The sequence below is a fragment of the Amblyraja radiata genome, chromosome 5, assembly GCF_010909765.2.
Source record: "Amblyraja radiata isolate CabotCenter1 chromosome 5, sAmbRad1.1.pri, whole genome shotgun sequence".
Lineage (NCBI taxonomy): Eukaryota > Metazoa > Chordata > Chondrichthyes > Rajiformes > Rajidae > Amblyraja > Amblyraja radiata.
The window spans coordinates 33,153,698-33,210,950 of record NC_045960.1 but is presented as its reverse complement, the minus strand read 5'-3'; the positions used below and the strand labels follow the sequence as shown (position 1 = coordinate 33,210,950).

Below are 57,253 nucleotides of genomic sequence, written 5' to 3'. Positions count from 1 at the left end.
AGAAGGAACTGCAGATGCTGGAAGATCGAAGGTACACAAAAATGCTGGAGAAACTCAGCGGGTGCAGCAGCATCTATGGAGCGAAGGAAATAGGTGACGTTTCGGGCCGAAACCCTTCTTCAGACTGATCTCAATTGTCATTTACTTTGGGAGGTGGATCAATCACATCATCTATGAGACTCACATAAATTATTTTTATGGTAAGACTCATTGGAATGACATTACAGGCCTGACACTCAAGTGCTGTTCTGCAGCTTACCAATAAGGGAGGAGGCCATATCTCTTCATGGAGCCAAGCAGTGAATGAGTTGCAAGTTACTGAGAGAAAATTCTGAAAGGGCAATGGATGGAAATGGTGAAAACCAAATGTGTCCTAAAATTAATGAGATTCCAGTGTTCAAGAAGGAACTGCAGATGCTGGAAGATCAAAGGTACACAAAAATGCTGGAGAAACTCAGCGGGTGCAGCAGCATCTATGGAGCTAAGGAAATAGGCGACGTTTCGGCCCGAAACGTCGCCTATTTCCTTCGCTCCATAAATGCTGCTGCACCCGCTGAGTTTCTCCAGCATTTTTGTGTACCTTTAATGAGATTCCAACCTGGTTGTAAATACTAGCTGGCTATCTCACTTAGGGCGACACAGCGGCACAGCGGCACAGCGACACAGTGGCACAGCGGCACAGCGGCACAGGGGCACAGCGACACAGGGGCACAGCGACACAGGGGCACAGCGCACAGCGACACAGCGACACAGTGGCACAGGGGCACAGGGGCACAGCGACACAGTGGCACAGGGACACAGTGGCACAGGGGCACAGTGACACAGGGGCACAGTGGCACAGCGACACGGGCACAGCGACACAGTGGCACAGCGACACAGGGGCACAGGGGCACATTGGCACAGTGACACAGGGGCACAGCGACACAGGGGCACAGGGGCACAGCGACACAGGGGCACAGCGACACAGGGGCACAGCGACACAGGGGCACAGGGGCACAGTGACACGGGCACAGTGACACAGGGACACAGGGGCACAGCGACACAGGGGCACAGCGACACAGGGGCACAGCGACAGGGGCACAGCGACACAGCTACACAGGGGCACAGCGACACAGGGGCACAGTGACACAGGGGCACAGCGACACAGTGACACAGGGGCACAGCGACACAGGGGCACAGCGACACAGGGGCACAGCGACACAGCGACACAGGGGCACAGCGGCACAGGGGCACAGGGGCACAGCGACACAGGGGCACAGGGGCACAGCGACACAGGGGCACAGGGGCACAGCGACACAGGGGCACAGGGACACAGCGACACAGGGGCACAGGGGCACAGCGACACAGGGGCACAGCGACACAGGGGCACAGGGGCACAGTGACACAGGGGCACAGCGACACAGGGGCACAGGGGCACAGCGACACAGGGGCACGTGCACAGCGACACGGGCACAGCGACACAGGGGCACAGGGGCACAGCGACACAGGGGCACAGCGACAGTGACACGGGCACAGCGACACAGTGACACAGCGACACGGGCACAGCGACACAGCGACAGCGACACAGCAACACGGGCACAGTGGCACAGGGGCACAGCGACACGGGCACAGTGGTACAGCGACACAGTGGCACAGGGGCACAGCGACACGGGCACAGTGGTACAGCGACACAGGGGCACAGGGGCACAGCAACACGGGCACAGCGGCACAGCAACAGCGGCACAGCAACACGGGCACAGCGACACAGTGGCACAGCAACACAGTGACACAGCAATAGAGTTGCTGCCTTGCAGCGCCACGGACCCCGGTTTAATTCTGACTAAGGGTGCTCTCTATATGGAGTTTGCACGTTCTTCCTGTGACCACGTGGGCTTTCTCTGGTTTCCTTCCACATTCCAAAGACTATCCCTGTGAAACTGAATAGCAACTAAAACAACAGTAGTATAGCACATGAATAGGCCATTCAGCCCTCACAGTCCATGCCGAACATGATGCCAAGTTAAACTAATCGCTATCTGCATGTGATCCATATCACTACCACCCCTGCCCGCACATCTCCATTAAACTTTGCCCCTTTCTCCTTAAAGCTGTTCCCTCAAGTCTCAACAAGCTATTGAGAAAATTGTCAGCACAAGATAGCCCTACACTGCATCTCACACGTGAAGGTGTAGACTAAAAATATCACAACAAATTAATTCTGAGGAAATGAATGGTGCAGAATTTGCATGCACATTCAATAACCTTATTATTACTGTGCCAATGTTTTCCTAAGAACTGACACAATGACATTCATTGTATTTTGACCTCCATCAGCAGAGTCATTTTTTACAGATTTATCTTGCATTGACTGGAAGGAGTGCACAAAACACAGAAAGTTGGCACAATTCCTTTTGTTTAAGGAAACTGACAAAACCATGTTGGAAACTCTTCAGTTGCATTAGGCTTGAAATAATTTTCGAAATAAAAGTTGAACAGTGACTCTAATAAGCAAAGCTTTACTTTGTCAAATGGAGAAGGAGTGAACGGGGCAGTACAATGACGCAGGGGGTGGCACAGTGGTGCAGCAGTAGAGTTGCTGCCTTATAGTGTCAGAGACTCGGGTTTGATCCTGATTACGGGTGCTGGCTGTTTTTGAACGGAGTTTGTACGTTCTCCCCGTGACCATGTGAGTTGTCTTTGGGTACTCCAGTTTCTTCCCACAATCTAAAGACCTTTAGGTTTGTAAGTTCATTGGCATTGGTAAAAAGAAATTGTAAATTGTCTCTAATGTTTAGGATAGTGCTAGTGTTTGGGGTGATCGTTGGTCAGCGCAGACTCGGTGGGCTGAAGGGCTTGGCTTTGCGCTTTATCTCTAGAGTTTAAAGTGAAAACATTTTAATCAGTCTGCAATCTAACATAACACACCGTGGTGGGACAGATGATTTCTCTTTGTGGGCTCAACATTTTTAGATGTCCACTAATGGGGTGGAAGTTTCAGCTAAACGCCTTGCTTTTATAGGTCAAAGCTTTAACAGGTTCATCCCAGACCTCACCAAGTTCAAATTATTGTTACAATTCATTTGTCTTCTTTTTTTTCCTTTCTTTAAGAAGGGGGATCAGGGTAATCCAACAAATTACAGGCGAGTAAATTTGTGATAGTGAAATTATTTGAGAATACTCTTAGGGATAGGATTTAAGTGCATTTGGAAAAGTGTGGAGATATCAGGGATAGTCAGCAGAGCTTAGTGTCGAGGAGGTCACGCCTCACAACTTCATTGAATTTTTCAGGAAGTAAGAAAGATGATACATGGATTTTAGTAAAGCATTTTGCAAGCTGTCTCATGGTAGACTGATCAATAAGATGGATGAAACCTAAAATAATTTGGTAGGCATAGGATAATGGTGGAGGACTGTTGTACTGGCTGGAGATCTATGAACAGTAAAGTTCCATAGGGATCAATGTTGGACCTTTGTTGTATCTAGTATATTTATTAATGATTTGGATGAAAATGTAGGTGTTCTGACCAGTAAGCTTTCAAACAACACAAAAATTGATGAATTGCACACATTGTGGGAAGTTGCTAAAGGATAGAGCAGGATATAGATCAGTTGGAAATGTTGGCGAAGATATTATACATGGTGTTTAAACTGGACAAGTGTGGGCTGGTGTAACTTTGGAGATCAGATGCAAGATGAAAGTGGACAATAAATGGCAGGGCCCTGAAGAACATTGATGTGAAGAGGGATCTGGAGGTGCAAGTTCATAACGCCCTGAAAGTGGCAACATAAGTGTGGATAGGTTACTAAAGAAGGGATATGGCATGTTTGTGTTCATTGATCAGTTTACCGAGTACAAAAGTTGAGCAACTTTGGAGTATTCTGTGCAGTTCTTATCATTGCAGGAAGGATATGGAGGCCTTGATATGGTGCAGGTGCTCTCCTGCTCTACGATGCCTTGCTTAGCTTTCTCCTGCCCCTCCTCTCTTTTAACCCCCCCCCCCCCAACTGCAATCAATCTGAAGAAGGGCCCCAACCCGAAACATCATCTAACCATGTTCTGCAGAGATGGTGCCTAACCCACTGAGTTACTCCAGCACCATGTGTCTTTGTTTGGAAACCAACATCTGCAGTTCCTTGAGTCAACATATTGCTGTTCCATCGCAAAATCTCCTCAAGGTATGCCTACTTTGAAAAAGTTCTCCTCTTGTCTGATGTGAGCTGTGCGACACTCTCTTACTGCACCCACTCTGTGATTCCTGCTGATCACTATTACTCACTAGATTTCCCCCTGTCCCTCCTCTCTTCCAGTCCCCCCCCCCCCCCCCCCACCACAATCTGTTGCGAAGAAGGGTCCTGACCAAAAACATCAGCTATTCATGTTCTTCAGAGATGTTGCCTAACCTACTGAGCTACTTCAGCATTTTGCATCTGTTTTTGTAACCAACATCTGCAGTTCCTTGTGACTTCACCAGGATGTTGGATATAGGAAGAGGTTTGACAAACTTGGATTGTTTTTGCTGGAGCGCTGGAGGCTGAGGAACATCTTGATAGAAGCACATGAAATTATGAGAGGCATGGATAGGATAGATAGAGTCTTTCTCTTAGGATGTAAATGCAAATGCTAGGTCTAAGGTGAGAGAAGGAAAGTTTAAAGCTAATTGAGCAGGCGTTTATTTACACATTGGGTGATAGGTACCTTGAACCTATGTCAGGTAATATGGTAGAATCAGATATGATAGCAACATTTAAGAAGCATTTATACAGACAAATGAAAAGGCAGGATATATGCAGGGAAATGGACCTTGTGCAGGCAAAAAGATTAGTTTAGATTCGCATCACGGTCTGCGTGGACCATCATGGGCTGAAAGCCCTAGGTTGTACCGTTCCGCTCATGAAACAGCCCCTCAGACTTGGAAATTCTCCATTCTCAGGATTGGAAGATGCCTGCGTGTAAATTCATTTGGAATGGGGGACCCAGTACAAATTAGCTGCCACACATTCTTAACAGCTCACTTTTGAGGGGGGGGGGGGGTGGTGGTGGTGGTGGTGATGGTGGTGAATGTGGGTGTGGGTGTGGTGGTGAATGTGGGTGTGGTGGGTGTGGTGGTGGTGGCGGCTGTGTGTGTGTGTGTGTGTGTGTGTGTGTGTGTGTGTGTGTGTGTGTGTGTGATCAGAGTCTTAGGAGAAGGACTGAGATGAGGAGACATTTAAGACCAAGAGACATGGGAGCATAATTAGGCCATTAAGCCCGTCAAGTCTACTCCACTAGTTAATCATGGCTGATCTATTTTTCCCTCTCAACCCCATTCTCCTGTCTTCTCCCCATAACCTTTAACACCATTCCTAATCATAAACTTTTAATCAATCTCTACCTTAAAAATACCAAATGTCAGCCTCCACAGCCATCTGTGGCAATGAATTCCACAGATTCACCACCCTCTGGCTAAAGAAATGCTTCCTCATCTGCATTTTGAAGGTACATCTTTTTATTCTGAGGCTGTGTTCTCTGGTCCTCGATCCTCCCTAGACATCCTATCCATGTCCATTCTATCCAGGCCTTTCATTATCAGGTAAGTTTCAATGAGATCACTCCTCGTCCTTCTAAACTCCAGCGAGTATAGGTCGAATGCTATAAAACGCTTATCATACGTTAACCCAATCATCTCTATGATCATTCTTGTAAACCTCCTCTGGATCCTCTCCAAAGCCAGCACATCCATCATCAGATATGGGGCCCATAATTGCTCACAATATTCCAAATGTGGCCTCACTGGGGCCTGATAATGCCCCAGCATTACATCCTTATTTTATATTCTAGTCCCCTCAAAATGAATGATAACATTGCATTAGCGTTGCTTACCGCTGACTCAACCTGCAAATTAACCTTTTGGGAATCTGACACTAGCACTCCCAAGTCCATTTACACCTCCGATTTCTAAATCCACTCCCTATTTGGAAAGTAGCCGACACCTTTATTGCTTCTACCAAAGTGCACGATCGTGCACTTTGCCACCCTGTATTCCATTTGCCACTTCTTTGCCCACTCTCCTAACCTGTCCAAGTCCTTCTGCAGTCTCCCTGCTTCCTCAACACTACCGGTCCCTCCGCCTATCATTGTATCATCCACACACTTGGCCACAAAGCCATTCATTCCATCATCCAGATCATTAACATGTAAGGTGAAAAGTAGCAGACCCAACACCAAACTTGTAGACCACAATTGGTCAACAGCAGCCAGCCATAAAAGGCATCCTTTATTTCCACTCTTTGAGTTCTGCCAATCAGTCAATCTTCTTTCCATGCTAGTACCGTGCCTCTAATACCATTGGCTCCTATCTTGTTCAGCAGCCTCATGTATGACATCTTTTCAAAGGCCTTCTGAAAATCCAAGTAACCAACATCCACTGACTTCTTTGTCTATCCTGCTTGTTACCTCCTCAAAAAACACCAACAGATTTGTCATGGAAAGATCTCCCCTTAAAAAAACCATGCTGGCTTCGGCATATTTTATCATGCACTTCCAAATACTGCCAAACCTCATCCTTAATAATGGACTCTAAAATATTACCCACCACAGAATTGCTTTTCTTTTTGCCTCGTTGTGGAGTTATATTTGCGATTTTCCAGTCCTCTGGAAACTGTCTTGATTCTAGTGATTCTTGAAAGATCACTACTAATGCCTCCACAATCTCCACAGCTACCTCTTTCTGAACCCTGGGTTGAAATCTATCAGGTCCAGGTGACTTATCCACCTTTAAACTATTCAGCATTCCAAGCACTTTCCCCCCTGTAATAGCGGCTGTACTAACTTCTGCTCTGTGACTCTCTTGAATTCCTGGCACATTGCTGGTGTCTTCCACTGTGAAGACTGACACAAAACAAATTCAGTTAATCTGCCATTTCTTTGTTCACCATTACCACTTACCCCATTACCAGCATCATTTTCCAGTGGTCTAATGTCCACTCTTGCCTCCATTTTACTCCTTATATACAACTGCAACAAGTTGGTAACCCCTTTTATATTAATGGCCTGCCTACCTTCATAGTTCATCTTTTTTCCCTTATTGTTTTTTTAGTTGCCTTCTGTTTGTTTGTGAAAGCTTCCCAATTCTCCAGCCACCAGATGTGATTGAGAAACTTTTCAGCTTGCATTGGTTAGGTCTCCATCAATTATGTCAATATTTTTTCAATGGTCCGTTCTTAGTTCATGCTCACTGTGTCAGTATCCACCCGTTGTCCTGCATGTTGATAAATGTGTTAATAAGCAGCATGGTGCTGAAGGAAAATCTGCCGGATGCAGTGCAGGCCTGATGTGGCAGTGGGGGGCGGGGTGGGTGGTGCTGGGAAATCATTTCTCAATCGCTTCTGAAATTCTATTCTATTTCCTTCAAGCTGAGTCATTCTTTTACCAGATGCAACGAAGGTGAATTTCTCCCCATGACGCTTATCAGAAGTCTGAAGTAATCTGATCTACAGTATGTGCTCAATGTCTAAATGCGTCGTTAAGAAATGATTCCAACAAATGCTGCAGCATTAAGCCGCTGATCACATATTGGTGCCAGCGTAAAGCAATAGAAACAACGGTATATCTGACGGAATTCAACTTTTTTTTGGTCCTGTAACTATTAACATACTTGTTTTTTGGCAGATTTTTTTACATTTGCATTGCATGAAAGTAAATGCACATAGTACACACAGATATACAAATATACATAGATATTTATGGGAGAATTTGGAAGGTTGCCAGGGGGTCGGACAGGATCCAGTGCAGGAATGTGCAGGTGAGAGGCTAAAAGTCAGTACTGAAGGTGATGAAAGCACATTTGGTATGCAGGATAGGCAGGAGCATGGCAATGAGCGAGTTAGGACTTGGATTACAACGCATGTATTTCAATGCTAGAGGCCTGAAGGGTATGATGGTGAACTCAGGGTGTAGATACAGTAGGTATGTGCGACTAGGATATTGTAGCCGTCACTGGAACCTGAGCATCTTAACTATCAGCTTAACATTCCAGGGTGCAGGTGTTACAGACGATATAGAGGTGGGAGTAAAAGAGAAGGGGGAGTTGTTTTTTGATTAGGGAGAATGTCATGGCAGTACTGACATTACTGATGGTTTGTCCAGTGAGGTTACATGGGTGGAGTTGAGAAATAACCAGGAGATCATTCCCTCACTGGAATTGTATTATAGGCCCTCAAAATAGTCAATGGGAATTTAGACAAAACAAGTCAACTAGGAGATTATAGGCAGTTGCGTCTAATAGCCATGTCTTAGTTGGGGATTTTAACTTTCCCAATACAGACTGGGACTGTCATAGTGCCAAGGGCTCAGATGGGATGGAATTTGTCAAATAGTTTTCAGGGACGTTTCCCTTGGCAATGTGTAGAGAGTCTACCAGGAGAGGGCAAAGCTTGATCTACTCTTAGGAAATGGGAAGGGCAAGTGACTGAAGTATCCATGGGTGACCCTTAGGGGGGCAGCAAATACAATTCTATTAGCTTGAACATCATCGTGAATAAGGATAGGATAGGCCACGAGTTAAAGTTATGAGTCAAGGCAATGCAAACATTGGGAGGAGCTTGCTAAAGTTGATTGGGTTGAGTAGGTTGTTTGCAGGCAAAGAGACATCCAGAAAGTGGGATGCTTTTAAAAAACAAGGTGGCGACAGTTCTGGAGGTAGTTGAGACAGGGACTATCGCAACGTTTAAGAAACAATCAGACAGGTACATGGATAGGACAGGTTCAGAGGGATATGGGCCAAATGCGGGCAGGTGGGACTGGTGTAGCTGGGACATGTTGGCCATGTGGGCAGGTTGGGCCAAAGGGCCTGTTTCCATGCTGTATGACTGAGAATAAATGGAAAGACTGGTGAAAGCCTGGATGATGAGAAAAATTGAGGCTCTGATTAGGAAAGAGAGGCCTTGGACAGTCATAGGTAGCTGGGATCAATTGTATCCCTGGAGGAGTTTAGGGAACTGAGCACATGTTAGAAGGATATCAGAAGGGGGGGAAAAAGGAGGGCAGGAGACAGCTCTGCCAGATAAGATTAAGATAATCCAAATATACTTTATAAATACATTAAGAGGAAGAGAATAACTAGAGAGAGGTTAAGGCCCCTCAGAATACAAACAGGTCATCTATGCATTGAGCTGCAGGCAATGGTCAAGGTCCTCAATGAGTATTTCTCCTCTTTTTTTGACCATGGAGAAAGACATAAGGACTAGGGAACTTGGGACTGTTAATGGAGATGTATTGAGGATGGGCTGTATTAGGGACGAGGAGGTCCAAAGATGTATGAAGGTACATACATCTCCTGGGCCTGATCAGATATATCCAAGGACACTGTGGGGAACTAGAGAACAAATTGCAGGCGTCCTGGCTGAGATGTATGAATCATCAATAGATACAGGTTAGGTGCTAGATGACTGGAGGGTGGCTAATGTTGTGCCTCTATTTAAGAAGGGCTGCAAGGAAAAGCCTGGGAAATATAGACCAGTGAGCCTTACAACTGTAGATGCACACCAAATGCTGGAGTAACTCAGCGAATCAGGCAGCATCTCCGGAGAAAATGAATAGGTGACGTTTCAGATTGGAACCCTTCTGCAGACCCTAAAGAAGATTCTGAACAAGGGTTCTGACGCAAAACGTCACCTATTCCTTTTCTCCTGAGATGCTGCCTGACCTTTCACCATTTTCTCCTACTATTTCCTTTGCCCTCCTCTACTTCCTCCAACTGCTCATGACCCTCCTCCCCCCTCCAGGTCAGCCATTTACCCCCCACTTCTCTCTCCCTCCTTCTCCCCCCAGTTCCCATCTATCCACCATCCCTCAACCAGGTTCTACATATCACTCCTCGTCTTCCTTAGCAGATTCCACCCTTTACAACCATTTGATACCTTCACTTGCCTTGATGAAGACAGGTGCTAACACTGCTTAATATGATGCTAGCAATATTAAATGTATACACACTGAGAATGTATTTAGACATTTTGCACAGTGTTTATTTTGTACATAAAAAAGACACAAATTGCTGGAGTATCTTAGTGAGTCAGGCAGCATATCTGGAGAACATGGATAGGCGGCGTTTTGGATTAGGATCCTTTCTCAGATAGATTGTAAGAAGAGGGAGAAAGCTGAACGAGTGCTGGGTGAGGGACAAAGTTTGGAAAGTGGATACAGGCGAGGGGAAGCTTTTGATTTTAGAAGCGTACAGTGCATACAGTGCAGAGATGGGTAAAAGACAAAAGGCAGTGAAATAAGGAGAGAGGCTTTAAATGTGAAGCTAGAGAAAGGGATATAGATGAAAGGCGAAGGATATATATATATATATATATATATATATATTAGACTAAGTGGGACCCGTTGGGTCCCAGCTTCACACGGGAAGGCTGGTCCCCCAACACAATATTCCACCTCTCCACCAATTCCAGGATTGATGGCCAGTGTGTGTAAGGGGGGAGGGGGGGGGGCTTTCTGGAGTGCTAGCATGGGTGTTGTGGGCCAAAGGGACTGGTTTCCAGAGGACTAGTACGGCCGAATGGATTCTTGAGCTGGCAGCTCAGGCCTGGCAGCTCAGTAACTCAAGCCTGGCAGCTCAGGAACTGACAGAAATTCTACCGAAGACAGGTGAGAGGCTGTGAGAGAGAAGGGGGAGAGGGTGGACAATCAATTTGAGACATTTTCATCTATTTTTATAGTTGCAAAAGGCACACAGTTGCAAAAGGCACACAGTTGCAAAAGGCACACAGTTGCAAAAGGCACACAGTTGCAAAAAGCACAGTTTAAAAACACATGAAGGGCACTCACACGTCAGTATTCTCAGTGTTCTGTAGATTTCCAGCTCAGTCGTGATCCTCTCCCTCCCCCATCTTGCAGAGACTGAGCCACGCCCACACTTCTGGGTTTTATAGCTCCTCCCCCTCCCACCGGAAGGGGCAGGGCCTTTATGGCATGATTGACAGGAGAGAGAATCTCAACGTGTTTTAAACATTAATAAGTCTTTTATTTTTCATCAATGGGAAAAATCCTCTTGCCCCGACAGCTGGAGGGGGACTGAGTAAGGTGGCCAAAAATCACAGCCGTAAGTGGTCGCGTTTTTTTCTAAAATCAATATACAATGCAAACAGGAAGTGGTCAAGTTTAGACTTTTAATTATATAGATATATGTATATATATATATACACGCATCGGTGTGTCTATGTGTATATACATATGTACTGTATATGTGTATATCCATGCGCACACATATATATACATATATACAATAAAACATTCTTGACTTGACATCGATATCTATCTATCTATTATTATATAAAAGTCTGTGGCTGCTGTCCGTCCGGCTGCGTGCCTGACTTGTGGTTGCCAGCCTTTAATTCGTTGCTACACCGAAACCAGACGCAGATTCGCCGAGATTTTTTCCATTTCGGTAGAGATTTCACTTTTCATTCCAAGTATCCACTCCTGATTACATTTCGTCGTATTTATGTACACATTTTTAATCAAATCCTTCTCCCCCCCCCCCCCCAATTAAAAAAAAACTGGCTTCTCACCCATAGAATGAGGTTGAATGTTCCATCGTGTGATGTCACAATGCCCAATGTTCACAGATGTCCAATCGGATTGCACTCATTTACATATGCCTTTGCAGCAGCCCCAGCACCAGCCCCAGCCCCAGTCCCAGCACCAGCCCCAGCCCCAGCCCCAGCCCCAGCCCCAGCCCCAGCCCCAGCCCCAGCCCCAGCCCCAGCCCCACCCCTGCAGCCTGTGTCATCACGTGTGTGGGAATAGAGAAGCTGCAGCCCCCCCCCCCCGCAAATGCGTGTTGGGGAAACAGACCCAACGGGTCTGCACTTGGTCTAGTATAATATTAAAACTCTGTGGCTGCTGGCTGTCTGTGATTCTGCCTGACTTGTGGGTGCCAGCCTTTGATTCGTTGCTATGCCAACACCAGACCCACAAACGCCCAGATTTTTTCCATTTCGGTAGAGATTTCACTTTTCATTCCAAGTATCCACTCCTCATTAAATTTCATCGTGTTTATGTACATATTTCCTTCTCCACCCCCACTCACTCATTTTGTCGACCATAACGGTTGCTGGCGCCTGCCTCTCTCCTCAAAGACGCCATTTAAAAACAGCTGCACTGCTGAGTGCTCGAATCTTATCTTTGGGAACGGCTTGAGTTGGAGGACCACGTCTCCTGTGGGGGCTACGGGTAGGGAACGGCTGCATTGGGGGAGCAGACCCAACGGGTCTGCACTTGGTCTAGTAAACAATAAAACACTCGGGCAAGTTTGCTAATGCTACACGGGAGGGTTTAAACTAGATTGGCCAGGGGGTGGGATCTCATACACGACAGAGGCAGGTAAGAGGTTATAAGTTGGTATGGACGGTGGTGTGGGAAAGGTTAATGGACAGAATAGGCAAGTGAAAGGAGAGTTGGATGGTTGGCTTAAACTGCACGTATTTTAATGGGGGGAAGGCAGATGAGGTGAGGGCGTGCATCGGTACGAACGACTGGGACATTGTAGCCATGACTAAAACCTGGTTAAGGGAGGGGCAGGACTGGCAGCTCAATGTTGAGGGGTACAGGAGCTTTAGGAGAGACAGGGGCTAATAAAAAAGAGGAGGGGGGGTTGCATTGTTGGTTAAGGAGGATGTCATAGCAGTGGTCAGAGGTGACATAACGGACGGGTCGTCTAGTGAAACTATATGTGCGGAGCTGAGGAACAAGAAAGGATGATCATCTTGTTGGGGGTTGTTATTTATGTCCCTTGTGATAATAAAGACCTCTTGCCATGTCAGGTTAAACACTGTTTATTCAAGACAAACAAGTACAAGATCTCACTACAAAGCATGAGCCCCACCCTCTTAACAACGTAAAAGAATGTAAAAGAAATAACAACACTGCATACCCATAACTAAGCAAAGCAAATATCACAACCGATGACAAACATATGTAAAGTCAAACATAGTCAGGATACTTCACGACCGGCCTGCAAACACGACCGGAGCGTGTACGATAAAGGCCATCTCCATTCTTTTTTTCCAGAGACAGCTGGTGATATCGCCGCCGTGGGGGAGTGGACCAACGCCTCAGAGGTCGAATTAGGAGACGGTGGCGCAAGCGAAGATGGGACAGACGGAGGAACTGTCACAGGCATGGATTGTTGTGCTGGCAACAGCATGCGGGGGTCACCAGATGCAGATTGAAATTAACTTGTACGGTCAGGATAGTAAGGGGGAGGGATTGGCTCCTTCACAGGCAGAAGATGTTGTCTGTTTTGTTGGTAGGTGCCGCCATCGGCTCTAACAATGTACGAGCGTGGCTCTGAAACTAGACCAGAAATCATCTCAACACGGTCATGGCCTTTGTCAGTCTGTAAGCAGACCACCTGTCCTTTGGTCAATGGTGGCAGAGGCCTGCTCATCTTGTTGAACCATTTTTTCTGAATGTCACACTTCTGTTGCAACCTGGTTTGAATATCCTCAGGTGGAAAGACATGTGGGATTAACGTTTGTTCTGCGACGTGCAACGGGCAACAGGTCTGCCTTGACAATAAGCGTTGAGCAGGTGAACCCAAGGCAGGGTCACAGGAAATGTTGCGTAAGTTGAGCAAATCTAGGAATACGTCAGATTTGGCCCTGTGAGAACGCTCCATGAGTTGTTTCGCACTCCGGACAGCTCGTTCAGCGAGCCCGTTAGACTGTGGATACTCAGGGCTGCTGGTAGTGTGGTGAATATTCCATCGTCTGGCAAACTCTCTGAATTGTTGGCTGGTGAACTGGCTGCCATTGTCGGTCAACAGCTTGCCTGGGGATCCATGGATTGAAAAATGACAAGATAATTTCGAAATCACGCCGCTGGAAGTGGGGCTGCTGAGAAAATCAATGTCGAACCATCCTGAATACGAATCCACGAGCACCAGGTACTGCTTGCCGTGCCACTCAACTAAATCAGCTGCCACTATAGACCATGGGAGCGCAGGTACAGGATGTGGCAGAAGTGGTTGCTTTTGTTGATGAGGCGCCAGGCTATTGCACACCGCACAAGCTGCCACATTATCATTGATGTATTCGGCCATGCCAGGCCAGTAAAACATGCTTTTCGCCCGTGAAACAGTGCCTTCAGCGCCTGGGTGTCCTGCATGGACAGTGTCAAAATACCGGTGGTGTAGTGAGGCAGGAACCACGGCCTTGTGTCCTTTTAAAATCCCGTCTTGTAGCATTAATTCGTCCCGAAAAGGAAAAAAAGGTCGGACTGGCAAAGGAACGTTGTAGTGCTTGTCTGGCCAGCCATGCTCAATGACAGAGGTCAGGGACCATAGGGTCTTGTCGGTGGCAGTGTGGGCAACTAAGTCCTCCATCTATGATGAAGGGATGAAGGATACGGACATCACGATAAAGTCATCATCCTGCGAGGGCAGATCCTTGCAGGTTTTCCGAGGTGCACGTGAAAGAGTGTCTGCCATATCCTTTCCATGTTTGTAGGTCAGGACAAAATCATATTTCTGTCGTAACATTCGTTGTAGACGTGCTGGAGAATTGTAAATTGATTTATTGAAAATGCTGATAAGAGGCTGGTGGTCGGTCTCCACTGTAACTGTGCAAACAAAGATGAAATTGTTTAACTTTTTGCAGGTAAAAACATCCACTAGCAATTCCTTTTCGATTTGGGCGTATCGTTGTTCTGTGTCAGACATGGTGTGCGCGGCATAGGCGACAGGCTTATTGCCATGGCCGTCATTTTGAAGGCACGCAACGCCCAGGCCATGTTGTGAGGAGTCACATGTAAGTGTGATAGGTAGTCTGTGATCAAAGTATGCTAGAGTAGGGGTGGCCGACATCTGCCGTTTAAGAGTGTCAAATGCTGTCTGTTGTTCATGCCAGGTCCAAGCCATGTCTTTGTGTGTGAGAAGGTGTAATGGGGCTGACGTTTTGCTGAAATCGGGTATGAATTTGCTCAAATAGTTCGCCATGCCAAGGAACCTCTGCAAGTTGGGCCGTCAGTGGGTGCTGGGAGTTCATTATTGGCACTGGTTTTCGCTGGATCAGTTTTCAGGCCGTCCTTGGTAAATATACGGCCTAGGTATTTTACTTCATTCACTCTGAATATGCATTTTTTTGGGTTGAGTTTGAGATGGATGTCCTCGGCATGCTTCAACACTTTTGTCAGATTAGCGTTGTGTTCCTCAATCGTTTTCCCAGCAACGAGGATATCGTCCACTACGATGGAGCAAGGGTATCCGGAAAACAATTGCTCCATGGATTGTTGAAACACTTCACTGGCAGGACTTATACCAAAGGGCATTCTCAAAAATTTATATTGTCCGAACGGTGTACTGAAAGTTGTCAGCTTGGAGGATTTATGTTCCAGTGGAATCTGCCAGAATGAGTTCTTGGCATCTAGCTCTGTGAATACAGTTGCATCGGCCATCTGTGCCGCAATCTCGTCTACTGAACGCATTGGATAACGTTGTCTCTTAATTACTGCATTTAAATCCTTGGGGTTAATGCAAATCCTTATCTCGTCTTTATTCTTTTTAATAGTGGCAACCATTGAGGAGACCCAGTCTGAGGGTTCAGTTACAGGAGTAAACACACCAAGAGCCACCATTCTGTTAAGTTCACTTTGTACTCGATCCCGCATAGCATGGGGAATCCTGTGAGCTGAATGAACAACTGGTATTGCCCCAGGGTCAATAGTAATCGTGCATCTGGCAGGCAACCTGCCCAGCTCGTCGTTAAACAAGTCCTTGTATTGTGTTAATATGTGATGTGTAAAATCACAGTCTACAGCCACTGGACAGACGGAAGGGCTGAAGGAAATCAAACCCATGTCATGATATGCGTCGGCACCCAGTATGGATGTCACCCAGTCTGGTCTCCAAGTGGAGGCATGGGTTCGAATCCCACTTCTGACACCATGTTATTTGTAGCCCTTGTGATAATGAAGACCTCTTGCCATATCAGGTTAAACACTGTTTATTCAATACAAACAAGTACTCTCACTTGAGACTGTACTCTCACTTGGGACAAGCTCTCACTTGGGACTGTACTCCAAACTGCGGAGCAGTTTATTATTGCAACACTAATAAACTAGTAGGCGTGACTCATAACATGAGCCTCTAATCTACATGGGTGTACTACAGGCCCCCAAATAGTCAACAGGAAATAGAAGAACAAATATGCCAGGAGATTGCAGACAGCTGCAGGTCAAATAAGATTTTTGTTGGGGAGTAGGGAAGTTTAACTTTCCCAATATTGACTAGGAAAATCATAGTGTGAAGGGTTTAAATGGGGTGCAATTCTTCAAAAGTGTTCAGGAGAGTTTTCTCAAGCAGTATGTAGCAGCCCCCACACGTGAGAGGGCAACACTGGATCTAGTATTGGGAAATTGGGAGGGGCAAGTTGATGAAGTGTTTGTGGACCAGTGACAACAGTTCGATTAGGATTAAGATAGTTATGGATAGGGACGGAGAGGGTCCACATGTTAAAATGCTCAATGGGGTAAGGCCAACTTTGAGGGTATGAGAGAAAGTCTCGCTCAAGTTGATTGGAGCAGGTTATTTGAGGGGAAAGGAACATAAGACAAGTGGGATGATTTTAAAAGAGTGCGGACAAAAGCGCAGGATATGTACGTCCCCATTAGAATGAAGGGCAAAGCAGGTAAACGTAAGAAAGCTTGGCTGACGAGGGAAATTGAGGCATTGGTCAAAAACAAGGATGCATGGGAGAGATATATGTAGCTGGGATCAAGTGTATCCCTGGAGGAGTTTTGGGGACAAAGGAATAAACTGAAAAAGGAGATCATAAGGGCATAAAGGGGGCAGGAGATAGTATTAAGGACAATATCAAAAGATTTTATAAATACATAAGGGGGAAAAGGGTAACTAGAGAGTGGGACCTCTCAGGAATCAAAGTGGTCACTAATGTGTGGAGCCACAGGAGATGGGCAAGGTCCTCAATGAGTATTTCTCCTCTGTATTTAGCGAGGAGAAAGACAGTAGGACAGAGGAACTTGGGGCAGTCAATGGAAGTGTCTTGAGAGCGGTCAGTGTTACAGATGAAGAAGTACTGAAGGTACTATCATGAAGACAGACAAGTCTCCAGGGCATGATCAGATATATCCGGGGACATTGTGGGAAACCAGAGAGAAAATTGCGGGAGCACTAGTTTAAATTTACAAGTCGTCCTTAAATACAGGAGAGGTGCCGGAAGACTGGAGGATGGCAAATGTTGTGCCTCTATTTAAGAAGGGCTGCAGGGAAATTGCTGGGAACTATAGGCTGGTGAGCTTAACATCTGCAGTTGGAAAGTTACTAGAGAGTATTCTGAGGGATAGGTTATACGGGCATTTGGATGGGCAAGGGCTGATTAGGGATAGTCAGCATGGTTTTGTACGTGGGTCGTGTCTCACAAATCTGATTGATTTTTTTGGAGACGTGACCAAACAATTCGATGAGAGCAGAGCTGTAGATGTTATATGTATGGATTTCAGTAAGGCATTTGACAAGGTTCCCCATGGTAGGCTGCTCTGGAAGGTTAGTTCGCATGCGATCCAAGGAGAGATAACTGAATGGATATCAAATTGGCTTCATGGAAGGAAACAGAGGGTGATGGTGGAAGGTTGCTTCTCGAACTGGAGGCCTGTGACTAGTGGTGTACCTCAGGGTTTGGTGCTGGGCCCGTTACTGTTTGTCATCTACATCAATGATTTGCATGAAAACATACAGGGCAGGATTAGCAAGTTTGCTGATGATACCAAAGTGGGTGGTTAAGCAGATAGTGAAGATGGTTGTGATAGATTGCAGCAGGATCTGGATCGATTGGGCTGAGGAATGGTTCATGGAATTTAATACAGAGAAGTGTGAGGTGTTGCATTTTTGGACGTCTAACAAGGGGAGGACCTACATAGTGAATGGCAGGCCTCTGGGGAATGCTGCAGAGCAGAGGGATCTAGGAGTGCAGGTGCATGGTTCCTTGAAAGTCGAGTCGCAGGGAGATATGGTGGTCAAAAAGGCTTTTGGCACATTGGCTTTCAACAGTCAGAGTATTGAGTATAGAAGTTGGGAGGTCATGTTGCAGTTGTATAAGATGTTGGTTAGAGAATATTGTATTCAGTTCTGGGCACCATCAGCAAAGATTTACGAGGAGGTTGCCAGGACTAGAGGGTGTGAGCTATAGGGAGAGGTTGAGTAGGGGAGGGCTGGTACCCGAGCGCAATATTCCACCACTCACCCATAGGTGCCAATACTCACCATTCCCTAGCGAGGGAGGGGGTAGAGAGGGAGGTGGGGGGTAGAGAGGTGGGGGGTAGAGAGGGGGGGGGGTAGAGAGGGAGAAGGTAGAGAGGGAGGGTGAGGGGGGTAGAAAGGGAAGGGGAGGGGGATAGAAAGGGAGGGGGTGTAGGGGAGGGGTTAGAGAGGGAGGGGGGGGGGTAGAAAGGGAGGGGGTGGGTAGAGGGGGAGGGGAGAGGGCGTAGACCTGGGGGTGGACGAGGTCGAGGGGCGAGGGTAAGCGGGGAGGGTGCGCGGTAGGGAGTGGAGAGTACGTGACTGTTGGACGGTAGAGTGAGTGGATTCGCTGGTGTGGAGAGTAGAGGGGGGTGGAGAGGGCCAGGGAGGGAGGATGTAGAGACCCTACCCCATCTCCCTCCTCCTCATTTCCCTCATCCCTCACTCCCATTCCCTGCCTCAGGACCTACCCAGGTCGTAGAGCAGCGCCAGGGCCTGTTTCTCGCAATCAACCCGGCTCGGGCCTGGCTGTAGACCCAGGCTCGTCCTTGGTTCCAGCGGCAACCTCCAGCCGTCAGCTCGGCCGCCGCCTGGGCTACAGTGCAGGTTCCGACTTCACCATCTCTGACCCTGGACCCAGGCTCGAGCGTCCTTGGTTCCACCGGCGTCTTCTTTCTCGGCCCCGGTCACGGCCCCATTCCAAGCCCCGGGCTCGGCCCTCACTTCAGCTCTAGACACGGCTCCAGCCCAGGCCAGGCCCAGTCGCCGGGCTCAGACCGCGGCAGCAGCCTCCCCACCAGGCACCGGGCAGCCGGCAGCCGCCGCCACTCCTCATTCACCACGAGCGCTGGAGTGGCCCCTTCCTCCCGGAGTGTCCTGTCCTGCCTTGCGAGTACATTGTGACGTCAGTCGGGCGTCGGGCCCAGGACCGTGAGCGCTGGAGTGGCCATCCCTCCCGGATTGTCCCGTCCTGCCTTGCGAGTGCATTATGACGTTAGTCGAGTTTCTTTCTCAAAATCGGTGAGTTTGGGCTGTTTTTAAAATTTCCAGGATCAAAAAGTTCAGAAATATAGGTCGAAATGGGACGGGAAGATGTTTATCACCTCCAGAGGGAAAGGGTGAGTAGGATGTGTGAAAATGGAAAGGCTGTGGCCTAGTGTTTGGAAGAAAATAGGAATTAACCAGATTGTGCCCAGATGACACACGTATCCATCCACACAAACTTTTTCACACAGGGTGGCGGGTGAATGGATCAAGCTGCCAGAGGAGGTAGTTGAGGGTGGGACTATCCCAACGTTTAAGAAACAGTTAGAAAGATACATGGATAGTACAGGTGTGGAGGGATGTGAAAAACGCGCAGGCAGGTGGGACAAGTGTAGTTGGGACATTGCTGGGCGGTGTGGCCAAGTTGCGCCGAAGGGCCTGTTTCCACACTGTGTCTCTTTATGACTCGATATATAGTGTTTTATTATCATATGCCCCAGATAGAACAATTCTGACGTAGTTTTTTTATTATCTACAATCTCTTGTGTCGGTGTTTCTGCAGCCTGTCGGAGACGCCTGCAATTTGAGAGCCAGCCCAGTCCGACCCATCCCACTGCCTAGCTCCGACACAGTTAACTCTGTGGCAGCAGCACTGACGCGTTAAAAAACCACCTCCCAACCTATGTTCACCGGCTGCTTCCTGTTCCCGGTTCATCCTGTGCGAGTGAATACGGGCGGCGTGAAGGCAGAAGGGGGAGAGAGGTAAAGGAGCGGAGGGTGGCGGAGCCGGGTTAAATATGTGGGGAGACCGAATGCCGATTCAGGTCGTGGTGCTGGCATCCGCCCTCTGCCTCTTGATTTCAACCCAGACACAGGGTAAGTGTCGGATCCAAACTCTCTCCTTCTCGCTCACGTTCTCTCTCCTCTCTCCCCCACCCTCTCCCCCCTCTATTCCCCACCCTCTACCCCACCAAGCCTTCGACCCCTCTCGCTGCCAGCGTTTGGAGTGAGATGTGCCGGGGTGGTGAACTGCAACCCCACTCCCACACCGCGATCTCCACTCTCTCACGCCCAGCTTCTCGTTCAGTTCAGTCTGGGCCGGGCCTCTAACCCTCTCGTTCCCCTGCCCTTGTACAGTAAAACCAGGCAGACTGTTGTTTTCGGCAGCTTCTGGGGAGATTCCCCGGTGACTAAGGCACGGACAAAGCAAGTTTAACCTTTCAAATGATCGGCATTTTGTTTAATTTTGGGGGGGGGGGGGGGGGATTAAAACGCCTCCCAACAACATTAAAATATATGTTGGTGCCCCACATGCAGAAGAGTTTCATGAACTTTGTTTTACAAAATTGTAGTTATTGACTGGTTGGGTTTAATTTTACTGGCAAGCAATGCCCGGAGGCTTCACCATCATTTCTTGGCACAGGAGAGGGTGTGTTTGGTTGGTCATTTCCTGTTAGGAATACTGGCGGAAGCCAATAGAGCCTAGCCTGCCCTGATCAAAGATCCTATAGCGGAGCTATAGGAACTTTGGCCCTGATTGCATGATGTTGAATGATCTTTACATTGTGGCCAAACCTACGGTAATAGTCATTTATAATGGAGAATAGCAGGAATAGAGCAGAAAAGAACGACCTCCCCCCCCCCCCCTCCCTCCTTTCGAAACATTGAGTGTAAAGTGACTCGGTAGGTTACTGCAGCCCTGTGCGATCGGTGCCAGGAAAATTGCAACATACATTGTGAACGTGTGAAGTGCAGCCGGGTGGTGGTGCATTTGCCTCCGTGCCATTGCTTTTAGTTTCAAGTGACATTTTAGATTTGAGCACGTAGAACCAGACACATCCTGTACCATGCAGTAGGAGAGCAGTGTCGTCAGCTGAGATGGGGCCCCCTCTGAACCTGACATCAGGGCACTGAGAAAATACAGAAGAAATAACAAATAGGACTAGCTTTGGCCACTGAGCTGGCTGTGCTATTCAGTAACATCATGGTCGATGCAGTCAACACCATCTCTCTTCCATTCCATATTACTCCATGACCCCCCCCCCCCCCCCCTTGTCTGTCAAATGTATGTCAGTCTCTGTCTTTAAGAAGTAAAGAAATGCAAGGATTTACGACTCTGAGGGGGAAATAAAGGCCCTGTCCCACTTTCCCGAGTTACTCACGAACTCTACCGCGTTTTCCCCTTGATTCGAACTCAGGGAATTACGGTAATAGTCATTTGTAGGTACACGGGGCTATTTTTTTTAGCTCGTGGACATTTTTCAACATGTTGAAAAAACGTCCCGACTTACCTGATGCCCCAAGTTCCTACGGCTGGCATTACGAGCCGCTACGAAACATCTACGGCCTCCTATGAGCTCGCTACCGACATTCCCCGAGTTCGACACATCCGGACACTAAGAAATGCATTCTTGAAGCATCAACCCTAACAATCCCGTCAGAATCTTGAATGTATCAGATAGTTCACATCATTGCACGAAGAAATGCATCCTTGAAGCATCAACCCTAACAATCCCGTCAGAATCTTGAATGTTTCAGATAGTTCACATCATTCATCCCAATGTCAGTGGACATTGGCTCAACTGTTATGCATCAATCCTTTCATGCTCAGTTGACCTTGTGATACTTAGATTCATTGCTGCCTCTTTGCTTCCCCCCGCTGCTGCCACCATGTAAAATATTCTTTATATATTATAGTGTAAAACTATACATAATACAGTCCAACTGGGGCCATATAAAGTTGATTCAGAAGTCAGCGTTCCATTAGTCTTCCTAATTGCTTCGTGTGCTGGCAATCTAATGTGTTTCACGCACATGTACGAGGACCCAGGTTATTTTCTGGTGTGCCATTCGTAGTTTCATTCCACTGGAATTAAAAAAATTTTGTTCTTCCACATTCTCATAAATTCTAACAAATTTGTCAAGAACGATTTTCCCTTTGTAGAACCAGGTTGACCCTGGTAGAACCAAGTTGACCTTAGTGAGACAAGGTTAATTATGCTTGTTTGTCTTGTACTTTAGTAAATGTTCTCAAATAACATTAGTGATGTTACCATTGTGGTGGTGTTCCACATATGCTTATGGGCCTATCCAAAATCTTGGTATTTTTACTAGATCCCAATCAATGGTCCATGATCTCTGCGGTCGCTTCCTTATGGTTGATCATCAAGATGTTGACTTCTCGAAGTATGGTGGAGTACATCGACCCAATCAGCATCAATGGTGCAGAATGGGAAATGGTTGAGAGTTTCACCTTCGTTGGTGTTAATATTACCAATGATCTGCTGTGGGCCAACCAGGTTGGTGTAACAGCCTAGAGGTCACACCGACTTCCTGAGGCGATTGAAGAAATTTGGCATGGGTAGAGAATTCAAAAGATTTATTACTCTCTGAGTGAAAAGATGTTTAGTCCTCTCTGGCCAGTGGTGTTGCACAGGGAGACATCTGTAGTTTGAGATAAATACAAATGATTTGGATGTAAATGTAAGTGGTTTGATTATGCATTTTGGCAGAATTGTGGATAGTGGGTGAGATTGTCAAAGAATACAGCAGGATATTGATCAGTTGGAAAAATGGCAAATGGAATTTAATCTGGACAAGTGTGAGATGTTGCACTTTGGGAGGTAAAATGCAAAATGAAAGTACACAGTAAATGACAAGGCCATTGGGAGCATTGATGTACAGAAGGTTCTTGGGCTGCAAACTCATACCGCCCTGAAAGTGGCAACACAAATAGGTTGGTTAAAGACATCCAGCATACTGATCTTCATCAGCAAGGGCATTAAGTGTAAAATTTGTTAAGTCATGGTGCATCTTCATAAAACATTGGTTTGGCCATATTTCAAGTATTGTGTTCAGTTCTGGATACCACATTATAGAAAAGGATTCTTGCAATAATGTTTCAAGCTAGCAATTGTCAAATAAAATTAGTCCTCTTTCAGCATGTCTTCAATGACTCTTACCATTTACTACAGATGCATCCCCACAGTGTATGGTGCATCACAGCTTGGTATGGCAACTCCTCTGCCCAAGACCACAAGAAATTGCAGAGTGTTTCACATAAGTTCATCACATAAATCAACCATTGCCATGCCCTACACTGACTCCATCTACATTTCATGCTGCCTCTGGAAGGCAGCCAACTTAAGCAAGGATCTCTACCGCCTCTGCTGGCAGCTTGATCCATGTACCGACCACCCCATGTGTGGAAAGGCTTCCCATTCAGATCTTCTCTAAATTTCTCCCCCATTACCTTAAACTTATCTCCTCTAGTTTCAGATTCCCTTATCCTTGCAAAAGAATCCAGCCAGTCCCAACACTTTCTCTCTCTTCTCTCCACCAGCTTTCTCTCCTCTACTCCCATCAGTCTGAAAAATGATCCTGACCCAAAATGCCATCTGTCCCTCCACGGATGCTGCCTGATCTGCTCACTTGCTCCACCAGTTTCTTTTGTTTTTGTTTTTTTGCTCATGATTCCATCAACTGCAGTCTATTTACCTTGGGTTATTGTTGTGAAGAGTGGCTTAGGATGTCAATTGACGGAGATAATATTGCCTGGGAATCTGTTTTTAAATTTAACTGTTTGAAGAGTATTGCTGTCTTATCAATGTTTTTAGATGCAGTCACATCCATTTTATCTCAGGAGTATTGCATTTCAGCAATGAGTATAAGAAAGTCCCCAATATTTTCCTCTGGCTGTTTTATGTTAAACATGCAATATGATTTATTTTTAAAGTTTTTGTGGTAATCTTAAAATGTGATCTACTTTGTAAATGCAGTTTTTAAACAAAGTTTATGACTAACACTACTTTTGCCAGGAAACTACAAATTAGTAACCCTTGCAATAGTGGTCGGCAAGATGTTGGAGAAGACTCTGAGTGATAGGATTTATGTTTCCTTGGACAGGCAAGGAATGATTAGGAAGAATCAGTGTGGTTTTAGTGCAGGAAAATCGAGTCTCGCAAGTCTTTTGTATTTTCGTAAAGTTCACCAAGAAAATTGTGTGGCACCATGGTGCAGCGGGTAGAGCTGCTGCCTCATAGTGACAGAGACCCAGGTTCAATCCTGACGTTAGACGCTGCCTGCGTGGGGTTTGCACGTTCTCCCTATGACCACGTAGGTTTATTTTGTGTGCCCTGGTTTCCTCCCATATCCCAAAGATTTGTAGGTTAATAGTAAGATTAAACGAGAACTTACCAGTTTGAAGTTTGATCTGTATTTTATGAGGAGTTACGTGAAGAAGCCCGCCAGGACGCATGCGTGGCATTCTTCAAAGCAGCGGTGTGAAATCACAGATAACTGTAATGACTAAACATAGTAAGATTAGAGAAGAGATACCAGTTGAGTATATGATCAAGGGTGGGAGCGGAGGGCACGTAATCCCTCATCGTAACTCCTCATAAAATACAGATCAAACTTCAAACTGGTAAGTTCTCGTTTAATCTTACTATTTTACTTCGGAGTCACGTGAGTGACTACGTGAAGATTTTAAAGCTCTGTGATTTCATGCCGTCGAAACGAGTCCATGCATCACGTCTGCCTTGATGACTGTAGGAGGAATTGTGTTAACATAATTTGGACATGAATTCGACATTGAAATCATAAATATATTAACACAAAATTATAACCCCTTTTTATGGGTTTAAATTAATTTACAGAACTTAAAATTGTTTCTGCAAACGTTCCAGGTTTCATTACTGGTTTGTTGTAAAATAGTTGGAATGTTTTTTCCCCCCAGACCATCCAGCTGCCTTGAGGATTTGGTCCATTGGTACATCCAACTGTATCGCTGCCCATGTAGCTGCAGCCCTGGTGGAATGAGATTTTAAAATATTAGTATCTACCCCAGCCTGTGTTAGCACCTGTTTCAGCCATTTTGAGATGGTCTGGACCGTCACTCTTTTGTGTGGTTGCTTGTGGCTGACCAGAAGTGCCTTCTCATTGCCTCTTATGATTTTCGTTTTCTCCATGTATAACGACAATGTCTTACTATACAGAGACGGTCATCTGTTGGGTATGACCTAAATTGTATATTGAGGCCTGCTGATCCCTGTCCTGCTTTACTAATTCATAGATATGAAACGTAATATTTTCAGTTGAGGAAGTCATGTTGTCCAGTCTTAGTTTATGCAGTGACTGTACCCTCTGTGCCGTGACCAATGCCATTAGCATAACTGTTTTTAATGTCAGTCTGTGTAGGGACAGAGCTGTTGCTGGAGACCAATTCCTGAGCATCTTCAGGACAATACTTGCATCCCATATTTGGGAGTACCTGGTTCTTGGGGGATTAGTATTAAAAATTCCCCTCATAAGTTTTGTTACCAGTGGGTGAGTCCCAACAGAGTAGCGCTCTGTCCCCTGCCATAGGTAAGTCGATAGGGCACTTCTGGCGCAGTTGATGGCACTGTAACTGAGCCCCTCATCATAGTGGAGGCCTGCCAGATATTCCAGAACAGACGGCATGTTCATGTCTCTGTGGGTGATGTTGTTTTTGTGACAATGCATCTCCCACTTCCTGATATAGACCAGATACTGTTTTTTGGTTGACTGTCTTTGGGCCGCCGAGATCATGTTCACTATTCGGTCCGTCAGTCCCAGTTGTAGTAGAGGTGTTTTTAAACTCTACAAATTAATAAGTTCAAATGGTTATGGCATGGGTGGCTATTCCTTGTTACGGGATGTAGCAATAAATCTGGTCTATGTGGGATGGTGATACATGGTTCTAATAACATATTTAGTACCACTGGGAACCATGGTTGAGTAGGCCAATCGGGTACTACCAAAATATCAGACGCAGAGTCTTGTTGTATTTTCCTTAATACCCGACTGATGAGGCAGAAAAGAGGGAATGCGTAAATAAACAATTTCCCCCAATGCAGCGAAAATGCATCTGTCGCCGCTGCCCCAGGGTCTGGTTCCCATGAAACATAATTTGTTAACTGGTGGTTAAGTCTGGATGCGAATAGATCAATATCTGGTGTTCCATATCTTGCTGTGATATCAGCAAATACTTTTTTATTCAACATCCATTCGGTGTTTTCATTAAATTTGCGTGACCTGGTGTCTGCCACTAAATTTAGTCTTTCTGGTAGGTAAGTGGCTGATATCCAAATATCTCTCTGGATACACCATTGCCAAATATTGTATTAGCCAGATTGTCACATGATGTCGATTTGTTTCCACCCATGTGGTTAATGTATGCTACCACGGTGGTATTGTCTATCTGTAGTCTAACATGCTGGTGATATGACCCAGTACAATATGACTTTAGGCCATGGAATGCACCCAACATTTCCAGGTAGTTTATGCCCAGTGTGAGTAATAATGATGCCTCCTGAGTAGTCCATCTACCTCCACAGCTGGTGATGGTATTGGTGGCTCCGCACCCAAGTGCACTGGCATCAGTTTGTAGTACCATGGAAGGGTTACTGACAATGATTGGATTGGAACAAAGCCAGATGTTATCTATCCACCATTTTAGTTCCATTTTAGCTTTGATTGGTAGTTTCATAGGTCTGTCAAAGTGACCTGCATTAATTTAGAGTGCTTGTATTTTTGCTCTCTGTAAGTTTTGGTAATGTAGAGGTCCAAATTGTGTGGCTGGAAAGGCAGCCACCATTTTGCCATTTACTTTTGCTACCAATCTGATGGATGGTTTGCTGATGTCAATGAGGTTATTGCAAGCCTCTATTAAATCTCTAGCCTTTCCCTTAGGCAGAGTCACCGACATGTGAACTGGGTCAATGGTGAACCCCAAATAGTCCATAGTAGTGGAAGGCGTTAGTTTAGATTTAACTGATGGATAATAAATCCCAGTTTTTCAAATAACTGTTTTGTGGCTGTTACGGTTTGTTTGGCCAATTCCAAAGTTTTGCCCACAATGAGTATGTCATCTAAATATGCCATGACCATGTGTTTTCGTTTCCGTAGAAACGCTAGGGCTGGTTTCAAAATTTTTGTGAACAGCCTGGGGGCTGATGACCCATTTGGCAGTGCTTTATACTGCCAGAGTTGTCCCATCCAGTTGAATTTAAATAACATCTGTGGTCACCTCGTATAGGCACTGAATAGTAAGCATCTTTTAAATCGATGCTGGCCATGAAGTAACCTTTGGAAATTAATTGTTTAGCAGTAACAAAGGTTTCCATTTTGAAGTGAATATATTGTACAAATGTATTCAATTTTGTCAGATCTATGATGATGCGACAACCACCATCTTTTTTGTTTTTGGTAAATATATTGGACACGAATTCTAATGGTTCGTGTTGAGTTTGCTCAATTACACCTTTTACGTAAAGCTGCTCTAGTTCAGCTAGCGCTTCTGATTTTTCTTTATCAGAAAGCACGAACATTCGGTTCGGTATATGTTGAACTGGAGGGCTGTACTTGTGTATAAACTCTATTGTATATCCCTGGATACTGCTTAAGATGTAAGTATCGGTTGTTAACATGCTCCATACATTCAGAAAAGAGTGTAGTCTCCCACCAACCTCCATGCTATCTGTATTTTGTAGGGAACCAGACCCACCTACCTCCATAGTTACCAGTGGCAGGTTTACTTCTTTTTGTAGGTTCTTCGCTGCTGTTGCGCTGGTGTCTGGATTTGTGGTTTGGTTGGCGTTGGAGGTCCGCGCATCTTCCAAGAAGGCCGGCCTGGGCCATGGCCTAAAAAAGACTCATGTTTTGAGTACCGGGCCTTCGAGCTTTCACCAGTCATTCTTGTTCTGCTGGTGGGTGCGTAGGGCTGCTGTCTTTGGCTGTAGTGGGTTTTTGATGGAGTCCCTTTTATTAGTCCCAGGGTTTTTGTAATTTGACGTCCATACTTCAGACTCCTATTCCAATGTGTTTCCATATACAGGTGTTTACTATTGGAACATTCAGGGATATGCAGTTGCCAGGTGTCTTGATGTGGTGACCAGTACAGCCTGTTCTTGTAACTGGTTTAGAGACATATAGTCTATACTGGCAGCTAGCTTTGGCTCCAGATTTTGACCAGTCTGGTCTGGCTGTATGAAATTGGACACCATGTCCAGTAGGTTCTTTCGTTCCTGCACCCCTTGCACACTTGTCTTTCCTTCTGCGGACCCCTCTTCCATGTCAGCCCAGAAATGACCCGCAGTGCTCCCCTCTGATGAGGTAGAAGCACTGTGCAGCCCTTCAAGAGGTACTGCTGTGGGTTTATCATAGGGCCCACTGTGACCCAACTCCATCTCCCGGAGTCTGTCACGTTGGAGCAAATGCTCTACACACCGCTCCATCCGGCTCCAGCGCTCACGGTCACTGGCCGCCCGCGGTTGTTCATAGTCGGACTCCTCTGAGTCCACGACCTTGTTTGTTTTTTGTCTAGCCTTACCGCCCGGCCGCGTGGATCTGGCCGTTGTGGAGGCGACATCGGGCACAGCTGATCCCACTATCGGTGATCCAAGTGCCGCTGGCTGCTGCTGGCTGCCCGCTGCTCCGCGGTCCTCCCTCACCAGCTTTGTCGCAGACCTTGTCTTCTTTGTTTTGTCCATGTTCCCGTGAGGATGCTGTTCATAGACTACAGTTCAGCCTTCAACACGATAGTCCCCACCAGACTGGCCGGGAAGCTAATGGAATTGGGGCTCAACACCTCCCTGTGTGCCTGGGTCCTGGACTTTCTCACCGCCAGGCCCCAGGTAGTCAAGATGGGAGGGAATACATCGAAGTCCCTCACCTTGAGCACAGGATCGCCCCAGGGTTGCGTCCTCAGCCCCCTATTGTACTCCCTGTACACACATGACTGTGTGGCTAGGTTCAGCTCCAACTCAATAATTAAGTTTGCTGATGACACTGTGGTGGTGGGCCTGATCTCAGACAACGACGAGAAGGCCTACCGGGAGGAGGTGGCTGATCTAGCACTGGTGCCAGGATAACAGCCTCCTCTTGAACATCAAAAAAACGAAGGAGCTGATCATGGACTTTAGGAGGGCACATCATCCGAGGACGTACACTCCATTGAGGATAAATGGGGATCCTGTGGATAGGGTGAACTGTTTTAAATATCTGGGAGTCCACATCTCCGAGGATATGACATGGGCATCACACGCCTCAGCACTCGTGAGTAAGGCAAGGCAGCGCCTTTACCACCTCAGGCAATTGAGGAAATTCAGAGTGTCTCCGAGGATCCTCCAGTGCTTCTACGCAGCGGCGATGGAAAGCATCTTGTCCGGAAATATTACCATCTGGTTTGGGAATTGCTCTGCCAAGGACAAGAAGGCTCTGCAGAGAGTAGTGCGTTCGGCCGAACGCACTATGGGAACTTCACTCGCCCCCCTGCAGGAACTATACAACAGGAGGTGCAACTCCAGAGCAAATAAAATCATGGGAGACCCCTTCCACCCCTGCAATGGACTGTTCCAGCTGCTACGGTCAGGCAAACGCCTCCGTTGCCATGCGGTGAGAACGGAGAGGTTGAGAAGGAGTTTCTTTCCAGAGGCCATTCGGACTGTAAACGCCTATCTCACCAGGGACTAACTCTACTGAACGTTTTTCCTTCCATTATTTATTATGTAAAAGAATGTGTGTTATGATTGTGTTTATAATTTGTTTGGTTGTTTGGTTGTTTGTCTTTTGCACAAAAGTCCGCGAGCATTGCCACTTTCATTTCACTGCACATCTCGTATGTGTATGTGACAAATAAACTTGACTTGACTTGACTTGACTTGACCTGTAGTTGGAAATGGAAACAAAAAAGACCGCAGAGTAAACTCTTACCTGCAAGTTGCGGCTTTGAAACTGCCGCTGCGGGGGAACGTCGTTCCACCGCGTCTGACGTTTCGCAATGCGTGTAGCGATATGACACGCATGCGTCCTGGCGGGCTTCTTCACGTAGTCACTCACGTGACTCCGAAGTAAAATTGCTTCTATAAATTGCCTTTAATGGGTAGGGAAGGGATGCAAAAGTGGAATAACATTGACCTAGTGTGAACAAGGTCCTGCGTCATAGGCTAGTCTAGGAGGTTGAATCACAAGGGATTTGGTGTATGTTGGTAAACTGGATTCAATGTTTTCTTTGTGGTAGGAGGCATGGCTCTTTCTATAATTGGGAAACAACTCATAGAAATTTGTATGGCTGTATGGCATCTCAAATTTCACCGTATCAATTGGTGCATGTGGCAATAAATGTGAACATGAACTTGACAACTGGTTCACTCTGTCCATGCTTCTTGGGATCCTGTACACCTTTGCCTCCTCTGCTCCACGAGAAAAATCCCAGCCTATTGAACATCTCCCTATAACTGAAGCCTGCAAGCTCAGGTACCATCTTGGTGAATCTCTTCGGCACGCTTTCCAGATTAAAGACATCTTTCCTATAGCTGGATGACAAAACAGTGCGCAGTTTCCCAAATGTGGTCTCGCTTGTCCGGCTGCATCATTGATGTCACAACATTTGTACTCGATACTCTTCCCATTGAAGGCAAGTGTGGCGAAAGCCGCCTTCACCATACTGTCCACCCATACTGTCCACTGACTTGCTACTTTTTGAGAACCCCATGCACGTGAACTCCGACACTCTCCAGAGCTCTACTGTTTACTGTGCAAGTCCTTTCCTAATTGGACATACCAAGTGCAACACCTCACAATCGTTAGAGTTAAATTCCATTTGCCAGTCTTTAGCCTACCTTCCCAACTGATCTAGATCCTATTGTAGATTTGGATAGCCTTCTTCACTTTTCATTATACCACCAATTTTAGTGTCTGCCAATTTACCAACAATGTTAACTACATTATCATGCAAATTGTTAGTGGATGACAATGTAGTTAAAGACACTCCCTGCAACACGCCTTCTGGCCTCCAATCAGTAAACAAAACCTTCACAGCCACCATTTGACTCCTTCCTCGAAGCCAATTTTGATTCCAGTTGGCTTGCTTACCTTGGATTCTATGAAAGCTAACCTTCCAGACTAGCCTAGGGACTTTGTCAAAAGACATTGCAGATAATGTCCACTATCCTGCTCTCATCAATCCTCTTGTTGACCACTTCAAACAATTCTATCTGATTAGTGAGATCAGATTTCCTACACACAAAGCCATGCCGGTTATCCCTAACCAGTCCATGTCTATCCAAATGTTGGTAGATCCTGTCCCTCAGAATCCCCTCTGGCAACTTTTCCCTGCTGATGTCAGGCCTGTTGTTCTCTAACGTCTCCTTGGTTACCTCCTTAACCGACGGTAAAACATTGATCACACTCCAGTCAAACATTGATTTGAGTACCTGTGCAAGCGCCTCTGCAATATCCTCTGCAGTTTCCCACCAGAATCAAATATTCACTTGGCCAGGCCCTGGGGGTTTATCCACCTGAACGAGCCTTAAATAGCCAACCCCTGCTCTTTGGTAATTCAGTATGAATCAAGAGACAAATCAAATGCCTCAATCCCTGACCTTCCAGGATATTCTCAGTAAAAACAGATGAGGAGTATGCATTTAATATCTCCCCCCCCCCATCTATTGTGTCTACATAAGGACAGATCGTGGTGATCTTAAAAATACCTATTCTTTCTCAAATTACCCTTTAACTTTTTAATATATCTGTAGAATCTCTGGATTTTCCTTTACCTTGCCTGCTGCTTCATTTTTTATTCTCTTTGTGGCCTCCTGTTGCCCTCTTAAGTGTCCTACACCTACTCGTGGAGGTATTTATTTATCCCAACTGGCTAAATCTGCCACATGCCTCTATGCCCCAGGTTTGTCCACTTTACTTGTTAAGCCTCCATCTTACAGTTTAAACCTTCGGTCTTTCCTCCCTCTTTGTCGTGCACCTATGTATCTTGTCTGTTACTCTTGCTCGCCTTGACTACAGTTTTTAGCTACATCTAGCTACATGCCTGCCGAGTAACAGAAGCAAATCTCCCTCACAGAATATTGGTTCCCCTCCAGTTCAGGTGCAGCTCGCCCCTTTTCAACGGGTCATTTCTGCTCGGAAGAACTCCCAATTATCTGAAAAGTTGAACTTCTCTCCTCTGCACCAGCTCCTCAGTCACATATTCATCTGGCCTATCCTTCAATTCCTGCCCTTACTAGTCGTGGGATGGGAATTAATCCAGAGATTACCATCTTTGGGAACCTTCTTTTTAAACTCTTTCCTATCTCCCTATATTCACTTTGCAGGACCTCCTCTCTTTTCCTACCCATGCTATTTGCGCCGATACGCACAGCGACTTCTGGCTGCTCGTATTCCCCTTGAGCATGTTCTGCAGCAGCTCCAAGAAATTCTGGACCCTGGCATCAGAACCATCAAGGAGTCTCATTTGTAGCCACAGAATCTCTTGTCTGCCCCTCTAACTGTGGAGTCTCCTAACACTACAGTAATGTCTCCTCACTCAGAGTCAGAACTAGTGCCACTGACCTGCCTGCTGCTGCTGTTTCTTGCGTTATCATCTCCAGCGGTATCTGAAAGTTTGGCTCTGTTTTTGAGAGGAAAGGCCACGGAAGATTCCTGCACTCTCCGGTTACTCCCTTTACCTTCCTGATCGCCCTTCTACTTTCTGCCTGTGCCTTGGGTGTGACCACCTCACTACAAAGTCTATGATGCGGTCAGCCACCTAGATGATTCTGGAAGGTACACAAAAATGCTGGAGAAACTCAGTGGGTGCAGCAGCATCTATGGAGCGAAGGAAATAGGTAACGTTTCGGGCTCGAAACCCTTCATCAGTCTGAAGAAGGGTTTCGGCCCAAAACGTTACCTATTTCCTTCGCTCCATAGATGCTGCTGCACCCGCTGAGTTTCTCTAGCATTTTTGTGTACCTTTGATTTTCCAGCATCTGCAGTTCCTTCTTGAACACATAGATGATTCTGGAGTTGTCAAGCTGCAGTTCCACTTCCCTCACGTGGTCAATCATGAGCTGCTGCTGGAGGCACCTCTCACCGGAATAGGTTTCAGGGACACTGCAAGTATTCCCTACTTCCACATTCTGTCGGATGAGCATTCCAGTTCCCTAACTCCACTCAAACCACAACATGCTGGAGTAACTCAGCGGGCCAGGCAGCATCTCTGGAGAGAAGGAATGGGTGACGTTTTGGGTCAAGATCCTTCTTCAGACTGAGAGTCGGCAGAGAGGGACACAGACATAAGCAAGGGTAATGTGTGTGAAAACAAGAAATCAAAAGAGATGAAGATCAAGGAAAATGCAGAATAGATCATTGGTAGCTAGGAGAAGGTGACAACAAAGCAAACATAGCTTACCAAAAATAAAGACCGTGCCTTAACTTGCCATCACCCTTTGCTCAGCCTCCTTGACGCAGCTTCTCAAATCAAAGTCTTAACACTTATCCTCACACATAGCTCCTGCACCTCAACACACAGCATTTCCCAAAATGGCTCTGCTGCATCACTGCTTCTTCCAACTTACTTTATCAATGAGGAAATCAATCGGCACTCATTTAAACCTTCCCACTGCTGCTTGCTCCTGCTCTCTGGAAACTCTCTAGTTTAGCTCTTGTCACAGTGCTCTGTTATACCTATTAAGGAAGCAATTAACTGTCATTTTTAATCTGCATATAACGCAACAGAATTAAGGGGAATGTTGGAAGAGTAAGCTTGTGATTTAAGCAAAGGATGGTTTGCTTCCAATATATGGGTTTTCGCTAACCCTCATTTTTCTTGTTGCTAATCTGAACAAGTAATTTAGGATGAGGTAAAAAAATCCTGACCACTTTTACTCAAAATTATTTTGAACAGGTCAAGGTGCGATCCCGCCACCAGTGAATCTCTCAATAGAGTCTCGTGACTTCCACACGGTCCTGAAATGGGAAGTAGCTGATGGAAATCTAACTAACTTTAATGTCAGCTATCGTGAATATGAGTAAGTTCATACATCTTTTTCTACAAATTTGTCAGAATAATGTGTTGGATTGTGAGGCTGATGAAGTGAACAATGACGGCCGGGGGAGCACTGTTTGTTCTGGGGGAGAAGGAGAATGAGAACATAACTGGGGACGGAGGAGACCCGGCTGTTGAGCTTCATCCGAGCAGCATACGGGAAACCACATTAACTGAAGGAGGAACTAGTATGGAAAATCTACCTTGGGAGCAGATTGGTGGAGATGGGAAATTGAGTATAAAGGATGGCATTGTTGCAAGAGGCAGGGTGGGAAATTTCAAGGTAGCTGTGGGAGTCAGTGGGTTTATATTAGACATCAGGAGATAGTCTGTGCTCTGTAATTGAGTCGGAGAGATCGAGAAAAGGGAGAGAGGTGTCGGAGATAGTCCAGAGGGCAGGGTGGAAATTAGTGGTAATGTTGATGAAGTCAACAAGTTCTGCACAGATGCAGGACACGCAGACCCAATGCCGTCGATGTTGCAAGGTAAAAAGTTGGGTATTGGTGCCAAGGTATAGTTGGGACAACATAACCAACATAAAATCAGGCATAACTGGGGCCCATGCCTTTGACTTGAAGAAAGTATCAATAGTCAATAGTGAAATGATTAAGGGTGCAAATAGATGCCTCCAGGCAGGAGAGAGTGTTAGTTAATGGGAACTAATGGGTCTGTTCAAGGATGAACAGGAGACCCCTCAATCCTTCCCGGTGGGGAATGGAAGTGTAAAGGGACTGAACGGTCAGGGTAAAGATGAGGCAATGGTAGCCAAAGAATGGGTAGTCATTGAAGTGGACAAGGGGGACAAGATAGGATCAAGGTGTTTCAAGGTCAGTTCGGTGAGGCAGTGACTGGCAGAAACGATGGGTTATTCAGGGCAGTCCTGTTTGTGGATTTTGAGAAGGAAGTAGAAACTGGCCATGTAGGGTTGGACAACTAATGGCCCTGTCCCACTTGCGTGTCCTTGGCGCGCAAATTACGTGACCGTGTTGAAGCGCGCAGGCATCGTGTGGCCGCGCGGGGCCAGTCCCACTGAGAAGCGCGGAGGGGTATGGAGTTGTGCGCAGTATCGCGCGGCGCTCCGAAAGTTTGTAGCGAACAAAATCTTCGTGCGCCACCGGCCTGTCGCTTAACTGATGGCCAAAGTGGGACAGGCCCAAGACCCTGGCGCGACACAACGTCTCACCTCCAGAAGCAGGCAAACGATCGCCGAACTCGGCCTGGGGCTCACGGCCGTTGTGGGTCTGGTCCTCCCCCACTTCTACTACCAGAGCGGGGCGAAGAAAATTGAAGATAGACACAAAATGCAGGAGTAACTCAGCAGCGATTGGAGAGAAGGAATGGATGATGTTTTGGGTCAAGACCCTTCTTTCAGACTGAAGAAGAGTCTTGACCCGAAACATCACCCATTCCTTCTTTCCAGAGATGCTGCCGGTCCCGCTGAGTTACTCCTGCATTTTGTGTCCATCTTCAAATGACGTCACGCGCTCCAGATGGCTGTGCGGACGCTGTGGAGGGGAGATCGCAACATGATCTGTGATGGGTGTGAATTATCTCATAGAATCTCTTGTTTTTCAGATATGACGTTTGGAAGTCGGTTTGTTCAAACATTTTAACACATTATTGTGATCTCAGTAATGTTTTTGTAGCTCAAATAACAAGTGGTTATTATACCAAAGTTCAAGCATTCACAGCATCACAGAAGTCACAGATTGTTCTGACTAATCGGTTCACTTTTGGTCAAAATGGTAAGTTGGAATTTAAAGGATAACTCTGTCATTGTCTCTTGATCAAAATCTGAAGTTACTGCATAATTTTTTTTTTAAGGAATAATAGCATATCGGTTGGGTTTGGACGCAAGGAAAGGAGCTTTTGAATTATTAACGCATTTGATTCTATTCTCCTTTTTAAAAAAAATGTTTCCTTAAGAATTCCATAAAAGATCTATAAAATATCAGTTGTGACTTAACATGTATCTGTTGTGTCACTTTTGAGCTGGTTTCTTATTAGATATAATAAAACTAAAGGTAGACAGAAATGCTAGAAAAACTCAGCGGGTGAGGCAGCGTCTACGGCATGAAGGAATAGGTGACGTTTCGGGTCAAGACCCTTCTTCAGACTGATGCGGGCGGGGGGGGGGATGCGGGAAGAAGAAAGGAAGAGGTGGAGACAGTAGACTGTGGGAGAGCTGGGAAAGAAAGGGGAGGGAAGGAGGGAGAAAGCAAGGACTACCTGAAATTGGAGAAGTCAATGTTCATACCGCTTGGGTGTAAACTACCCAAGCGAAATATGAGGTGCTGCTCCTCCAATTTGCGGTGGGACTCACTCTGGCCATTGAAGAGGCCCAGGACAGAAAGGTCGGATTCGGTTGGGAGGGCGAGTTGAAGTGTTAAGCCACCGGGAGATCAGGTTGGATAATGCAAACTGAGCGGAGGTGTTGGGCGAAGCAATTGCCAAACCTGCATTTGGTCTCACCGATGTAGAGCAGTTGACACCTAGAGCAGCGGATGCAATAGATGAGGTTGGAGGAGCTGCAGGTGAACCTCTGCCGCACCGAGAAGACTGTTTGGGTCCTTGGATGGAGTCGAGGGGGGAGGTAAAGCGACGAGTGTAGCATTTCCTGTGGTTGCAAGGAAAAGTACCAGGGGAAGGGGTGGTTTGGGTGGGAAGGGACAAATAGACCAGGGAAAGCTAAAAGGGGAGGAGATGGGAAGATGTGGCCAGTGGTGGAATCCCATTGGAGGTGGTGAAAATGTTGGGGGATTCTCTGTTGTATGTGACGGCTGGTAGGGTGGAAGGTGAGGACAAGGGGGGAAAAAGCAGGAACGGGGGCACTGATTTTAGGTGATCAGCCATGATCATATTGAATGGTGGTGCTGACTCAAAGGGCCGAATGGCCTACTCCTACACCTATTTTTCTATGTTTCTATGGTAAGAAAGTTAGTAATTATGCTTCAGTACCAGTGGTTTATAATTTCATTATAACATTGCAATAAAATAATGAGCCCCACCTAAACTAGACCTGTGGAGGCCAAGGCATTGGGTACGTTTTAAGTGGAGATGGATAGGTTCTTGATTAATAAAGGTGTCAATGGTTACGGGTAGGAGATGGAAGGATGGGGTTGAGAGGAGAAAAATAGATCAACCATGATCGAATGGTGGAGCAGACTCAATGGGCCGAATGGCCTAATTCTGCTCCTGTGTCTTATGGTTTTATAATCTAAAAAAGGCTATAATTGCATTTGTTATCTGACACACTAAATGTGCCCACAATTCTGTGATAATTTCCAACAGCTATGTCCCTGCACAGAAATAACTGACATTGAGGCCAAATAAAGATACAATAAAGAATATTTCCTCAAGACTGGGATTATAATTTATCAGGGTTAGGGTAGAAAGATTTATCTCCGGCTAACTTTCCATCCATAACCAGTGATTTTCAGCACTGGCAATTTCCCCTCATAGCTTTGTGTATTTTAGTTACTTATTTAAAAATTAACTGATTAATAAACGTGATTGATTTCAAATGTGTTGCCCAAACTAAGATAATTGTCCTACTCGTTGAAACATAATTGAGCTATTCCTCCATTGGCATATGACGATGTTAGCTCAGTATTTATTACAATTTTCATGTGACAATTATTGTGTGTTCATAATTGTAACTTTGATTTCTACAGCCACCTTAAGCCCTCCCACTGTATTGCTTGCAGCTAATGGCAATAACTTAATAGTGGAAGTCAAGTATCCAGCTCTAAATTCCATATCAAGCAATGTGCCTTTCAACCTTTTATCATATAATGTATGCTGCTTGTACGGCCATGGACAGGTAAGACTTTTTAAAAACTATGTTGGGAGGTCATGTTGTGGTTATATAATAGGTTGGTGAGTCCGCATTTAGAGTATTGTGCTCAGTTCTGGGCACCATGTTATAGGAAAGATGTTGTCACGTTGGAAAGGGTACAGAGAAGACTTATGAGGATGTTGCCAGGACTCGAGGGTCTGAGCAATGGGGAGAGGATGACTCTATTCCTTGGAGTGCAGGAGGAGGAGGGGTGATCTTATAGAGGTTTATAAAATCATGAGAGGAATAGATCGGGAAAACAATGGAAACATTGAAAATAGCTGTAGGAGTAGGCCATTTGGCCCTTCGAGCCAGCATTGCCATTCAATATGATCATGGCTGATCATCCAAAATCAGTACCCTGTTCCTGCTTTCTCCCCTTATACTTTGATTCCGAAAGCTGCAAGAGCTATAATCTAACTCTATCTTGAATACATGGGTAGACGCCTAGAGTCCCTTGCCCAGAATCTGATGTTTTGAGTCAGCATGCTTTATTCCGACAGATAAATGTTTAACAGGCCAGAAACATGGGGGGAAACAAAATAAAAATCTATTCAAGTTAAATAACTTAGCATTGTAGAGGCCTGGACAAGGTCAGGAAAAGGCCAGATGCCAGGCAGGTTCAGAAGTCGTTTAATGAATCCAGGCAAACACACAGAACGCCCCTAGGTAGATAGCGGGAAACCCCGTGGGCAGACTACCATCCCTGTCCCTCAAGAGCCGAGGGTAATGACCCAAGTAGTGGCCTAATCCCCAGGTACCGCCACAGCATTTGTATTTGGCAACTTATTATGTTGGAGCAGTTTGTTTAGAAATCCTTTCGCTCCTTTTCTTTTCAATTGGCTCTCTATGTTCATGTTATGAAACATTTTGATTTAATGTGGAAAATATCAGCACGGTAATTCCATTATTGTTGAACAGTACTGCCTCATTTTGTTGTTGCTGATTTTAAACTTGTATTAACCTAAAATCTTCTTTGTTTTTTTGTCATCGCTACTTGACCATTGTTTGACTTTTTAACTGTCTCTTAGCTTATGATACATGAATAACAGTCCACCAGTTGTAATTTGAAGTCCCAGCAAGTGAAGCCATGAAACTGATGATTTGTGGGCAAAACATTGGGGATAGCCATCGGTTATTCTAAAGTGTGTAGGAAGGATCTGCAGCTGCTGGTTTACACCAAAGATAGACACAAAATGCTGGAGTAACTCAGCGGGTCAGTCAGCATCTCTGGAGAACATGGATTGATGAAGTTTTGGGTCGGGAGCCTTGTTCAACTTGATTTACCAAGATTGCGCCCAATCCAGGCGACTATTTGCCTGCGAGTCACAGAAGCAGATCTACAATCACATATTACAATCGCTCCACACTTTAAAATTTCTATACCCTGTGAATGGCTCGACTGTGATCATGTATTGCCTTTCCATTGACTGGTTAGCACGCAACAAAAGCTTTCTCACTGTATCTCGGTACACCTGACAATAAACTAAACTGAGAAAAGGAATAGGTGACGCTTTGGTTTAAGACTCTTCATCAGTCTGATGAAAGGTTGCTCGAAAGCAGGGTTCGTCAACCTACGGCCCACAGGCCGAATCCGGCCCGTCACCCGAAATCATCCGGCCTGCAGGCGTAACACAAAATACACACCACCTATCCGAGAGTAGTGTACACGCACACCCACACGCAGCCCCCCCCCCCACCCATATCACACCACCTGCCGACACTCTCTCTCCGTCCCTACCCTCCCACCCCCTCTTCCATCCTCCCGACCACCTGGAGTGAAAGCGCCCCCCTACCTTGGTGCCGCGGCATGTGTGAAACCGAGATGGGCTGAGAGCGGTTTCCTCGAGAGCCCAGTGGCAGGTGTGCTGGAGGAAAGCGAATCATCAGCGGGGTCGGTGAGGAATTCCGCCCTGGCCACAGTGTTGCACTTTGTCGCGGGGATCATTGCCTTTTTGTTACATTTTTGTTGCGATTTAAAAGAAAAAACTATAATTAAATCATTATTAACGATGGCAATAGATGTGGCCCGCCATCGGCTCACAGACATGGTTCCTGGCTCCTATGCAGAACTAGGTTGCCGAACCCTGCTCTAAAGTTACTGTCCCCCTCCTCCCCCCCCCCCCCCCTCCCTGCCCATGCCATGCTGTATGGATCCAGCATGACTTCCAGTGCAGAATCCCATTGGGACTCCAGCCCCCAGCACCCTCTTTGAGTGATCCAGCTCAGTGCACAGATGTCTTAGGACAGGCACCTGCTTGCACTTGCAAACCCATCTGAAAGGCCATAAGCCTCATCCTCAGGCTCATATCCTGTCAAAGTGGCAGGTATGAACTGGTCCTTTTGAACATTTGTCTTTGACATTAACTAACATTCTCTAGTGTTCTTTCTCAGTAAAATGAAAGATTTTAATGTGAAGAATTTAAAAATAAAACTTGAAGATATACCTGAAATTACAATTCTTAAAACGTATTCAGATATATCATCACAAATGCACAAATGCAACAGCAAAACACTGGATGCTAGAAATCTGGGGGGAGGGGAAGGCAAAGCATTGGAAATATTCATCAGGTGAGGCAGCATCTGGGGTGAGAAAAATATTGGAGATGACAATTAGGATCCATGACTTGTTTACTTGAACTGTTCATTTTGTTTCTTTCTCTGTGCTGTTGGCGGTACTTCTGACCATACCACACTGTGAGGTATTTCACCAGGATGTTATTTTGCTGCCTGACTGATACAACATTCAATTTGTTCCAGGTATGTAAGAAATACCGAAGCCAAAAGCTGCATTTTCAAGTCCTCGAAGGAGAAGTTTGCGTATTTGCTGAAGTACATGCATTGAAATTTGATCTAAAGGGAAATAAATCCGAACAAGCCTGTTTGGAAATTCACTCGAGTAACCTGTCAGGTACATTTTTAAGCTTATTTGTTGCTGAAATTGAAATGTAGTTCCATATTTTCCGTGCATCCCCATCATGCACAGTTCCAGCAGCAGACTTGCAAACTGTACCAAAGGTGGATGTCGAATGGCAACAGACAAGTTGCTAACATTGATGCCTGGATAGAGTGGATGTGGAGAGGATGTTTCCACTAGTGGGAGAGTCTGAAGGGGCTGTCCCACTTGGGCGACCTAATCTGCGAGTTTAGAAGAGTGTCTTCAACCTTCAAATTCGCAGCATGGTCGACACGTGGTCCTAGGAGGTCATATGAGGTAGCTGGAACTCTGTTTCATGCTCGAGGGAAGTTCCCGAATACTCGTGGCCTCAGCTAGGTTGCGAAAATATTTTCAGCATGTTGATAAATCTTCCGCGAGTAAAATTTGGTCGGCATGGGTCTTTTTAACTCATCGTACAGTGGAGTGGGGTCGCTATTTAGTTACAGGCAGACGAGCCCCCCCCCCCCCCCCCCCCCCCCCCGCGGTCGGTTGATGCAGCTCGCGGTTCGGTCGATCCAGCTCGCGGTTTCAACGCGGCCAGTCGATCCAGCTCGAGGCTTTCCAGGCGAATGCCCTCGAGCTTGAAAGCCACTCCCTAGCCTCGCACCAACATATTGTGATATCCTGGTCTGATCCCGAGGTTTCGTTTTTTGGCAAAGTATTACTAAAATTTTGATTAAAACGGGAATGATTAAACAAGAGAGTAAATTAGCAAAATGGATTAAAAGAGCTATTACAAGAATATATGTATATTAAAAAACGAAAATCTAATCTGAATATTGGTGTCCTGGACACAGAACAAGCAATTAATTGTGTAGAATGAGGGAGGGAGCAACAGATTTGTTGAACAAATATTCTGAATCTGACCAGTGGATAGTGAGAAAGGTAAGCTAAAACAGTGGGAACTAAGGGGGAAGGTTATTGCCATTATTAATTTAGATTTTTAGTTTTGGATATTCAGCTCGGAAACAGACCCTTTGGCCCACTGAGTCCGGGACAACCTGTGATCCCCACAAACTAGCACTACCCTACACACACAAAGAATAATTTACAATTCAATTAACCTACAAACCTGAACGTTTTTGAGTTTGGGAGGAAACGGGAGATTTCATAGAAAACCCACGCCTTCACGGGGAGAATGTTCAAACTCCGTACAGACAGCCGTTCTCAATTGTCCTTAGTCGGGATCAATCCCAGGTCTCTGGCACTGTAAGGCAGCAGCTCTACTGCTGCGCCACTGTGCCACCCTAGAGCACCTGTAAATACCTTTGTTATAATAGATGAACTCATTGTACTATAGAGAGCCAAATGCTGTGGGCCCGTTGGCCTATATCCTACGTTCCAGAAGTGAACAACAGAACACTGTGTAAACCATAAAATAATTAGGGAGTTTACTAATTATATTTTACTGAAAGGCAAAAATGCTTCAAAATGGGAATTCTGAGGATGATGGACATCAAGTTGGACAATGGGAACACGGAGGATGTAATGTATTTGGATATCATTAATGGTTTATTTGGATATCATTGTATTTATCAATGTATTTGGATATCATTAATGGTTTATTGTTCTCACGTGTTTAGTTTAGATTTGTTTATTGTCATGTATGCTGACTATGGAGAAAAGTTGCATGTTAATCAGTTTGTGGAAAGACTATACCTGAATACAATCAAGCTGCCCACAGTTTACAGTTAAAGGATAAAGAGAATAATGTTTATTGCAAGTTAGTCCGATTAAAGAGGGTCTTCAATGAGGTAGATAGTAGTTCAGCACTGCTCTCCAGTTGTTGGTAGGATGGTTCAGTTGCCTGAAAGAAACTGGAAAGAAACTGTCCCTGAATCTGGAGGATTGCTTTTTCACACTTGAATACCCCTTGCCTGTTGGGAAGAGGAAGTGGCCGGGGAGAAACTCGTTCTTGATTATGCTGCTGGTCTTGCCAAGGCAGCGTGAGGTGTAAATGGTCAATGAAAGGGAGGTTGGTTATGTGATGGTCTGCACTGTGGCCACAATTCTCTGCAATTTCTTGTGGTCATGGATGGAACTTGTAAAGAAGTCAAGTCTGTCACACTTGTAACTTTACTGAGTATTTAATAAAGGCACATGTAAGGCACGTCCCAGTACTGACTGCATCTAGTCTTCAGGCGTACTGGAACCAGGGGAGGAGCAAGGGGAAGATATCACAATTATACTGGGATAACTAAGGCGTGGTTAGTGGTATTGAGGTAGCTACATTATAGGTTGCATGCATAAACCATCTACATCCTTTCCCTTAGAAATCTAAAATAAAGTTAGAACAGTGGCAGTGTGATTATACAACACATGCAAATTTAGGCGAAATCACCATAGCGGACAGGAGGCTTGACAACCCGACCCGAGCGTGTGCGCATAGCACCATCACCCTCCCCACCAGATAGAAGAGGAGGCGGAGCGGTAGCAGGCGGGAAGGAGAAAGCAGGAGGAGACCCAACCGGGAATGCGGGAGGTGACCCAGGAGGAGGAGAAGGAGAACGAGCAGGGGAGGAAATCATCCGCCCGGAACCAGGAAGCGCAGAAGGAGGAGAATGCGGCAAGCGAATGGACCGGGGCATGCAGGGAGCAGCAGGGTAATTAGTAATAGCAGGCTGGAAGCGCAACGGAGGAGCGTAAGGAGCCGCAGGAGGAGGCTGTGGCTCGTTAACGGCCAACAGGTGCTGACGGCTCCGACGGTAGACAGCTCCATCAAAGCCACCAGGTAAGATCTCGGGGAGTCGTCCACACCAACAACGGTCGCGAGTCGGGAGTATCCGGTGGCTGTCTGCATGCGGACGACCTGGCCAGGCAGCAGTGGTGAGAGCGGGCGGCAGGACTTGTCGTGAGAGCGGAGCTGTACCTCATGTTTGTGATCGATCCGTTGCTGAACGGCGGCAGACTCGAGGACCTTGGGTATCAGGGATTGTTGGGCGATCGGCATCGGTGGGTGCAGCACGCGGGACATCAGGCACTGGGCAGAGGATCGCATGGTAGGGTCTCGAGAGATATTGCGGAGGTTGAGTAGACCCAGGTAAATATCACAATTGGAGAGACGAGACTGCTCGAGTAAATTCTTGGCACTGCGGACAGCTCGCTCGGCCAGTCCGTTGCTCTGCGGGTACTCAGGGCTGCTGGTATAATGGTGGAAGTTCCACTTGACAGCGAAAGCCTGGAATTCCGCGCTGGTGAACTGACGGCCGTTGTCGGTCTGTAAGCGGACCGGGGACCCGAAGGTAGCAAAGTGTCTGCGCAGCTTGCTGATAACCATCTCAGAAGTGATAGCAGGGAGAAGGTCCACCTCGAACCAATTGGAGTATGAATCAACCAACACCAGGTAGTGCTTGCCTCGCCATGTAAAGAAGTCAAGTCTGTCACACTTGTAACTTTACTGAATATTTAATAAAGGCACTTGTAAGGCACGTCCCAGTACTGGCTGCATCTACTCTTCAGGCGTACTGGAACCAGGGGAGGAGCAAGGGGAAGATATCACAATTATACTGGGATAACTAAGGCGTGGTTAGTGGTATTGAGGTAGCTACATTATAGGTTGCATGCATAAACCATCTACAGAGCTGTTCTCAAACCAAGTTGTAATATACCTCGATAAAATGCTAAGATGTATATTTAAATCCCTATGATTTATTGCCATAACAGCTGGGAAATTGTAATTAATTAAATAATATTGCATGTAACGGTATTATTACTGAAGTGATATGGAAATCTAGTCAATCTAGACAATCTGTCAAAAAAAAAACACATCTGGTTCACAAATATTTGCTGTCCATAATCAGTTGTGTGTTGTTGGCTCAAGAGGCAATTCAAAACCCTCAATATAAGATGATGGGAATGGGTGAAAAATATTGACTTGCTTCTGGCAACAGTATCCAGTCATGAGAATGTCTGCTTCCTGCATGATGTTGAGTCACTCTTTTGATGGAAAGATATAGCGCAATCCTATCTCAAATCTATAAAATTCCACTGTAAACATTTGCCACATCTTCAGGTCCGAAAAGCAAAAGCTACTGATTGCGCAAATCTGAACTAAAAGCTAAAATACTAGAACATTCAACATATCAACTAACTCGAATATCTTGTGTCTGTTCATTCTTGACCAACATTAGGAATAATTGTTACCGGGCATGTTTAGCTTATTTATTGTCACCTATGTCGAGGTGCAGTGAAAAGCTTTTGTTGCATGCTAACTGGTGTACCAAACTGCCCTGCAATAAAACAAATGCTGGGAGTTTTTTTTTTCCCCCTCCCACCCCCAGCCCTGGACTTCCAGCACAAAACTCCCAGAGCTGTGTGTAGGAAAGAACTGCAGATGCTGGTTTACACCGAAGATAGACACAAAATGCTGGAGTAAAAGACAGCATGTCTGGATAGAAGGAATGTGTGATGTTACGGGTCAAGACCCTTCCCTTGAGTTCTGTCCCAATGTTCCCATGCGTAGCAGGTTGAGGTCAGCAAGATTTCCCCTTAGCCTCTCTTGTAAAGTTAAATATTGTATATGTCAAATGAATTTGCACTCAGATTTCCTCACCTGCACACAGATTGCCTCTACTAATACAACTGCAGAAATTAGTTGGAGATAAAGATGACATTTGACTCAAGGATGTCTTGAGTATCACGGTTATAATTGCTGCAAATTTCATGGGCTCTAAAGAGGAGACATAGGGAGTGCAGATGCTGGAATCGGGAGCAAAAAACAAACTGCTGGAACTGCTGAACTCAGTGGATCGAGGAGAATTTGTGGGGCCAAAGGGAAGGTCAACATTTCAGGTCAAAACTCTACATCACATCTGAGATTGTAGAGGGAAGATGGCCATTATATAGAATAAAGAACGAGGGGTGAGTCCGAGGCTAGTAAGTTTGTGTTTAGTTTATCGGCACGTGTACCGAGGTACAGTGAAAAGCATTTGTTGCGTGCTATCCATGCTGTACGGTGCATCTGTACAGCGCATCTGTAGAATTTGTTGAGAGCTGTTTGGAACATGCCAAACTTCCTTAGCCTTCTGAGGTAGAGGCATAGATGTGCTTCTTTGTCCATTGCTTCAATGTGCGTAGAAGAGTAGTGAGAGATTGGATCCAGATAAGGGATGGAGCGATGGACAGATGGAACCAGGTGGGGGAGTGGATAGGAAATATGAACCAAAGGGAAAGAAACATGGGTGGATATGTTTGTGGGTGAAGGACAGGTGTAACAAGGTGGTTGAGGGTGGGGGAAGTCTGACTAATGAGGAATGGGGAGATGGAAAAGGTGATCAAAGGGAAGGAGAATCTGGTTGCACACTTGGGTGTCTGTTGGAAGCAGAAAAAATACCATGGGATGTGAATTAACTGGAATTGAAAACATTCAATGTTCATATCCGTGGGTTGTAGGCTATCCAAGTGGAATATGTAGTGTTGTTCTAGCTTGTGTTTGGTCTTCATGTGGCGACAGAGAAGGCAGCTGACAGGGAGTTTTATGTGAGAGTGGAAAGGAGAGTTGAAATGGAATATATCCGGAAGCTCGAGGTAGATCGAAATAAGGTGCTCTGCAAGACAGTCGTGTGTTCGACACTTGGTCTCACCAATGTAGAGGAGGCCACATTGTGAGCACAAAATGCATTTAATTTACCATTTTGGAGGAGGCTACCATGAATCGTTGTCTCTTGTGGAATGAAGGTTTAGTTCCTTCGATGCTAATGGGGGAGGTTTTGAAGTGATATGTACATGCTTATCTTGGACAAAACTGCTGATGGGGCCTACGGCCAGACTATTCCTCCAAACCCACTGTCAGCCATTTTCGGTACCCCTCCCAACACCAACCTCTCTGTTGCGGTAAAACGGGTTCTAGCTTTTACAACCTTGTTAGCCCGGAGACTGATCTTGCTTAACTGGAGGCTCACCTGTCCCCCGACACACGCCCGCTGGATTAAGGAGATGCTTTACAATTTAAAGCTTGAAAAACTTAGGTTCTCTCTCAAAGGCTCTACCAAGACATTCCTAGATACATGGAACCCTTTCTTGGAACTTGTTAACTCTCTCAACTTGACCCCGGACTCGGTAGAGGACTGAGTGCTCTCCACCATTGTTCTGCTCTACTGCAGCTGCTCTCCCCTTAACCCTCCCCACACTTATTTATTTAATTACTTACTTATTTACTGTTATTAGTGACCCCCCCTTTTTTTTTTTAGTACTTTTTGTTTTGTTTCTCTTACCATATTTGTGTGGATGTGTTTGTATGTGAGTGTTGTTTGTCCCCGTTTGGTTCCGACCTGATTCGGGTGGGTTGAAGGTGGGTAAGGGTAAGGGCTTTGAGGGTCGCTTACATACTGTTGCACAATTATGCCTTGACTGTCACTGTCTGTTATCATTGTATGTATGCAAATTGCTGTGAAATTCAAATAAAAAGATTTAAATCAAGAGGCTGATGGGGTTGCCAAAGTCAGTAAGATCCACTCTAGCTGGCTGTGTGGAAATGATTGCTCCTTGATCCCATTTTATATTCGGTAATGGTCACTTATGTTTTTCAGTTTTGCCTCCCTTGACACTTCCTTTGAACTTGTCTGAATTGCATCTGTAGGTCAGATTACAATCAAAGAAACTTTGAGTATTGTCAAAGAAAATTGAGTGTTCTTTGGACTTGTGCACGGTTAATTCTAAAGAACCTTATTTGGAAGGTAAAACTGGGCTCAGCTGTGCCAAACCATTTGAAGACAAAGATGTGTTTATGATGTGTAAGAAAGAACTGCAGATGCTGGATAAAATCAAACGTAGACACAAAATGCTGGAGTATCTCAGCAGATGAGGCAGCATCTATGGAGAGAAGGAATGGGTAATTCTGTCTTCTCTCCATAGATGCTGCCTCACCCGCTGAGTTACTCCAGCATTTTGTGTCTACCTTTGATTTTATCCAGCATCTGCAGTTCTTTCTTACACATTTTGTGTCTACCTTTGGTGTGGTTATGATGATCAGTTCTCTCTCCTAAAACCATGATGTGGGAGGAATACTTGGGATAGGAAATGTAGATCTGCTTCAACTCTGACTGCAGCAGCTCTGACTGAAGACAAAGAATGATTTTCACATGGCCAGTACACCAACACCACTTGAAGTTCAGCCATGTGAAGGCAAGGATCATTCATAAATGCCATACAATATTTTGACAGATTCGACCAACTTGACTTGGCCATCCCCCTTAAGGTATGAGGACAATATCACTTCTGACATTTATGACCAGGATTACGATGATGATTACGATGATTACGATGATAATGATGATGATGATTACGATGATGATGATGAAGTGTATGAGGAGGATGAGGAGGAGCATCCCCAGTACACAACGGTCTCAGATGATGATCCAAATGATACCTCAGGTCAGTTGGAATCTGGTGTTGCACCCAAATTGCAGCTAAAAGAACCTCAGTCCTCCAGAGGTGTGTAAATTCTGCTTGGGTGTGTGCCATTGCAACCAAAATGGAACACTGACATAAAAGTTCAGTGGAGCTGAATGCACTGCACTAGATTCAAAGTAGTGCAGATGAATTGCTGCTTCACCTGGGAGAAGGACTCTTTGGGTTCCTGGGTGGTGGAAAGGGAAGAGTTTTACAACAAGGTGTTACATCTCCTGCAGTTATGTGGACAAGTGATGTGGTGGCTGCAGATGGAAAATGAGACCAGGGGTTGATGAAGGGAACTCTCCCTTTTGAGATGCTGGGAGTGGAGTATGCGTTTGGTCTGGAAGGTGGTGGGGGAGATTGTTAACTGCTTACGCAGGCCATAAATGAATTTAGAGAGGATACGAGGCCAGAAGAAGGGGTCCAGAAGATTCTGGAGGCAGGTGGAAAGTCTAGCAGATTCTATACTCGTAATGGTGGGTGGCACGGTGACGCAGCGATAGAGTTGCTGCCTTACAGCGCCAGAAAGCCAGGTTCGATTCTGACTGCGGATGCTGTTTGTACAGAGTTTGTACGTTCTCCCCGTGACATGTGTAGGAATTATTTGGGAGCTCCCATTTCCTCCAGCATTCCAAAGATGTACAGGTTTGTATGGTAATTGGCTTGGTAAAATCGTAAATGTGTCCCTTGTGTGTGTAGGATAGTGCTAGTGTAAGGGGGTCACTGGTCAGCATGGACTCGGTGGGTCAAAGGGCCTGTTTCCGCGCTGTATCTCTAAACTGAACTAAACCACAAATAAATGGGCACAGAGGCAGTGGACGAAGAGCTTCATTTGTATTCCCTTGCAACATATAAGGAAGCAATTGGGCCTACCGGTTCAGTCAACTCCCATCCCAGATTCTCCCTTTGACCTAAACTTGGGGACAATTTACAGTGGGCGGAAACGCACATTGTCACGGGGAGAACTCCACGGCAGCACTGGAGATCAGGATTGAACCTGTGAGGTAGTAACTCTACTGGGCGGCCACAGTGCCATTCAATGTCACGCTGAGGGCAGAATCTATACAGGGAAGGAGAGATGAAGTTCAGGCTCTGCTGAGGTTCTATTCATATGGGATCGGGGAGGTGAAGGTGAAACTGCAGCAGAAGCTGATACTGAGAAGAGAAATGGGGATCAGAAGAAAGTGAAGGGAGAGAAAGATCCAGCCGTGTATTAGAATTTAAGACCGGTAGAATTTCAGACCTGTAGAAGTTTACGATCTTTGACTTCTGTAAGGAAGGAGGATAAAAATGTCACATTATCAAATCCCGTCAAGGAAAAACTGCATATCACCAGTGGTTGATGGTGTTGCTGCAAAAAATGGTCAAGTGCATTTGTAAGCTAATAAATCACGTTAAACATTGATCTTGGATGCTATGAGTAGAAAATTGCTCAAGAAACACCCAATGGTTTGATCATACCTCTGTTCTCGAGTGGGAAACAGTTGGATCCATGAGAATGAGCTAGAGGCAGAGATAAGTCTGGAGACACTTTCCCACAGAACCTGCAGGTGATGCAACGCCTACTTTGTCATCTCTCGGCATCCGGGAACCCAAACGGCTCTTCCATGGGTGTAAGCAGTAATTTCCTCAGCACTTCTGATCAAGTGCACAGCATTCTCTGTTCATAATACAAGAAACCAAACACAAATTGGTTGACATCATTGGATAATACATCTGTTCACTCTAGGGTGGCCCTCAGTTTCCAGTTCCCTGTCACTTTGGTCTGTGAAGCTCACCATAAACTTGGACGGCAGCTGAGTCTGTTTAGGCACATTTGAGCATTAAGGATTCACTCAAATGGAAACATTTTCAGATCTCGAGCACTCGCTCATTCACTTTTTGTTTCAGTAACAGCTCTGCATTTCACAGCTCTACCGTTTCAATTTGATTATTTTCTCTCTCTTACTGTTCTTTGCTAATCTGTTGTCCAAGCAGCATTAAGGCAAATGGCTTCACCCAATCAGCAATTTTCCTATTGTGCTGTGCATTCTCTCCCCCCCCCCCCCCCCCCTTTTCTACAGCTTTAAGCTAATTTATTTTCCCCTTTTCCCTGTTCTCATGAAAGGTCACCTTGATGAAACGGGAAATTTGTTTCTTTTTTTCCACCATTGCTGACTAACTCGTTGATTGTTTCCGGCATCTGTTCTTTATTGATTTTTCAAAATGAAACACTAGTGCACCGGTAAAAAGCATGAGGACATAAAAATAAAAAAAATGTTACTTTCTTGAAAGGGTGAACTGGTTTCTTGCTGTCCACAGTTTACTGAACAATGCAGTGACAAGGCATGATGCAATTTCAGTCTTCTCATCTAGCACGGATGCAAGGCTGGTGGGATATACGCCAAGTAAATAAAAGTTGCTTTGTACTCGCCTTTGACCAGTAGAAATAAGCAATCGGGTTACGTCACATTCCTGTGGATTTTCTTGACCCAATCCCACTGCAGTCCATGCAACTTGTTCTGTAGGAATAATGGATTTAGGAACTAAGGAACGATCCAAGGCACTAAGGCAGCTACTGACTTTTCAAATGCCACTAAGTCGTATGCTGCTCAAGCTGCATTGCTTTCTTTGTTTGACACGAGCTTCTGCCTGGGAACAGTCTTCAGCGTGCTGTTTTCATGTTGCATGGGCCGAATATGCAAAGACGCTTGCTTCTACAGTTCAATCTTAGTTGCCTACAATAAAACCTCTTCAAACCTTGACTGCAACCTGACCATTCTCTATGCGGCTATAACATTGTATTGTCACAGGCATAATTTGTTCTGCTAAGTCCTTTTAACATAAAGTTTTTTGTTTTTTTTAACATTTTGAGTTTGCTTTGTGCTGTTTGTTTTTATAAACCGCCTTACTAAACCACCTGTCTCTGTCGCTGAACAATAATGTGAATGTATATTGCGAGATAACAGGAAGATAGAAGAGCCAGTGGAATCGGCAAAGGCAGCACAGAATGACTAAATATGTACATATTATCCAAGCAGGTAGATAAATGGCAGGTGAAGTTGACAGTAAATCTGTGTGATGGTCCATATCAAAGGGGGAGAAGTTGGGTGATCCACCTCCATTAATTGAAAAAGTCCGAACATTTAACATATCCTGATGCAGGGCCTCGGCCTGAAACGTTAACCATTCCTTTGCTTCTACAGATGCTGCTCAAGCTGTTATGTTTCTTCAGCAGTTTGTTTTTGCAAAATGTTTAATGTGCCAAAAACCATTCAGAATGTCTACCAGCTAATTCTGAGCATGTGTTGAGCTTGCAGACCCCATATCCCTGCGATCAAGAAGACTACCGGCTTCCACTATCTTTGCATCCGTGCTTGTGCCTCAGTCCATCTTCTGTTGAAACCCTTATCGTTACTTTTGTAGTCACCAAACATAACAATTCTAGTTCTCTTCTGGCTGACTTTCGTTACACCATTGATAAGTCGGAGCTTATTTAAAATATGGCTGCTCATCTCTTATAACAAGGAAGAACTACTCATCCATCACCTTAGTCTTGCTATAATACATTGGCTCCCTGGAAAAAAACACATCTAAATGTTAAAATGATCCTCCTTGTTTTCAAAGTCCTTTTTACTCAATTTTCATAAGTTATATGAGCAGAATTCGGCTATAAGGCTTGTCAAGTCTACTCCGCCATTCAATCATGGCTGATCTATCTTTCCCTCTCAACCCCATTCTCTTGCCTTATCCCCATAACCCATGACACTCATACTAATCAAGAATCTATCGATGGCCGCCTTAAACATTTACATTGACTTGGCCTCCACAGCCTTCTGTGGCAATTAAGTTCAAGGATTCACCACCCTCTGACATTCTGACATCCTTACTAGACTTCAGAAATAGTCTGATCTTCTATTTTGGATCTTTGTGCATCTTACACTTTTTTTTCCTCAAAGGCTGTGCCTTCAATCATGCAATGCTAAATCTCCAGAATTTTAGAAATTCTAAATATAGAAATGTAGACATAACGACATAGCTTTTTATCACTATCTTTAATGTCACCGTCCAGCATTTAAAATTCATAATAAAACTACACCCTCTCTCATTTAACCAATTAAAAGTGTCAATAGCCTATAATGTAATGCCACCTTTGGTATCTCATCAGCTTTGTGATGATTGGTATGACGAGAATTCTAAAAGAATCTTTATAAATCAGTAGCCTTTTAGCAACAATTTGTACTTGCATAACACCAATTATTGCATAAAATATTATGAGATACTTTACAGAAAATTAACGTAACACCCTGAATACAATTTATTTGAAAATTCAGCAATCCTTTAGACCGTACCCAGACGTGGCATCGAAGGACGAGATGCCGAAGCGAAAAAGTGGAAACCAAATAACCGAATGGAAACAACGCCGAAAAGCCAATTCACTGAAAGGGCGGATCGGTTAGTTGGCTTTTCCGCAATCCGCCCATTCGGTTAGTTGGCTTTTCGGCGTCATTTCCGTTCGGTTATTTGGCTTCCACTTCTTCGCTTCGGCATCTCGTCCTTCGACGCCACGTCCGCACACGCCTTTAGACATGGTTAAATTATACTACATTGTAATTCCATCGGTGCTATTGTCTATATGTTTCAATTGTGCTAAATTGCCTTTGTTCTTATGCTGTTGGTCAACATTTCTTCCTTTGTGCTTCAGTTCCTGCAGTTGTGATTCCAACGGTATTGATCTTTGTCATTATGGTCATTTCAATATCTGCTCTAATATACTTTCTCAAATGTAAAAAGAAGCTGGCATTACCCAAGTCTTTGGTGAGTATTAATTTTTTTTAAATTGGCACTATAAGTATATAATGGTGCTTATGGTTAAGTAAAACCTAGACAACAGGATAGCTGCCAGAGCTGAAACTATTAAAGGCTGTTAGCATATAATGTGCATTTGACAGCACTAGGCCTGTGCTCGCTGGAATTTACAAGGATGAGGGGGTTCACTGAAACTTGCCAAATAGTGAAAAGCCTAGATAGAGTGAATGTGCACAGGATGTTGCCACTGGTGGGAGCATCTAGGACCAGAGGCCACAGCCTCAGAATAAATGGACGTACCTTTAGAAAGGAGATGTGGAGGAATTTCTTTAATCAGAGGGTGGTGAATCTGTGGAATTCATTGCCACAGACAGCTGTGGAGCCCAACAAATATATTTAAGGTGGAGATTGACAGGTTTATGTTCAGTAAGGGTGTTGGGGGTTATGGGAAGAAGGCAGGAGAATGGGGTGAAGATGGAAGGATAGATCAGCCATGATTAAATGGTGGAGTAGACTTCATGGGACAAATGGCCCAATTCTGATCCAAGAACTTATGAACTTAGGAGCTATAGAACCAGATACAATTATGACATTGAAAAGACATTTTGACATGGATAGACAGGAAGAGTTTAGAGTTATGGGCAAATGGGACTAGCCCAATATGCCAACTTGGTCGGCATGGATGCGGTGGGCCAAAGAGCCTGTTACCATGCTGTATAGATCTATGACCGGAGTATAATTTGTTAACAATTATTTTTATTATATTAACCATTCAGCCAGTATTATTGAGCTACTTTAAAACATATGTGGGTGCATTGGCCCCAACAGATTGCACAAAGAGAGGCAACTGCAGATCAGGCTGTGTTGTAATTTAAGGGTAAGGATGAGATATTTAAAGGGCAAGGATGAGATATTTAAACGAAAAAAATTGAGGCTGGGAGTTGGTGGTTGACAGGTTAATTGATTGATTGGTTACAGCAAAGATCAAGTGAGATTTGAAAAGATAATCAAGTTGAAGGGATATGAAGTGGAGGGCTAAATATTAAAAGCCAGCTACAAATTATTTGAGTAAAAAATAGTCAACATTTTGAAAAGTGAAAGTAGTGTTTTAATGGGTTTTTTCCTCGGAGATGCTGTACAGGATTAAATGTGTATATTGTTAAAACACAGCTCTGTAAATTGGGCTTGGGCTCTTCTATATATATTTTTCTAGGTAAGGTGAAGGGGAAAATATTTAATAAGAACCTGAGGGGCAACTTTTTACACAGAGGGTGGTAGGTGAATAGAACAAGCTGCCAGAAGAGTTAGTTGAGGCAGATACAATCACGTTTAAAAAATAATTTGGACAGGTACATGGATAGGATTGGTTTTGAGGGATATGGGCCAAACGCAGGCAGGTGGGACTGGTGTAGATGGGGCATGTTGATCGGATTGGGCAAGTTGGACCAAAGAGCCTGTTTCTATGTTGTACGACTCTTAAGTAGTAATACAGATTTTTATGCGCATTCGTTTTTTTTTTTTAATGCATGTGAAAATATTTTAAATGAGATTATTTGGCATTTAAATTTAACTGCAGTTGTCATCTAACTTCCAGGCACACATCATTGTGAATGAAAAAGTATACCATGTGATAAATCCAAAAAGTGAGGAGAGCAGCGAATGTGTGCTCATAAAATCGGAGGAAATGACGAAAGATACTGAAATCGACTTGAATCACGAGCTACAAGAGGAAGTTACATATTCTTCGGACAATGTGGGCTGTCATACAATTAATGCTGATGAAAGCAACAGCAAACTTGTAAATGCTGACTCGACTGATCTATATGCAGCTAAAATGAATATCAATGGCATAGATCTAAAGTGTGTCGGCCAAGACGATATCGAAGGAGGTATCAGTGATCAGGACAGCAGTCGCGATTCATGCCCGACACATCTTGACAGCATGAAACAAAATTTTACTCCAGCCAACTGGGGTTATGATAAACCTCAGATTCCATTGAATATGGTTTAAATAACAGTATGCATTTTACGAACTAATACAAAAAGAAAACATCTTTGCCATGGTGTGGATTAGGAATGTATTCAGTAATGAGGATGCATCTTGCTGAGCACATGAGACATTAATTTTGTTTTCATAACAGATGCTGTCATTGAACGCTCAGTCCTGCTAAAGTTCTAGGTATTTTAAGGACTGATCATACTTAAGATGCTGCTTGGAAATATTGCTGCAGGTTCTGACCACACAGCCAGAGGATAATAGTAGATTATACTTGCACATTCGCACAGTCTGAATGCTCTGTTGAATAACTAATTATTAAGTTATTTGCCTTTGTAACGGGAAGGCATTGAACCACAATAGTACACATGGTGCAGTGGAAAATAATTTTGCCTTCTAATTAAAAGGCTCGTGCATTCAAACCCCACACAAAAGATTTGAAGAAAACATCCAGTCTAGCACTTTACAAGCGTATTGAGAGAAAATGGCACCATGAATGCTGCAACTTTAAACATGATGTTGAATACAAGTTGTTCTGCTGTAACACCATTGCTGGTGTGGGGTGGGGGGGGGGGGGGGTTGGTGCTAAATGGTTTCAGACTTGTTGGGCCATATTTGTAGTATTGTGTGTAGTTCCTGTCACCCCATTACAGGACGGATGTGGGGGCATTGGAACCAGTGCAGGGAAGGTTTACCAGAACAATGCCTGGATTAGAAGATATTCGCTACAAGGAGCGGTTGGGTAGAAGGATGATTTTCTCTGGCATGCCGGAAGTTGAGGGGATACCTGATGTGCATTAAATTATGAGAAGCATCAATAGGGTAGACATAGAAACATAGAAAATAGGTGCAGTCAGAACATTATTCCTAGGATGGAAATATCATGTACAAGAGGGCATAGCTTTAAGGCAAGAGGGACAAAGTTTAAAGGAGATATGCATGGCAAGTTTTATTGTTTACATTTATGAGTCATACAGCATGCAATTAGGCCTTTCAGCCCAACTTGCCCATGCCCACCAAGATGCACCCCCTTCCATCTACACTAATCCCACCTGCCCGTCTAACCCATATCCCTCTAAACCTTTCCCATTTATGTACCTGTGCAAACATCTTTTAAATGTTACTATAGTACCAGCCTCAATTACCCCCTTTGGCAGCTTGTTCCCTATACCCACCCCCCTCTGTGGAAAAGGTTGCCCCTCACATTCCTATTAAATCATTCCCCTCTCGTAAATCTAAGTCACCAGGTTTTTGATGCCCCTTCTCTGGGTAAAAGACTGTGCATTTCCCTGATCTATTCCTCTCATAGAGATGCTGGGTGTCTGGAATATACTGTCAGGGGAGGTAATGGAAGCAGACATGATCAGCCATGATCATATTGAATGGCGGTGCAGGCTCGAAGGGCCAAATGGCATACTCCTGCACCTATTTTCTATGTTTCTAAAGGTGGCATTTGGATGGCTTTCTGATAGGATGGCTTTCAGATAGGCACATGGATATGGAGATACGCACTATGTGCTTAGTCGAGAGCTTATCCTGGAGTTATAGCACAAGGACTTTGTGTTTTAATTGTAATTTATTCTTGGCATCGTGTTCAACATTGGGGGCAGAAGGACCTGTTCCAATGCTATACTGTTCAATGTTCTAAGTGCCAATGGAAGTGATGGCTGACAAACTTAATGGCCTGCACTGAATCTGACAGACTGTGTTCTTAAGGAACTTGGTGTCTGATTACTGCATGGGGTTTACATATGAAGATGTATTCCAATACTAATTTTTTTTTTTTCTTTCCCCAAGACAACTTATTTTTCTACTATGTAATTTCCAAAGTAACCTTTAAATGGTTCTGTAGTTCCCATTAAAATTTCATTATAAACAAGTTAGCCTGCATAATATAAATAGTGAGACGCCAGAAACTGTAGATGCTGGAATCTTGCGTAAACCACAAAGTACTGGAGTAACTCAACAGGTTACTGTTTTCAAAAAAAAATGTACTTCAGATTATTGCAAGCTTACTACGTAGAGTAAATCGAGTTGAATCAGGTTCAAGTCACTAAAAGTCAAATACAAAAATCTGTAGTCGGGTATCAAAAATTAGGAAGCGTTATACAATGATAGAATACTTCTCACCGCACAACCAAGAGCCAAACATGAAGATATCCGAAAGATACTGGACTGTTGTTTTGATCCACTGTGCACAGATACTTGGGCAAAATTGTCTCCCCCATCAGGTGAGCTTGGCCAAATGGTGTGCCGATAA

The 57,253-nt window shown here is 45.1% G+C and overlaps 1 protein-coding gene across 2 annotated transcripts; it reads left to right on the top strand.

Moving 5' to 3' along the window:
• Window positions 1-19,825: 19,825 nt before the first annotated feature.
• Window positions 19,826-55,399, top strand: LOC116973173 (interleukin-22 receptor subunit alpha-2-like). 2 transcript variants are annotated; one of them, XM_033020978.1, is made up of 8 exons: window positions 19,826-20,075; window positions 33,901-34,024; window positions 35,617-35,786; window positions 37,716-37,864; window positions 40,640-40,790; window positions 47,979-48,188; window positions 52,894-53,006; window positions 54,592-55,399. In XM_033020978.1, the coding sequence occupies exons 1-8, from the start codon at window positions 19,997-19,999 to the stop codon at window positions 55,006-55,008; spliced, it is 1,413 nt and encodes a 470-aa protein (XP_032876869.1). In that variant the 5' UTR covers window positions 19,826-19,996; the 3' UTR covers window positions 55,009-55,399. The 2 variants fall into 2 exon arrangements, with proteins under 2 accessions (XP_032876869.1, XP_032876870.1); XM_033020979.1 differs by lacking the exon at window positions 47,979-48,188 and having other exon boundaries at window positions 19,827-20,075.
• Window positions 55,400-57,253: the final 1,854 nt, after the last annotated feature.

Coding starts and splice junctions, on each gene's coding strand:
- LOC116973173 (XM_033020978.1), top strand. CDS start 19,997: ATGTGGGGAGACCGAATGCCGATTCAGGTCGTGGTGCTGGCATCCGCC. Junction 48,189..52,893: donor TGATCCAAATGATACCTCAG/GTCAGTTGGAAT, acceptor TTTGTGCTTCAG/TTCCTGCAGTTGTGATTCCA. Junction 53,007..54,591: donor TGGCATTACCCAAGTCTTTG/GTGAGTATTAAT, acceptor TCTAACTTCCAG/GCACACATCATTGTGAATGA.